The 72,089-nt window shown below is 43.2% G+C and overlaps 1 protein-coding gene across 1 annotated transcript; it reads left to right on the top strand.

The window, feature by feature from the left end:
- Positions 1–13,541: 13,541 nt before the first annotated feature.
- On the top strand, positions 13,542–48,043 carry TMEM171 (transmembrane protein 171; the record flags this gene model as incomplete). Its single annotated transcript, XM_082243254.1, has 4 exons — positions 13,542–13,651; positions 23,103–23,778; positions 39,528–39,660; positions 47,776–48,043. Exons 2-4 carry the CDS (start codon positions 23,151–23,153, stop codon positions 48,041–48,043), a joined length of 1,029 nt encoding a protein of 342 aa, XP_082099380.1. The 5' UTR covers positions 13,542–13,651; positions 23,103–23,150.
- Positions 48,044–72,089: the final 24,046 nt, after the last annotated feature.

The following is a 72,089-nucleotide window of genomic DNA, read 5'->3' as shown; positions in this document are numbered from 1 at the left end:
TCAGCACAAGGGACATAAATTGAAGTCAGTATGATGTGTCCCTTGTGCTGTTTTCTCTTCTTTTAGTAGAAATCCTCCTCTGTCCATGCCCCCCTCCCACTAGTCTATTTAAATTTGGGGAGAATTGGGTGGAGAGTAATTATCTATCAACACAATCCCCTAAAAATTAAATGAAAAGGTAAACCAAGTCTAACAGGGAAAACCCTGTAGGCGAGGAAAGTGGGGATTTGAATGTGCCACGGGAACATCGAATGAAAAACAAATTATAAAAAAATGCATATAAATTTTATTAAAGGCATAATGATAAAAGCATTATATGACAATACAACATCTAAAAGGTGTATCATATAAAGTAACGCATCTTGTAATGCGATGGATCGACGCATTTAGCCCACACTTTGGGCTTCCTCAGGATTCGGATGTGTAGGAAACATTTCTAGAGAGTATATATACACCATGAAAAAAATACCACACCAAATCTCCTCACTCATACACAATTTGTATAGGCCGAGAAGGAGATCTTGCAGACCCCCAGACGGAGATAAATGCCGTCAAATAATGAGTGAAAATAACACAGAGCCAAAAAAGCCTCTAGCTGCTAAACACCACCTATACTTTTATATTCCATATCCAATAGAAAGAGAAAATCTGTATGCAGGGGAAAGTAACACCAACTACGCTCCCTGCTAGCAGTCAGCTGGCCGAGTCTGTATTATTTGCACTCATTATTTGATGGCATTTATCCCCGTCTGGGGGTTTGTAAGATCTCCTTCTCGGGCTATACAAATTGTGTACTCTCTAGTATACTATTATAGGTTTCTGTGGCTTGTCTGATGAGATTTGGTGTGGTGTTTTTTTTTGTTCAGGGTGTATATATAAACTCTCTGGAAAAGTTTGCTACGCATCTGGATCCTGAGGAAGCCCAAAGTGTGGGTGAAATGCGTTGATTCATCGCATTACAGGATGCGTTACTTTATATGATACACCTTTTAGATGTTGTATTGTCATATGATGCTTTTATCATTATGCCTTTAATACAATTTATATACATTTTTTATCATTTGTTTTTCATTCAAAGTTCCCGTGGCACATTAAAATCCCCATTTCCTCGCCTACAGGGTTTTCGCTGTTAGACTTGGTTTATCTTTTGCATCTATTTAAATTGGGGGTGGGTATGGACAGAGGAGGATTTCTACTAAAAGAAGAGAAAATCAGCACAAGGGACACACCCTACTGACTGAATGTGATTCGCACCACATTGCTGTGCAGATCACATGGGAAATCTGTGTGATACGAATTCAACCATACAGTTTGCATGGCTAAATTTGCATCGCATTCGGACCAAAATGGTGCAGGACCCTTTTTTTGGTCCGCACTGGAATCGGATTGCAAGGGTGTTTATACCTATGTAGGCTTGTGACGGTATCAGATTTTCATGCTGCGATTAATTGATTAAGGTTTTGCCACGGTATACGGTATTATCACGGTATTCTATTATTAAATTTAAATTATTAAATTTCCACCTCACTTCAATTTCATTGCTGAATTTAGGGGCTTTGGTTCACTTATGCACATTATTATATAGCCAGTCAGTACAGACTCTGTGAACCAGGCCTAAAATAGGTCATCAAGCAGTGTCTGGCCTAACTGGTGATAACTGGTCCTGGCGCTCGGCTCCGATCCGATGGCCTGGTCATTAAGAGGGCAAATCCTTGTGGTCAAGAAGTGGTTAAACCTGAAGGAGGTATTGTTTATAAATTACTTTACTATTGCTTTAGGCCTGGTTCACATGTATGCGGGTTGGTGGTTCACATGTATGCGGGTTGGCGGTTCACATGTATGCGGGTTGGCGGCCCACATTTGCACAGGCATAGCAGCCCATTGATTTGAACGGGCTGCTATGCCCTCATTTTCTGCAGAAAAAAGGTGCATGCAGCATTTTTTTTAAAATTCAGTGGCCTTGAAATCCATCCTGCTTTTGCACCATGCGACTAACCTGCAGTTCCTGCTCTGGCAAGCTTTCTGCATTTTTTGTATACGTGGGCACGGCATTTAAAAACAGTTTGGGTGTGCAGCAACGGCAGGTAAGTCGCATGGTGCAAAAGAAGGATGGATTTCATGGCCACTGCATTTTTTTAAATTCTGCATGCACCTTTTTTCAGCTGAAAAGGCAGGCATAGCAGCTCATGCCCATTCACATCAATGGGCTGCTATGCCTGTGCAAATGTGGGCCCCCAACCCGCATACATGTGAACCAGGCCTAAAGCAATAGTAAAGTCATTAATTGGTTAAACCTGCAGGAGGACCGGTGTTTTTATCTTGATTTGCCCCTTTAAAGACCAGGCCATCGGATCAGAGCGCCAGGACCAGTCATCACCAGGTAGGCCAGACACTGCTTGATGGCTATATAATAATGTAATGTGGGCTGCTATGCGTGTGTGTGTATATATATATATATATATTAGAGCTGCACGATTCTGGCCAAAATGAGAATCACGATTTTTTAGCTTGGAATAAAGATCACGATTCTCTGTGTAACAAAAAAAAAAAAATTGGGATAACTTTACTGTTACGTTTTTTTTTTTTTTTATTCATTAAAGTCTATTAATTGCATTTGAAAGACTGCTGCGCAAATACAGTGTGACATAAAATATTACAACAATCGCCATTTTTTTCTGTAGGGTCTCTGCTAAAAAAATATATAAAATGTTTGGGGGTTCTAAGTACTTTTCTAGCAAAAAAAAACTGATTTTAACTTGCAAGCAACAAGTGTCAGAAAAAGGTCCAGTCTTTAAGAGGTTAAACTTCCTTTCTCCCTGGCAGAGGGAAGGAAAAGATACAATGTAATCATTTTTGTTTATAGTTAGGAGACTTAATGCTGAAAGGCGTTAGCTGTGTGAGTGAATGAGTCATCCAGCTCACTAAAATGTATCAATTCACAAGTCAGACCCAGGAGCAGAGAAACTCGGTATTTTAAAAATGCCACAATAACAATACCGTGGCTATGCAATACCGCGATATATCGAATTACCGAAAACCGGTGTAACGTGAGAATTACCTACCCCGTGAGAAAAACCTACCCTCGTCACTTCCGGGCAGAAACAGCTGAGCAGCGCAGCAGTGCGCATGCTCAGAGCCCCGGATACCTAATAGAAAAACTGAGGAGCTTACTAGTGCGCATGCGCACTAGTATGAAACGATCACGGTGTACCGTGAAAAAAACCTACGGACGCGGCGGTAACATAAAACAGCTGTGCGGCAATACGAGTCATCTCCGCTCCTGTGCCTGTCACTTCCCTGCTCTCGGCAAGTAAATATAAAAGCGGCTCTCGGCTCCGTGATTAATGTTTTCATACACCCGCCGCCGCTTTTATATTTACTATCCGAGATCAGGGAAGTGACAGGCACAGGAGCAGAGATGACTCGTATTTCAGCACAGCTGTTTTAATGTAACCGCTGCGTTACATACAGTGTCGAGAACCGGAAGTGACGAGGGGTAGGTTTTTCTCACGGGTAGGTAATTCTCACGGAACACCGGCATATGTCTATACCTATGTTATCCAATTCCTGTACCATTTCACAGTTCACACTGTAATCTGCAAACCACCAGTCTGGGGGTGTCATTAACCTTCTATTGACACCCCAGTGGTTTGTAGAATGCAGTGTGAACTGCCTGCGAGTGATACGGGAACACGCACAGGAATAGCGCTGGTTCCGCATCGCATATGTGTAAATCCAGCCTTAGTGCTGGTTTACAGTGGAATTGCACGGGAGCGTGTGCTGTGTTCCTGTGGTGTGACTTTGCAGCCCATTCACTGGAACACACAAAATGCAGTGCATGCATTACTTTAAAAAATACATGCCGCACCAAATCACATGATACTGCAGTAGCCTGAAATTTGGGTTTTCACAAATGCACTTCATTTGCAATCTTCCATTTGATGTGCCGTTAAAGGGTAACTCCACTTTCGTGCGGAAAAAATTAATATAGTGTATACAATAGCAAAACAAGTCATATTGTAATAGAATGTTATTAAAAATTACCTTTTCTTTTCAGTCTGCAGCCGCTGTAATTTTCTGAAAATGCAATGCAATATGGCTACCTGGAGGCGTTCTGTACCCAAAATGTGTACAGAATGCCCCCCAGGAACATAATTTCCTGTTTGTGTGATTGGCTCACCGATTTTTACAGAAGTCTGCCTAAAGCCTCGTACACACGATCAGATTATCGGACTAATTTTCTTTAGTTTTTTGTCGCATGCTAGTCTCATGTGGAAAGTGAAGAGTTTACTTTAATACGAAAATTCTCGTACGACTGAATTTAACTTCAGAAGTGATGTCATGTGTTGAATTGTTTTGTATGTATTCTTTAGTTTCCGAGCATGCCTAGTCAGTCTTTTTTTTTAGAAGAAGAAAACTGTACTAAGTAAATGAAAATTGGACGTTGTGTTCACATACAATAAAAAATTTATAGCCTGCACATCCAGTTTTTGTCGTACGAAAATTCGTATACGGCTGTCGAAACCACTATACTAACAATCCGAAAATCAGCAGATCGGAATTTTACTTCCGATTTTCTTATCAGCCTTAAGATACAAGTCAGATTTCAGGCATCCCCTGCAACAAAAATGTACATTTTTGGTGAGATACTTCCAATTGGAAATCATGGCTAAAGGGATGCAGGCCCAGCAGCTTTTCTCATTAGTGGTCTGCAGCTGCACAGCTGACTGATAATTATGAAACCACTCCCTTTAGACCCACTCAGCACAGTAGGAAGAGAGGAACAAACAAGGATTTCTTCAGAATAACAAAATGTAGTTATAATCCTTGTAATGTACATAGATCACCCAGATGGGAATGTTTTTTTCTCAATAAGTGGTGTTACGATATGCGGGAAACACGCATGGGACACTTTCCCTCACCACGTTGTGGTGAGAACTAGGGATGGGCGGAACAACCCCCCTGTTCGGTTCGCACCAGAACTTTCAAACATCGCCAAAGTTTGGAACCAAATAACGAACCCCATTGAAATCTATGGGACCCGAACTGGAAAAATCAAAAGTCCCCATTTTGAAGGTTTATATGCAAGTAATTGGGCATACAGTGGTTATGGGGGTCTGGGTACTGTCCTGAGGGACATGTATCAATGAAAAAAAAGTTTGTAAAAAGTGTCATTTTTAAATGAGCAGTGATTTACTGATGCTTAAAGTGAAAGCATCAAAATGATAAATAACAATAAAAATGAAAAGTTCCTTTCAATATAGTGCCTGGGGAGTCCCCTTAGTCTACCTGTAAAGTGGCACATCTGTACTGTGTATAGAAGCTGCTGCAGAAATCATTTTGTTTATAAAGCCAAATAAATGACATTTTCCCTGCAAGCTTTCTTTATTTTGTGAACAACAGCTTGGGGAGTCATTCTGTATGATGAGGCCACAATGTGCACTGGGAACAAGATTAAAGATTTTTTGAATAAAATCTGGTGTCTCTTCCGCAGACTGGGTTGAAGTAACAGGTGTAAAATTGGTCACTAAAGACAAGCTGGCAATACACTGTGGCTGGGGGAACATGACTGCTAATATGTGTACCAGCCTCTCTGTAGGCTCATGTTCCTGTCTTCCTCAACCGCAGAACCAACATCTAAATCAAGTAATGGTTGTGCATCCTCAAGGAGCAAGTGGCTGACGCTGTGTTCAAAAAAACTCTGCTGAGTCCTCCATGCCTAATGCTGGGGCTATGACAGGAATAGCTGTGGACAAGGAGGCAGCTTTAGCCACTCTGGCAGTTGCAGTGGACTGTGCACTAGTCTCTGCTTGGGTAACAGAGGATGAAGAGAATGAGGATGGTTTAGTAAACCAGTCCACCACCTCCTCTGTGTGCTGTGGCTAGATAGCACAGGCAACATCACTAAACAGAGGAAATGATGCCCTGCCTGAGGACATACCACGTCCACGTGGACAGATACGCTGCTGGCCCCCTCACAGTGTCATGGGAATGTCTGCCTCTCGTTGTTGGCCTCCCAGACATAATGAGAAGGTGCTTATTAGCAAAATATAATAAACATGTGGAAATGTGTACATGGATGCACTTTAATCAATGGAAAGTGGTGTTTGGTGCATTTTAACCTGAGTACTCACTACACAGACTCACTCCACCGACACCCTACTACAATATACTGCAGTAAAACTTCACTAACACACAGAAATATACTGCGCTAAACAGCACGTAACACACTGAAGAAATATACTGTGTTAAATGTGCACTAACACACTGAAACATACTGCGTTAAATGACATGTAAAGCACTGAAATATACTGCCTTTAACGTGCTATAAGGCATAGAAATATACTGCGTTAAACGTGCAGTAACGTACTGAAATATACTGCATTAAAACGTGCAATAACGCACAGAAATATGTTGCGTTCAATGTGCAATACCGCACAGAAATATACTGCGTTAAACGTGCAGTAGTGCACAGAAATATACTGTGTTAAACGTGCAGTAGCGCACAGAAATATACTGCGTAAAAAAGGCATGTAATGCACTGAAATCTCCTGCGTTAAACAGCGAGTATGGCACAGAAATATACTGCATTAAACAGCACATAACGCACTGAAATATACTGCGTTAAATGGCACGTAACGCACAGAAATATACTGCATTAAATGTGCAGTATCACACTGAAATATACGTTGTTAAACGTGTACTTACGCACTGAACTATAACGTAGTAAACCTGCCCTGACAAAAAAACTGACACTAAAGTAAAACTGAATGGTCACTACACTCACACTGACTGAACTATCACTAGATTCACACTAAACTGACATTCTACACTGACAAAAGAATCAGAATAGCACACTAACTCTCTAGCAGCACTGCACAGAGCCCTGTTCTCACTCTCTCCACGGGGATATCACACTACATAGAGGAAGCATTGGCTCTGCTCTCTACTGTAGCTGCATGCTTCCTCCAGTGCCGCTCCAGTCATACTGATGCTCAGGTATGGACAGTGGATCGGGAAGCAGTACCCACCAGCAGTACGCACCAGCAGTATCAGCTAGCAGTACCATCCAGCAGTACCCTCCAGCAGTACCCACCACTAGTACTAGCCAGCATTACCCACCAGTAGTACCAGTCAGCATTACCCACTAGCAGTACCCACCAACAGTACCAGCTAGCAGTACCCGCCAACAGTACCAGCCAACAGTACCAGCCAGCAGTACCCACCAGTAGTACCAGCCAGCAGTACCCACCCACAGTACCAGCCAGCAGTACTATCCAGCAGTATCCACCAACAGTACCAGCCAGTAATACCAGCCAGCAGTTCACACCAGCAGTACTAGCCAGCAGCACCCGCCAGCAGTACCAGCCCTGGAGGACAGCCAGCAGCAGCCACCAGCCATACCTGTCTGGGAGACAGCAATACCTGCAGGAATCCTGAGGAAGAAGTGAAGATTGGGGTCAATTGAGGTGCAGGTAAACCGCGGTGCAACGGTGTGAAAGCAGCCTTAGACTGTTTACACTCGTCTATCTCCAATCCGATCCCTTAAAAAAACAAAAGGGGGACCTGTCCCCTTCTGTCTCGACAGATTGGATTGGAGGGCCCATAGAGTAGAGTGGGCTGTGTCCGTGTTTGCTCTGCATATGCTGAGTGGACACTGACCTGTCACCTGCCCGCTCTGCTCAATGTGGCCCATGACTGGTTACCAAGTCGCTAAAGTTTCCCTCGCTCCTCAAAAGGTATATATATATATATATACACACACACACTTTTTTTTTTGAGGTGGGGGGATCATGGGCGAGTTCCCACACTTTTTGTCCGAAGACTTGACTCCTGGGATAGGGTAAGGGAGGGTTATAACTAGGGATAGACCAATATGTTTTTTCAGGGCTGATACCGATATTTTGGTCACAAAATATCGGTATTGTTGGCTCATATGGGCCGATATTTTGTACATTTAAGGTTTTGAAAAATAAAGACAATTTTTGACACAAATCTCGTACTGAACATGCTAATGTTTGTTTATTAACATTAAATGCTCGTTCTTCACACCTTACCTGCATGAAAACCGATAGGAAAACCTCTTTCACTTGCAGGTACATCAGTTTCACAACGAATCAGTCCTAGAAGAGTAGACAACTGTGAAAAATAAAGTGCTGGGAAAATAAAAACTAAAGGCTTCCCAAAACAAAATTTACATAAACTGCTGCAGTAGTGCACTCACTGTCTGCAATGATTAAATCTAGTAGGTGCAGTGCAAAAGACAGTGAACTGGACACTACCGTGTTTCCCCGAAAATAAGCCTGGGTCTTATATTAATTTTGGCACCAAAAGACACAGTAGGGCTTTTTTTCGGGGTAGGTCTTTTAGCTGTAATGTGCTGTGTAATGTGCTGTCTTCCCTTCCCTCCCTGCCTTCCAGGAATCCCATGTGAACCTAGTTTAGTGCAATTAAAGTCCTAGAATCCATTTTATTAGTGTTTTATATAATGTCCAGTGTGTGTTTTTGTAATAGAATAGTGGGAAATACCTTCATTACATCGCTGCTCTGGACTCAGCTAATCTCCCATTCTGCTGTTTTCTCCTCTCATAGCTGTCAGAGGCGGATCTCAGCCCCCCCCCCCCCCGCAATGTACACAGAAGCACGGGGTATTATGTTTGCATAGTATGAAATACCACTCCTTACATTGATGCTCCAGGCTCAGGTAATCTCCCGCTCTGCTGTCCTCCACTTCTCCCCCACTGACAGCTGGGGGTCATGGAGGGGCCGAGCGGCGATGTAACAAAGGTATTTCACACTATTCCTTTTACAGATAGGATTGGTAGCAAGGATGGGAAATGTCATTATAATGGGGGACTTTAATTATGCAGATATAGACTGGGCAGAAGGAACCGCGCATTCAGCCAAGGCTCGGCAGTTCCTAAATGTTTTGCAGGACAATTTCATGAGTCAGATGGTGAACGCACCGACAAGAAACAATGCGGTTCTTGACCTACTGATTACCAACAATACAGACCTGCTCACGGATATAGAGATACGGGGCAACTTAGGAAACAGTGACCATAGGTCAATTAGTTTCAGTATTAATCATAGTAATAGGAAACACAAGGGTAATATAAAGACACTGAATTTCAAAAGAGCCAATTTCCCAAAACTGCGCTCTCTGCTAGAAAATATCAAATGGGATAGAACCCTGGGAACAAAGAACACGGAGGAAAAATGGTAGTGCTTCAAGAGCATACTAAACAAAGGGATTGGCCAGTGCATTCCAAAGGGAAATACATTTAAAAGAGCAAAACTGAACCCTGGGTGGCTAAACTCCACCATAAAAATGCATATTAAAACTAAAGAAAAGGTCTTCAAAAAATACAAGACTGAGGGGTCATTGGCAGCATTCAAGCATTACAAAGAGTGTAATAAGAAATGTAAAGATGAAATCAGGGCGGCTAAAATAGAACACGAGAGACATATAGCGGAGGAGAGTAAAAAGAACCCCAAGAAATTCTTTAAGTATATAAACAGTAAGAAAATGAGGCCAGAACACATTGGCCCCTATAAAAGACAACGTAGGAAATATGGCCACAGAGGACAGAGAAAAGGCGGAAGTGTTAAATAATTTCTTCTCTTCAGTCTTCACAAAAGAATCGGGGGGCTACACTAACTCAGCTAGTAATGCTAAACTAAATACACCTCAGGAAGTACCGCCATGGCTAACAGAAGATAGACTTAGAACTAAACTAGAGAAACAATATAAATAAATCACCGGGATCAGATGGCTTGCACCCGAGGGTTCTTAAAGAGCTCAGCCAGGTGATTGCCAGACCATTATTCTTGATCTTTAAGGATAGTCTACTGACAGGTATGGTGCCAGCTGATTGGAAAAAAGCCAACGTGGTACCAATATTTAAAAAAGGGCAGAGATATATCCCGGGTAACTATAGGCCGGTTAGCCTAGCATCAGTAGTCTGCAAGATTTTGGAGGGGATGTTAAGGGACCACATACAAGACTTTAGTAATGAAAGTAAGGGTATGGGAATGGCGCTGTCTACTAAGAAAATATGTTGATGTATCGACAAGAAAAGTGTATACAATAGATAAAAATGCACAAAAATAAATAACATAATAAATTAAATACAATGGGCTAAAATATGGTGTGACGGTGAATTTAGGGGGAAAACCAATAAGGAATTTAAATGAATAAATAATGGCAAGAAACAGTTAATAAGGTGACCAAGTGCATACAAAGAATATATAACTGTTTCTTGCCATTATTTATTCATTTAAATTCCTTATTGGTTTTGCACCTTAAATTCACTGTCTCACCATATTGTAGCCCATTGTATTTAATTTATCGGGGAATCAGCCTAGCGCCAATATAACAAAGGTATTTCACACTATTAGATTTCAAAAACACACACTAGACATTATATAAAACACTAATAAAGTGGATGCTAGGATTTTACATACGCTAATATTACATACACTAATATCGGTAATATCGGCATGTTCCGGGGCCGATACCGATATATCGGTAAAAAAAAAAAAAAAAGAATATTGGCCCTCCGATAATCGGTCGATCCCTAGTTATAATCTAGCAGGTTTTTGTCATAGTCCCTATGGGGGGATTTCCATTCACTTCCTGTCTCCATAGCTAAAACAGGAAGTGAGAGGAAATCTCTCCAAAATTAGGGAATCCTGCGGTGTCACTAGAACTGGTCACCAGAATCTTCCCATGGGAAGATTTCCCCTCTTCACTTTTGTGTGTGTGTGTGTGGGTGTTTTTTTTCCCCTCAGGCTGGGTTCACATATGCTGCGGCCGTGGTTCACAGCAGGAGGTCCAGTGCATCCCTGTTCACTGATTCAGGTCTGAATTTTCGCCTGAATTCACACCTGAATTGGAAACCAAAGATCCACAGGACCCTTTTCCAATGCTCACCGTGGTCACCCCAGAGGTTTGAGAACTGGCTCCATTGAAAGCTGGTCACACTCTCCTGTCATGCAAATTGGATGAGGTGAACCCACATCCAAATCGCTTACCTGTGAACCCAGCCTCACTAAGATGAAGAGTGTGAGTTCCAGTGGCGGCTGGTGCTCAAAATTTTTTTTGGGGGGGGGGGGCGCAAACAGAAAAATGTAATAGGCATTGCTTTGCAGCAAAAAATGCTGTAAAAAATTACGTGACTTTGAGGTCACTAAAGTGTGAAAAGGGCCTTCAGTAATCAATGTATAGTGTGCCCCCTTCAATGCAGAGTGACCATCGTGCCCCCTTCAATGCAGAGTGACCAGCGTGCCCCCTTTCAATGCAGAGTGACCATCGTGCCCCCTTCAATGCAGAGTGACCAGCGTGCCCCCTTTCAATGCAGAGTGACCAGCGTGTCCTCTTCAATGCAGAGTGACCAGCGTGCCCCTTTCAATGCAGAGTGACCAGCGTGACCCCTTTCAGTGCAGTGACCAGCGTGCCCCTTTCAATGCAGAGTGACCAGCGTGCCCCCTTCAATGCAGAGAGACCATTGTGCCCCCTTCAATGCAGAGAGACAATCGTGTCCCCTTCAATGCAGAGTGACCAGCGTGCCGTGCCCCCTTCAATGCAGAGTGACCAGCGTGCAGTTCCCCCTTTCAATGAAGAGTGACCAGCGTGTCCCCTTTCAATGCAGAGTGACCAGCGTGCCCCCTTTCAATGAAGAGTAACCAGCGTGTCGTTCCCCCTTTCAATGCAGAGTGACCAGCATGCCCCCTTTCAATGCAGAGTGACCAGCGTGTTCTCTTCAATGCAGAGTGACCAGCGTGACCCCTTTCAGTGCAGTGACCAGCGTGCCCCTTTTAATGCAGAGTGACCAGTGTGCCCCCTTCAATGCAGAGAGACCATTGTGCCCCCTTCAATGCAGAGAGACCATCGTGCCCCCTTCAATGCAGAGTGACCAGCGTGCCGTGCCCCCTTCAATGCAGAGTGACCAGCGTGCCGTGCCCCCTTCAATGCAGAGTGACCCGCGTGCAGTTCCCCCTTTCAATGAAGAGTGACCAGTGTGTCCCCTTTCAATGCAGAGTGACCAGCGTGCCCCCTTTCAATGCAGAGTAACCAGCGTGTCGTTCCCCCTTTCAATGCAGAGTGACCAGCATTCCCCCTTTCAATGCAGAGTGACCAGCGTGCCCCCTTTCAATGCAGAGTGACCAGCGTGCCATGCCCCCTTCAATGCAGATAGACCAGCGCGCCATGCCCCCTTCAATGCAGAGAGACCAGTGCACTTACCTGCAGCGGCGGCTTCTTCTTAGTCCCCCGCCTCTGCTTGAGTCCTCCCGCCTCCTCCTCAGACAATGCCATGGGTTCGCCCTTTGGCCAATCGGGAAACGGGTCTCTGACCCGCTTCCTGATTAGCCAGGAGGAGGATCCGTGTGACAATAGCAAATTTTCATTCGCTATTGTCACACAAATGGGTGAGCTAGGGCGCAGTGCTCTGCCCCCCGGGTCCACCCTTTTCTGAAGCCTATTAGAGCCTCTGGCTCTAATCAGGTGATTCCGAAAAAAAAAAAAAAAACATTGAACTCCATGCGTCCGGCGCCCCGCATGTAGATTAGGGGGCAGGTTGCATGGATAGGGGGGAGGCGCCCCTACGCCCCCAATGCACCTGCTGCCACTGGTGAGTTCTCAGGCTTGCCCTGACGTCTATGTGTTGCCCTCAGGTTCCTTCTTCCCCAGCCCCTGGGGTGGTCTCTCTTGAGAGCCCCTCAACCTAGTATTCGATGGTTAGCTTGGGCTAACCTAGGAGAACGGGTCTACCAGGCCATTTGGCTAGGCAGACCATTGAAAATCCGTGTCCCTTTCAGGAGCCTTGCATTCCTGGGGGATCAGGGAGAGGTCCTTCCCCTTTGGGGGTGGACAAAGCACACCCTTATGTGCACTGTTTTGTGTGTGCTTCACACATATGTTTTTTGTACACCTAATGGTTTTTACACTTTTAGGTTTTTGAACCACTGCAGATTTTTTAAAAAATCCAGTTTTGGTAACAACCACAGATGTGGGATTTTCTTTCGCTCTCAGTGATAATAGTAAATGGGGCGGATGATGAATCTCCCTATGGGGGACAAAAATGGCAGTAAAAACCTGACAGGTTTTCCAATCTATTCAAACCGTTTTTTTGTTTTAAAGGTCTAGTCTTTAACTGTAATGTCCCCCCATATCTCAGTATCACTGTGCTCAGTGACCCCCACACCTTCTGACTGAAACCTGACCAAGCTCAAGGTCAAGGCGGGAGCCGATCACGTGATCTCTCTTCCGCCAGGAGAGATACATTTGTATCAGCACGCATCTTCCAGCCAATCAGCGGCCTCCCCTCCACCTGTACACCCAGATAACGTTGTCTGCGCACAGCGCCGTGTATGAGGGGACGGACTTGTCCGCAATGTACTCTTCTGACAAGTGACAGCCGCCCTGTCCTCTCTATCACACCTGGGCTACCTGTGTTCATGGCGGCCCCGCCCCGGTCACACACACACACCTGGCGGTGTCATAGGGGAGGGGGAGGGGTGATTAGGCGGCACACACCCGCCTCGGCTGGGATCAGGTGTTGTGGAGAAGGTGCGGAGCTCACCGGGGACCGTCCATGGAGTCCGGACATTTCCTACGACAGGGACTCCCTTACTGTGCTGGGTCCAGGTGAGAGGACGAGGACTGGGGATGGAGAGAGAGCCCAGGCTGCCCGCAACTTTCTGTGCTTTACTTCAGGACAGACATCCCATGTCTCCTTCCCTCATCACTGGAGGGGTGACCGGGGCTCTGCACTACATTCACCTCTCCATAACTCCGATACTTTCAGATCTCTCATGGGATACTTCCAGGTGTCTCTCATGGGATAATTCCAGATCTCTCTCTCTCATGGGATACTTCCAGATCTCTCTCTCTCATGGGATACTTCCAGGTCTCTCTCTCTCTCTCATGGGATACTTCCAGGTCTCTCTCTCATGGGATACTTCCAGGTCTCTCTCTCATGGGATACTTCCAGGTCTCTCTCTCATGGGATACTTCCAGGTCTCTCTCTCATGGGATACTTCCAGGTCTCTCTCTCATGGGATACTTCCAGGTCTCTCTCTCTCTCATGGGATACTTCCAGGTCTCTCTCTCTCTCATGGGATACTTCCGGGTCTCCTCTCTCATAGGATACTTCCAGATCTCTCTCTCATGGGATACTTCCAGGTGTCTCTCTCATGGGATACTTCCAGGTGTCTCTCTCTTGGGATACTTCCAGGTGTCTCTCTCTTGGGATACTTCCAGGTGTCTCCTCTCTCTTGGGATACTTCCAGGTGTCTCCTCTCTCTTGGGATACTTCCAGGTGTCTCCTCTCTCATGGGATACTTCCAGGTGTCTCCTCTCTCATGGGATACTTCCAGGTGTCTCCTCTCTCATGGGATACTTCCAGGTGTCTCCTCTCTCTTCTCTCTTCTCTTTTCTCTCCCCTTCCAGGTCTTCTCTTTTCTCTCCCCTTCCAGGTCTTCTCTTTTCTCTCTTCTCTTTTCTCTCTTTTTTTTCTCTCATGGGATACTTCCGGGTCTCCCATGGGATCAGGCTATTGTCATATCTTAGAGAAGATCTGATAGTATACTTCCATTGGATTAGTCATGTCCATATTACTTGGAGAAGATCTCATAGCATATTTCTATAAGATCGGGTTATGGGTATTCTTCCCATTGACCACCAATGAAAGAAGCATTCTTCTCAATGTCCACCAATGCAATGGTCATTCTTAGCAATAAACCCCAATATAAGAGGTGTTCTTCTCGATGGCTACTAATGTCAGGGGCATTCTGCTCAATGACTACTAATGTAAGGCATTCTTTGCGATGGGCATCCATGTAAGGGGTATTCTTTGTGAAGGCCTCCAATGAAAGGGTCTTGTTAGCTGTTTTTCACAATAGTTGGATCCAGCATATGAGGGATTTACCACAGAACTACGGGGCTATATGCTGGTAGCTAAATATGCTGGTAGTAAATATGGTAAATATGCTGGTAGTAAATATGCTGGTAGCTAATTTGCCAATGCCTAGACAAGGCAAAATTCCTTGTTTCCAATGATGTCAGTCGACACCACAGCAATGCATGCAGTATTTATTTATTTTTTCATTACAATGGGTGAGACATGAACCGTCACACTGAAAAGCCACCACAGTGAATAGAACTTTATTACACCGTGCACACTACATGGGGACATCACATACTGTATATCTCCTCTAAGGCTTCCTTTACAATCTGTGTTTGCTCAGCTGAGAACTGATGTGGCATTAGGCTCTGTTAACACTGTTACACTCGGGTAACGTTCACCAAAACCTTGGTGTGCTGCTTGTTCTAGTGTCATTCACCCTTTATGGCACCCTAACACACCTTGCTAATGGACATGCACTGCAGCACATCACAATGCAGAGTAACCTACTCTGGCATTACTAAGCCCTAATGCTTTTGGTTGTGACCATTGGCAGTAATGGTTCAAGCAGGAGCCACTGTGGTTGATAGCTGCAGCTTGCAGACTGGGATTTCAGTGGTCAAGGTTGGCAGAGTCCTGGCAAGGACACGGGTTACTACAGCAAGGAAGCAGGAAGAGCGAGTACCTTTTATTTGAGGAACTACAGTCATTGTTAGAAAAATTAAAGTCAGCAGCTGCAATTACTGTAGCTGCTGACTTTTAATAAACTGATACTTACCAGCCCAAAAGTCTAGCCCTGTCTTCACTCAAGCGGACTCTCCAACGGGTTTAGGATCCCTATAACCTCCATCTTGACTGTGGGAAGCCAGCTGTGACTCTCTGATGCTTCACAGCCACCTTCTCACTCCGCATAGTCAAGATGCTCTGTGCTTTCATACAGGTCCTGCAGCCTCCTGAGAGAGGTCATTTTATCCCTTGACATTTGCAGGTTGCGGGGGGGGGGGGGGGGGTGTGTGAACCCGGGGTGGTGGTGAACCCGGGGTGGTGGTGAACCCACCTATTTGAACAGAGTGAGCGGCGCTTTCAATACCGGACAAAAAGGGGGCAGTAAGAGGAGTCCTTGGTAAGGGCATACATACACTTCATTATCTTTTAAGTGTGATGCTGTGTCATTTTTTTTATTCTGATTGCCAACAACCCCCAGTACATTGCGTTGTAGCACAGGACAACAAGGCACAAATGTGCATTGCACTGCTAAAAAAGGTGCATGCTGTATTTTTTGGAAGCTCACCGCAACTCGCATAAGTATGTTGATTTGTGTTGGGCTGACTGCTGAAATGCACGCCTGTCAGTATTGCTGTTGCAAATCGATGAGGGGGTTAATTTACTAAAACTTGAGAATGCAAAATTTGGTGCAGCTGTGCATGGTAGCCAATCTGCTTCTAACTTCAGCTTGTTCAATTAAACTTTGACAATAAAATCTGGAAGCTGATTGGTTTCTATGCAGAGATGCACCAGATTCTGCACTCTCCAGTCTTAGTAAACCAACCTCGGTGTGACCAGGCTCTGAAAATAAGACCCATTGTTGTCAATTGCTGCTTTGGGCGATTTTTATTTTTTAGCCCTCGTTGCCTGTAGCAACGTAGTCAAGGTTTAAAAAGGAAAATCTGATTTCTGCTGCAATTCCTTCCACTTTTTCTTTCCCTCACTCATTTGTTCATTGTCCTATGGCTCCTGCAGCCCTCACCCACATCATCTTTCTATGTATTTGGGATTGTATAACCAAGGGGATATAAATTTCAATTTTTTACTTGTCAAGTATTATAGGACTGCTTTGATTTCAGTCTGAAAGATGGGGCTTTCCCCTTTAAAAACTAAAGAACATGCACCTTCTGCAAAAAAAGTATGTGGCACTCAGTTGAGTTGAAGGAATCTGCAGAAAATGGCTGCCACGTCAAAGAGGAGAGCAATCTCCTAAGCGTGCTGCTTTTGGGAAATGAGGACTTTTAACACCAGCCAGCATGGAAACTTGCTGGAAAATAAAAGGCCAACTCTGGGAAATTTGAAAATCCTCCCTTGACATAGAGGGCTGAGCCTGCACAGCAAGGGTCACCCACTTGTTCAATCTACTCCCCTGGCAGATGGTGCTCCCCCATGCTGTGGCAGTAGATTGTCCCAAGGCATCCCCTGTGTCAAGTGCAGGTATGGACCCTGCATTGGTCTTGAAAACATCAGGACCTTAGACTGCTGGAGCATGGGAGGGGGAGAGACCTTACCAGGGACTGTTCTTTCAGCATGGAGAATTGGATAAGTAGATCATCTTTTTTATGCCCCCTGACCTAAATGAGCAATTAACCCTTGCAATGTGGGAGCAGCCCCATTGCAAATGATTTTTTTTTTTTTTTTCTTTTTAAGCAAAACTTTATTGACAAGGATTTTAAGTGAACATACAGCCCAATAATATGGTCTACAGATCAATCATAGAAACATTATTGCACATACTAATACTTCTAGTCAGAAGTCAGTCAATGTCGCACACCCACGCAATTGTCCGTTAAAAGTAACGCAGTGCCGAATCGCAAAAATGGCCTGGTCATTAAGGGGGCAAATCCTTCCAGTCCAGAAGTGGTTAACAGTGAGGGGTTGGAAATAGAATGGAGTTCGCCCAAAAACTCTAGTCGAATATAAAACCTCAGCCTTCAGTCAATATGGTCAGAAGTCCTCACATCCACAGGTGATGGTCATATGTAAAGATAAAAAGACAATCCATAGCGTAATACTGTTGAATGCTATTTCATCACCCAGAGGAGTGCACACCGTCACCAGATGGTTAATAGTAGGAAAACCAGTGACCTTAAGTCCCAAATGCTTACCAGATAGTAAAGGTAATTGGAAATAGAAGCACCACACAGAGCCCTTTCCCGACACCACTGCCTCTTACCAGATATAAATTAGTGAGAGCCACACAAACTATATAGCGGGATTTCTTCTTCCGGCGATCTTGTCAACATAGCCAGCGAGGCTCCTCAATAGAGTTTTTCTCCTGGTGACATCTGCTCCGTGGATTGGCTTCTGGAGAGAGTGTTTTAACCCATGTTTCTGGGAGAGCCTGACATAACTTGGAAGGACCATTAGAGCTACTGGCTCTGGGGATTGGATGACAGTTTGTGTGGCTCTCACTAATTTATATCTGGTAAGAGGCAGTGGTGTCGGGAAAGGGCTCTGTGTGGTGCTTCTATTTCCAATCATTACCTTTACTATCTGGTAAGCATTTGGGACTTAAGGTCACTGGTTTTCCTACTATTAACCATCTGGTGACGGTGTGCACTCCTCTGGGTGATGAAATAGCCTTCAACAGTATTACGCTATTAATTGTCTATTTATCTTTACATATGACCATCACCTGTGGATGTGAGGACTTCTGACCATATTGACTGAAGGCTGAGGTTTTATATTCGACTATAGTTTTTGGGCGAACTCCATTCTGCTTTCCGGTAAGGAGATTTGAATGTTGGTTTAACCATCCACCATTGGAATTACTCATTTTTGGACTGTGCCTTTCTCATTTTGGACATGGACTTGTCATTACTGTGGACTATCATTAGTGTGCTTTATCTGACATTTATTTGTGGATTTAGTACCCGTTAGCGCAACTTAGCCCTTACATTTACCTATTTTGCTTGTCACAATTTAAGTTGCTGCTGTGTTTCTTAGTAGTTAGCGCAAGTTATATTTTCTTCCTTTATAGGGGTTGGAAATAGGTTTAGAGGGTTCTCAATCTTAAAATGTTTTCTTTGTTCACGTAACTGCGTGTCACAGGATGTGCGCCAATTTGCACGTGTTCCTGACGCCTAGACAAGCACACTGCTCTTTAGCAGACATGCAGGGTTGTCATTAATTCCTAATGGTACCCCCACGCGTTGGTAAACATGGTGCATTTTCGATGCAGCACAGCTTAAAAAAAATAAAAGGAAATTTTTTTTTTCCCCTGTGGGGCAGCCCACTGAAATTAATTTGCTGCCCTATATGCAGCACGCAGCTGCACAGATGTGAATGAAGTGCTTGTTCACATGTTATATTGAGGTGGTAAATCCACACACTTTAGCTGCGTTAACACGCCCAATAGCTCCACCCCTTTAGCTGCAAAGGCTGCAGCTGCGGGGTGTACACATGCTGTGGCTGGAAGTATACCTCCAGGTGAATGGGACTGTGCTGCAACCACCCCGAACTGTGTGTATTGCATGCAGTTGCAGCATAGTGATGATGCATTTAGGGGGTTAAAACAGGAGATAAGGAAGCAACCTATTGCCTCTTCACTGCCTGTCAAATTCCTATGAGCATGGATCGCTTTTCAGAAGAACAGTATTTTTTTGCATATGTTATGAACAAGCCATAAAACAAGCAGTTCTGATCGTACAGAAATAGGGGGTCAGGATTAAAAGTAAAGTACATGTACGCACATGCACATATAAACCCTCATACATGTAAACACACACACATATATGCGCATATACATACAGATAGCCTTTTTAAAAATCTGCAGTACTGTACCTTTTACTCTCCCTGCCAGGTACTGCACTGTAGGGAGGCAGAGAGCACAGCACACACTGTGCAAGACAACTCCTTTTGCGTTTACTTTCTTAGGTGTAAACACAGTCTGACCGCAGTGCCAATTTACAGTTCGGCTGAGGGTCGGGGAGTTCAGGTGACTGCCTTTCTCTACCAGGATGCCAGTGCCACCCCTTGGGACCTCAGTTGGCATCCTGGGGTGCCGCAGCACTCTGGTTGAAAAAGGCTGGTCTAAAGTTTTATAAGCTTGAGAGCAAGCATTACTTCTAGACAACTTTTCAGAGGGCGAGTACAGAAAGGGCAGCCTGTGTGTTTCCCTCATAACAGGTTTCTTTTAATGATGCCACAAATTGCAGCTACAAGTAGTTGTTACGTGGGGCATTTAAGTCACCTGGGACTTTTAATTTTACAGGTCTCAAAAGGGATGCTAGCATGGTGGTACTACATGCAGTAGTAAGTGGCAAAAGTGTCCTATAACTGATAGGCTGTACACATGTTGCAGGTCAGGACCGGACTGAGAATAAAATTCAGCCCTGGAAATAATTTCATACCAGCCCCATAGCATTTTTATACCGACCCAACAGCATAATGCCATTATTTTCTTGTTGATAATAGGGAAAACCATGAGTTTTAAAGTACATTTGAAGAGTGTATTATATACAGATAAGACAGACATGAAAGCACATAGGGCTTTATAAATATAAGAGCAAACTTCTTTCCAGGCTCCCTCTCAGAGACTGAAGACACGATAAGACGAGATGGTTAGAGGCTGCGGACATGCTACAGGAGCTCATTAGAGGCTGCGGACATGTTACAGGAGCTGGTCAGAGGCTACAGACATGTTACAGGAGCTGGTCAGAGGCTACAGACATGTTATAGGAGCTGGTCAGAGGCTACAGACATGTTACAGGAGCTGGTCAGAGGCTGTGGACACAGTACAGGAGATGTCAGAGACCACGGAAAGGATACAGGAGAGGTCATGGGCTGCGGACATTGTATAGGAAATGTCATGGGCTGCGGACATTGTATAGGAAATGTCATGGGCTGCGGACATTGTATAGGAAATGTCATGGGCTGCGGACATTGTATAGGAAATGTCATGGGCTGCGGACATTGTATAGGAAATGTCATGGGCTGCGGACATTGTATAGGAAATGTCATGGGCTGCGGACATGGTACAGGAAATGTCATGGGCTGCGGACATGGTACAGGAAATGTCATGGGCTGCGGACATGGTACAGGAAATGTCATGGGCTGCGGACATGGTACAGGAAATGTCATGGGCTGCGGACATGGTACAGGAAATGTCATGGGCTGCGGACATGGTACAGGCACCTGAGGAGGAGAGGGGGGCAACTAGAACATGTTACACCCTGAATACTGGTGGAGCTACACTCAGATTGAAATTCAGCTGTTCCCTGCTGAACTAGACAAATCTCAATCTATGTGTAGCCAGCTTTACCTTATTCCTTGCTCCTTTAGGCTTCCTCCAGTGCTGTGAGTTGTCCCCTTCAGCTTCTATGTAGAGTACTGTCTGTGGTCACACTCCAGGCTCCCCATCATACTATACAGGGTTAATGTCCCTGCATTGTATGTGATGATGTCAGGACTTTGTGTGGAGGAAGAGAGCACTGGAGCTATCTGCTAAATGGAATAAGGGAGGCGTTTCTCCCCCTCCCCATACCTACACTGCATGGGTGGACTTTTTTTTTTTTCTTATACTTTCCTATAGTTGGCTCTGTTATGCAATTACATTCAGTGCTGTTTATACTTCGATTTTCTAATAGGTTAGGAATATGCTTAGACATCTGAGGTGATACATAGATGTATTCCATATACATACTATAACTTATTCTAAAAGATGTGTGTGTGGAATACATCTATGAATCATCTCAGATGTCCCAGTATATCCCTAACCTATTCCTGAAAGTGTCTCTCTCTTAGTAAACCTGCAATGTAAGATGCAGGGCAGGTTTACACACAGCATAGTACAGGGTGGAAGGCAGAGAAGGTCAGGACTCGCAGGGAGAAGATGAAGGCTGCCATCTGTCCTCTCAGACCTTCATTCATGGAGAGATATGTGCTGGGCAGGAAGCAATGATCGGGACTGCTGTCTGTGTAACCTCTTCTAGCTCCGCCCACCTGTACTGGAGCCCTGTGAAAGCCCCGACTCAGCCAGCTGACAAAGTGAGGCGTGGCTGCACTGCAAAGCATATCACTCCGCCAGACACCAGTTCTAATGAAGTGGGCGGCACCCGGCCGTCGGCCGCTGCTCTTGTGAGAAAAAAAAAACATCCCACAGCTCAATAGCCGATAGCAGCCCCAGGGCAGCCGGCCTGCCGGGGAATTTCCCGCTATCCCGGCAGGCCAGTCCGGCCCTGTTGCAGGTCAGTCCAGAGATCGTTCATCAAGACGGCAGACAACAGTGTTAGTGTGTGCATGGAACAGCATGTGTTGATGGTGAAGAAAACCAAGGAGTTTGCAAGAAGCAATGTGGGGGACACAGCAAACGTGGAAGAAGGTGCTCTGGTCAGATGAGACCAAAACTGAACTTTATGGTCTCAAAGCAAAACGCTATGTGTGTCGGAAAACTAACATTGCACATCACTTTGAACACACCATCCCCACCGTGAAACATGGTGGTGGCAGCATCATGTTGTGGGGATGCTTTTCTTCAGCAGGGACATGGAAGTTGGTCAGAGTTGATTGAAATATGGATGAAGCGTAATACAGGGCAATCTTAGAAGAAAGCCTTAGACGGGGTTTCACCTTCCAGCAGGACACCGACCCTAAACATACAGCCAGAGCTACAGTGGAATGGTTTAGATCAAAGAATATTCATGTGTTAGAATGGCCCAATCAAAGTCCAGACCTAAATTCTATTGAGACTCTGTGGCAAGACTTAAAAATTGCTGTTCACGGATGCTCTCCATCCAATCTGACAGAGTTTGAACTATCTGCAAGGAAGAATGGGCAAACATTTCACTCTCCAGATGTGCAAAGCTGGTAGAGACACCCAAAAAGTCTTGCAGCTGTAATTGTAGCAAAAGGTGGTTCTACAAAGTATTGACTCAGGGGGGCTGAATACAAATGCACGCCACGCTTTTCTCATATTAATTTGTAAAAAATTTTGAAAACCATTTATCATTTTCCTTCCACTTCAGAATTATGTGCCTCTTTTTGTTGGTCTATCACATACATTTCCAAAAAAATATTACGTTTTTGGTTGTAACAAGACAAAAAATGTGGAAAATTGCAAAGTGTATGAACACTTTCTTCTGTATAAATTCAGAAGTCCCGGTTTGACTTGCCCGTCTCCCGCATAATGGTCATTTTAGAAATGGGCAATGATCTCAGGATATGTAAAGCTGATCAGGTGATGTTTGTTTTAGTTTTTTGCATGCAGTTCATCGATCAGCTTGATTTAAAAAAAAACAAAAAAAAAAAAAACTAAAAAACGTTTAATTGGAAGCTGATTCAGAACACCATATTCCTTAGCGATGATGAATACCTGCCCCAAGGCAAAGTCGTTTTATACATGTGAAAAAATATCTTTCGCTGCTTCATAGTCAATAACTTAATCTCCTTTTTTTTTCCCCTTTTTTTTTTTTTTTTCCCCAACAGGTAATACTTCACTTTTAAGGAGCAGACTGGACAAAGTTATCCCTAAAAATGCATCCTTTCTTCTTCTTCCCATCTGGGTCCAACAGTGCTGCCCGGAACTCCAGGTTGATTTTCTTCATGCTTGTATTTGGAGTGATGCTCTTCTGTGCTGGCTTCCTCCTGTCCATCTTTGGATTTCAGACTTGCCAGTTGGATAATCTGAACAATTGCAGTTTGACTTTCAAAGTACTGGGGCCTGCCCTTGCAGTAATAGGACTGGCTTCTGTTGTGATGGCGAGATCTAAAGCCAGGCTTGAGGCCAGAAGAAGACAATCCGAAGGCGATCAGACTGATCCGGACAGCTTCTTTTTCTGTGGTGAAAGCCGTCAGTTCATACAGTTTCTAATATTTGGATTTTTGTTTGTTGCCTGTGGAATACTAGTTAGTGTTCTGGGTGTTTGGATACCGGGTTGTGGTGCTGTTTCCCCAAGCCAAAATGTTACTGGGACAGGAACATCTTATAGAAACTGTGGATTTCTTTCTCTGCAAATAATGGGACCTTTAATTGTTTTGATTGGGTTGTGTTTCTTTGTGGTGGCCCATATAAAGAAGAAGCACAGTTTTTCAGATAATAATGAATCAATTATAGATGAAGAACCACAGTCACCAACAGATGAACCCTTTCAAATAACTGTAGGTGAGTACTTGAAAATGTAGTTGTCAGTATGCAACTTTGACCGACTGTTTTTTTTTTTTTTTTTATTTCTCCTGCATCGTTTGTATTACAATGTTACATGGCTAAATCAATATAAGTCCCTAGTACTGTTGGGGATTCAGTAGCAAAGTCTTCGTGCTGGAGTTTTTTTTTTTTTTTTTGTGACCTCATCCGTTCTAAAAAGGTGTTGCACATCTAGTTTGTCCTGTGTCCAATCACATTTGTCCTTATCCAGATAAAGTACCAGATCTGTTGACCTGCACTTTAATAGTGAACCCTTGGTACAGCTGTTGACACAGTATTTTACATTCTCGCGCTCCAATTCCATTTGCGCAACTCCATTACAAGATTTCCAGTGCAACTTTGATTTGACTTTATACTCTTTGGCACAAAGTCACATTAAAGTAGTGAAGGCACATTTTCAAAGTGGCTGTGACTGTCATGTGACTTTTTGTCAAAAAGTTGCATGACAAGTCGCACAAGTCTGAATGAAGCCTTAAAGAGGTAGCACGAAGGGGGAAAAAAAAACGAAATCCCGCAGAGGACTTGTTAATTAAAACCAAAATGGGGGTGGGGGGGATGTTTAAGTGGTTGGCTGTAGCTCCATCCACTAAGCCTAAAATATGGGCCTTCTTTTTTGGGGATAGAAAAAATGGGGGGGGGGGGGGGGGAAGATGACCTGCACTAAATCCTTCCCTCTCTCCATTATGCAGAGCTGTGCCTCTTCATTTTAGTGCTCACAGAGCTTATGCTATGAATGATTTTGGCTGAAAAAGAGCTCTTTCGTTCACAAAAACACAAGCCAACAATAGCAAATATTGGCTACTACACTAGTCTTTTAGACAAGTGTGGTAGCTGGTATGTGCTGTTTTCAGCTTGTGTTTTTGTGAATAAAAGTACTCCTTCTTTGCATTCTTGCTGACAGGAGGATGGAGGCTTGTCCACGTGCCAACAGTAGCAGAGGTATTGCCTATACTGACCAATCAAGTTTCTATTTTTTATTTTGATGCAGTACCATAAAAGATATTTTTTCCTCTCACAAAAGGCTCCTGTAAAAATACAACCACCACATTACAGAGCAGGTTTGTGTATGACAGAACATGTCACTGGAATGCATTTCTGGACTGTGAGAGGTGTCCACACTGCAGACTAGCTTTTCTCTTTGGTTTGGGCGCTCTATCTTTTTTATACCACTAATTTCATGTAATGGATGTTCTATACCATGAGGGAACTCTGTTTACCAAGTATTATTATATGCACTTCGTCTCTTACTTCTGGCTTACCTTGTCTAGTTATTTCTGTGAGCACACTTTTTTATGGTGGGGAGAATGGGATTCCTTTGATAACAGAGCAGCGGAATGTGCAGACACGAAACAGGGAGGGAATTGGGGGAAAAAAATGTAGATGCTCTTGAACACCCAGGAGAAATTGATGTAATTGGCCCTAATTGTTGGGACACCTAAGAAATTAACAGGGACAGTCTTGTTGACAGTAGGTTTAATGGCAAATTGGTGGATTCACACTCCCCCCCCCCCCCCCCCCCCCCCAATACAGGGCATTGAGGGAAATGCTCATAACTGCATGTTACTTGTTAGCTAGTCTGTTACGGTGCGATTTGTTTTCAATGGCACAGCAGTGTACCTCCTATGCACATGCATTGCAGCACACCATAACGCATGGTAAAGTGCTACCAATCATGTATGCATTGCATTGGATAATGTCGTTTTTTTTTTTTTTTTTGTTTTTTCTTGTCAGTGTGTTGCCAGCCCATTGAGTTTAATGTTAAAAAAAAAAAAAACCCTAACACTCCAGAGCAAACGGGTGTGAATCCAGCCCTAACCCTTTTACAATTATTTGCTTACTCCATTCTCTAGCTAGCCCCAAATTATAAAAGCTCATTCTTCTCAAAACACCCTCCTCCAATTTATTTTTTCCAGTCAATTGCTATGTGCGTTTGGTTGTGTTTTTTTACTTCACACCAGCGATGGCATGCGTGACAGAATTGCTGCATAACACACCCAATGATTGTTCTTATGTAATCAACTGTTTTGTATTCAGAACATATACTAGAAGTCAGTAGTCGGGGGGGGGGCGGTGTGTGTGTGTGTGTGTGTGTGTGTGTGTGTGTGTGTGTGTATAATATATATATATATATATATTAATTAGGGATGCACCGAATATTCGGCGGCCGAAAATAGAGAAATTAGCACTTTCGGTGTTCTGCCGAATAAGTCAAAAGGCCGAATAATTATGTGCCGAACAATGTCAGCTTCCTCCCGGACCGCTCCCCTTCCTCATTGCGGCTCCCTTCTCACACGCCGTCGGTGTCCTGTCCGGCCGCGAGTAGGGGGTGTGACGTCACGCATGCGTCCCGCCCCCTGCTCCTGACTGCGGCTCCTTCACACTAGGTCCAGCGAGCGTGAGACTATGTGCACGCCCCGCCCCCCTGTTCGCGGCTTTTGGCTCCGACCTGGCTGCAGTTCAGGTATGTGGAGCTGAGCACATTTGGGGGAGAATACGGTAGCTGCACAAGCATTAGTGTGCAGACTGCCATATGTTGTTGCCACTTGCCATGCTCATTACATTAGAGTGCCCTATAAAGTGCCCCTTAAAAAAAAAGAAAAAAAATGTGCCCAACAGAGTGCTCCCTTGACATAAAATGTGGCCATCAGCGTGCCCCTTATTTTATGCTAAGGGACATGCTGATGAGCATATTTTATGTTAAGGGGCACTCTGATGGGCATATTTTATGTTAAGGGGCACGCTAATGGGCATATTTTATGTTAAGAGCAACGCTGATTTAAATGTTCAGTGTTAAATAAATATTTTGAAATTGTATTTTTGTTATTTGATTTATTTATCTGAAAAGCAACACAAAATAGTAAAAAGCAAATTTTTACCATTTAATTATTGAATTTGTAATGGTGAAAAAATTGGCAAAATAAATGGAAAAAATGCGAAACACCGCGTTTGGTATTCGGCCTTCGGTCAAGCATTTCATTATTATTCGGCTTCGGCCAAGAATTTCATTTCGGTGCATCCCTAATAAAAAAATATATATATATTACACACACGTACTTGGCTTTTTACACACCTAGATTAGTGCTTTTACTAAAATGGTCAAATTCACAGGGGACCTCGTCTACAGATACTGGAAGAAAGGACTTCCCCTTAGTATCCAGTTATATTGCAGATTTAATTTTTTCTACTGCAACATAAAGGGTAACTCCACTTTGGTGGGGAAAAAAATGGCATATACAATTGTGACACAAGTCATATTGTAATTGAATTCTATTAAAAATGAGCTTTCCATTTATATTTTCAGCTCTGTAATGTTTGTGTAATATGGCTACCTTGAGGCATTCTGTAAACAAATGGTGTACAGTACACTACCCAGAAATGTAACTGCTTGTGTGATTGGCTTACTGATTTTCCCAGAAGTCTGCATGAAGATACAAGTCAGATTTTGAGTATCCCCCTGCAACAAATGTCATTTCTGGTGTGGTACTCTCAAAGTGAAATTGCATCTAAAAGGATGCAGACCCTGCCACTTTCTTCAGAGCCCTGCAGGTGCAGCAGCTGATTGATGATTTTAAAAGCATCCCCCATACAGATTCACTCCACGCATGAACACAGTCAAAAAGTAGGAATCTGCAACCGAGTTTGTTAAAATCCCTGCAATGTACACACACCCAGAGGGGAATGTTTTCTTCTCAAGAAAAGTGGGGTTCTTTTTTAGCACAATGCTCCAAAACAAACAGGTGTGAATCCAGCCCTAAACTTTTTGCAATTAGATGCTTACTCAATGCTATGGCAAACCCCAAATGATAAAAACACATTCTTCTCAAAATGCCTTCCTCTGTCGCTGTGTGAATTTGGTGGTTGTGTGGGTTTTTTTTTTTTTTTTTTATTAATGTTCTTTAAGGATTAACGGAATCCCACAATATTAAGTGGTTGTGTCTTTTGACCTCAAACCAGTGATGACATGCAGAATGTAATTGCTGCATAACACACCCAATGATTGCCAGTTTTTATGTAACAACTGTTTTGTATTAGGAATTAATACTAGAACTCCGTAGTTGGGTTTATATAAAAGACAATTACTTGGCTTTTTACACACCTAGATTAGTGCTTTTACTCAGTAAAGAGTCACAAGGGACCTCGCCTACAAATACTGGAGGAAAGGAAACTGCAAGTCTTGCCCGTAGTATCCAGTTATTTTGAGGATAGTGTTTTTTTGTTTTTTTTCCCTTCTTCCTGCAGCTTAAAGCTCCCATGTACAGGTTCCCTTTACTTATAATCCTCACTGTTTTATCCTTTCCCAATACACTGTGCTGCTGTAAATCTCTACATACATGGGCAGGGCGCTATATTACCCACAGTGAAGGGTAATATGTCATGTCCTTAAAGGATAAGTCCACCCCAACACTAAAATCTCTACATCTAAAGACATTCACAATCTAAGACTAACCTATCTAACCCTGTAAAGAAAAAATCGCTATACATACATTTTTTTAAGCCGGTCCGGTCTCCAGCGGCGGAGGCTCTGCAGAGGACACAGCCAACAATGGCTGTGAAACGAATGGGGAGTGACGTCTCCTATAGTTACTAGGGGACTTCTGTTGTCGGCTGCCTCCTGCACCCACCTCCACAGCAAAGCCACCGCAGACGGCTCAGCGTGGAATCGGACTGGAGCGGCTTAAAAAAAGGTATGTATAGTGATTACTTCTTTACAGGGTTAGATAGGTTAGTCTTAGATTGTGGATGTCTGTAGATGTAGAGATTTTAGTTTTGGACTTATCCTTTAATATTGTCACACATTTACACTTTAGTCATGCTTTAGCTAGAAACCAGTTAATTTACCTGGTGTTTTTTTTTTTTTTTTTTTTCTGAATTGTGGTGGGAAACCTATAAATAAAGGAAATTCACAAACACCGTGCAGATACTTTTTTCTTTTATTTATTTTTTGTAATACAAACTTTTTTTATTGATGTTTTGTAGATAAACCAGGGATCCCATTTCAAATAAAAAGCTTTCTTGGAATTATTAATAGAATGAAAAATATTCTCCATGATCTTGACAATTCTCGCTAATATTTGTGGAAGGGGTACAACTCTAGATTTCCGATGGTACGCAATTGTCCAGTGTATGGCATGTGGTTCAATTGCAATAAAGGTGGGTGTATATCCTGGACATTTTGAAATAGTAAGCAGATCCTTTTTAACCACTTAAGCCCCGGAAGATTTTACCCCCTTCCTGACCAGGGGGTATTTTGCGATTCGGCACTGCGTGACTTTAACGGACAATTGCGCGGTCGTGCGACGCTGTACCTAAACAAATTTGGCGTCCTTTTTTTCCCACAAACAGATTTCTTTTGGTGGTATTTGATCACCTGTGCAAATTTTTTTTTTTTTTTTTTTTATCACGCGCTATAAACAAAAAAAGTGCGTCAATTTTGCAAAAATAGCAATATTTTTCACATTTTTTTTTATATGAAATTCCCCCCAAAAAAATGTAAAAATCAAAATTTTTTAACATTTTCAGCCAATTTGTTTTATGCTACCTATGTTTGGTAAAAAAAATCGCAAAAAGCGTATTTTGATTGGTTTGCGCAAAAGTTATCGCGTTTACTAACAAAGGGAAAGATTTTTGTCTTTTTTTTTTTTTTTAACGCGTAATGGTGGTGATCTGCGACATTGCGGTGGACAGATCGGACCCTTGACTGACATTTTTGACACTTTTGGGGTTACCAGTGACATTTCTACAGTAATCAGTGCTATACATATGCACTGTTACTGCAAAAATACACTGGTAGTGAAGGGGTTAACTTTATTTGAGGGAGGGGCTGTGTGTGTCCCTAGGGGCGTGCTTTCTACTGTGATTGGCTGTGGCTTCAGATGTATGAAGAGTGATCGACGGTTCTACATAGTAGAACCATATGATCATCCTTCATACACCGGGGAGAATGACAGGCAGCTTGTTTACACAAGCCGCCTGACTTTCTCCCTCTCCCCCGCCGGTCACACGCGCGCGGGGGGGGGGGGGGGTGCGTGACCGCGCGCGCGCCTCCGAGGGCGCGCGCTCGCTCCCTAGACCCTCACAGGCTAGCGACGTAGACCTACGTCGCTTTGCCTGTGAGGGGCTGACTGCCGACGTAGATCTGCGTTAGGCAGTCAACAAGTGGTTAAAACTGACCTTATTTTAAAATTGCATAAAAATCCTCAATGTTATCCCCTTACAACTTAAAGTAGAACTATGGTCAAAAGTTGTTTTTTTTTCTCGTTAGAGCAAGACACAGTTATAACCCCGGTCTGGATTTTTTTTCCCATTGCAGAGATTTTCCTTCACTTTCTGGCCCATAGCCAAACAGGAAGTGAAAGGAAATCCCTGCAATTTCAGGGAATTCCTTGGGGACCCCCAGATTACCAGAACTAGTGTCCACATTGGAAGATTTCCCCTCTAACACTTTTCTGGGGACAAGCCAAAATTTTGGATTTTCTTTACTTTTTTTTTTTTTTAAGTAAAAGTTTTGCCTTTATAGTTATACTTTAACCTAGTTCTGTCCAGGTTTGACAAGGCCACTCTGTAGTCCAAACATGTGCTCTATAACCTTGTATTCTGGGGCATTGGTGTAGCCTCCATCTACTCCTCCGAAGTCTTCTTTTTTTTTTCAGGCTTCACACGTCAGTGCTGTGGAGGTTGTAGATTGTAAGAAGGGGAACCAGTCCGGATATAATCTTAAAGCTGGTACTTGCAAATTTCTTTTTCAAGATGGATGGTTTCTGTGGGGTCATCCTCATCCTTGCATCATTGGGTCACTGTGTATAGCCAGAGAACAATTTAAACGTATGTATTCATCAACTAGAGAGAAGAGGATGATTATCATTGCAAAAACATATACATTTTATATAAATGGAGAAAAAAAATCTTTTTTTTTTTTTTTTTTTTTTGTGACGGGCTGCCTTTAAGTGATAGTCTCTTTTTTTTTTTTTTTCCTTTAAAAAAATAACAAACGTGTTATACTTGCCTCCTCCTGTGCAGTTGGTTCTGCACAAAGCAGCCTAGATCCTCCTCCTCTTCTCGGGTCCCTCTTCTGTGATCCTGGCCCCTCCCTCATGGTGAGTGCTCCCACAGCAAGTAGATGGCTATTGGGGCACTCGAGCTGAGTCACAGCTCCCTGTGTCCATCCAGACACAGAGCCCCTATATAGCCCCACCCCCTTTCTCCCCTGATTGGCTTGCTGACTGACAGCAGCTGCTGTCAATAGCACTGCTGCTGTGTCTCAGCCAGTCAGGAGTGAGAATCTCGGACGGCTGAGACACTCCGGGACAGAGGGACCTCCAGGTAAGTATTAAGGGGGCTGAGGGGGGGCTTCTACACACAGAAGGCTTTTTATCTCAATGCATAGAATGCATGAAGATAAACCGTCTGCCTTTTACAATTCCTTTTTAGTTTGGCAGGTCTAACTAAGATCCGCTTTGTGCGGTGAAAAAAAAAAAAAAAAAAGTTTTTTTTTTTAATAAATTACATTTTATATGGTTGTACAGTGTTCATGTAAGGGCAGTTTACTTTACATCCACCAAAGCCTTTTAGCCTGTTCTTACCTGTTTGCTCTGGGCATATCCTGGAAAGTGTTACTTCTCTCTTATATTGTTTGTCAAACATGGGTTGTAAGTTAACTGATTCTGACATGAAGAAACTGGCATTTATTGCACACATTGCCCTAGGTGTGCTAGAATGATATCCCTGTTCAAACAAAATCCACCCATTTCCAACCATGTTACACTTTTAGAAATTTCTAAAACCACAATAGAAACATAGAAAAGTGACAACAGCAGAAAAAAAGACTGAGTAATCCATAGAGTCTGCCCGTGGTGTGTGTTTTTTTTTTTTTATTTTTTTTTTTTTTTTAATTTAAATATGTATTAAATCTACACACACACACTTGTGTTTCCTGTCCTGCTTACATGAGCATGGCAAACACTCATCCCCTGTTTGCTATTTATCTTCCCTGGATATCTCCTCCCTCTACCTGTACTCGGCTAGTGAGACCACCATGCCTCAGGTACCTCTTTGGGGATGAGGGAGGAGGACCTCCTTTGGGAGGGGGGGGGGGGGGAGTACCTACGGAGGACCCCCCCCCCCCTTTCCTTTCTTTCTGGACCTGGCTCCAGATCGCCTAGAGCCCTAGACCATATCAGTGATATGGAGGTCGAGCCTTAGGAGGATTTATTCTTTCCCCCAAAAAAGGCCTTTTTCCACTTACCTCTGCCTAGAGGTATTCAGGTACGTGGCAGCCATGGTGGGTCTTTTCTAGCCAGCCGGTGGTTTGTGCAGAGCTGTCCGTCGGCCCTCATTTTTCTGGCTGTAATGGCGCGGCGGAAGTGACGTATCCAAGATGGCGCCACCACCGGAAGTTGCGCGGCAGCCACCTTTTGGATGAGGGCACCGCCGCTCGCTGAATAATCACTTGATTCAGCTGATTAAGGGGCGGTCCCTGGGCATATAATGTGTCATCTCCATGAGGGTTTGGAAGCGGTGTTCTTTCCTTCCTGCGGCCAGTGCCATTTACCTTCCCTCCAGGCTGTCCTAATTGCGGAGGACCTGGCCCCCATTCCAGAGGCTGCTGATTCAGGTCCCAGTCTTTCAATGGTGAGTGGAAGGGAGAGGCTTTGAGGGGGGCTGGACCCTGCAGGGGGAGCTCCATTGGCTTAGGAAAAAAAAATATATATATTTTAAGGGGGTTTTTGTTGCCAGTACCCTTCCCTTAGGCTATGCTGACTATGTGCCCCAGCTGTATTTTCTCCTTTTTTTTTTTTTTTTGTTCACGACATACTTTCGGGGGCAGAGGCCCCCCTGCTTTCTCTTTCGGCCATCCACATAAAAGGGACGACCAATGTTCTTGCAGATTTCCTGAGCCGCAAACAGCAGGATCCGGTGTATCTACCTCTTGGGCAAAGAAGGCTGGGCCCTTGGTTGATCAAATCTGTCGAGCAGCCACCTGGTCCAGCGATTTGACTTTCGCAAAACACTATAGGGTCGATCTGGTCTCTGCCCAAGATCTATCCTTTGGACGCAAAGTTCTAAAAGCAGTAGTCCCACCCTAGGTATGCATTGTTGGGGTCTCGTGACCGTCCTGGAGGATGACTTGGGGAAAGTCTGAGTTATTACCTGATAACTACTTTTCCAGGAATCCGCCAGGATGGTGGACTCCCGCCCTACTGACTGGTTTGACTATTGGTGTGTTATTTCAGGCTTTCGCCTAAGCTGTCCATTTCATCTTCTTACACTGAGGGGCAGCCTAGAGGCGGCCATTTTAAACTTAACTGTGCTTGTGTTTCCTATAGGAGGAGGAGCCTATTTCTCATGTGACCATCCTGGAGGATTCCCGGAAAGGGAGTTATCGGGTAATAACTCAGACTTTTAAGATTTTTTGTTTCATATTGAAAAAACTGCCCTCTCCTGATTCAATCCCTCAGACATTTCACCATTTTGTTACAAGTCTCTGGACTCGTTCTATTTCATCAATATCTATTTGCAAGGGAAGGTATCAAGAACTGGACACAGAATTCTAAATGAGGTCTCATTAAAGATCAATATAGGGAGGTCTCATTAAAATCAATATAGGGAAATCGGAACCTCTCCTTTCTCCTGCTGGTGATCCCTCTAGTGATGTATCCCAGAATTCTATTTACTTTTCCCACTGCCTGGTAACACTGTTTGCTCATTTTGTCAATCATCTGTAAAAACGAACCCCCAAATCTTTTTCCCCAAATCTTTTTCCTCTAGTGCTGTCCGATAGGGATGATCGAACTTTTGAAAAGTTCGGTTCGACCAGAACACCCGAACTTCACGAAAGTTCGGTTCGGATTTCAGAACCCCATTGAAATCAATGGGACCCGAACTTCTGTAATCAAAAAACACCATTTTTAAGCCCTAAAACCCAATAAATGCCCCTAAAAAGTGCCTAGGGTTCTGGGTCATGCCCCAGGGACTATTAATCACACAAAAAAAAGTTCTTAAAAATTGTCATTTTTGATAAAAAAGCCAATTATTGAAAAATTAAAAAAAAAAAAAAAGAGATTTTTTGATTTTTACTTTGGATTTAGTATCTGGGGGGTCTAAAAGGTGTGCATGTGAAGTTTCAGGTCTGTAGCATGTCCAGAACCCCCCAAAAATTAGCATTTTCGTATAATTTTTATTAGAACAGGAATACGGCTTCTCTACGGCGCTTTTTCTTGCATTTATCGGGCATTTTTGGAGGCAGGCATGACTTTTTTTGGATTTAGTGTCTGGGGGGTCTAAAAAGTGTACCTGTGAAGTTTCAGCTCTGTAGCATGTCCAGAACCAGAAAAAAAGATAATTTTTCAGTAGAGCAGGGATGGTGGGACCCCTCTTTTACACTTATATGATCTTTTTTTGGGGTTCTGGACATGCTACAGAGCTGAAACTTCACAGGTACACCTTTTAGACCCCCCAGACACAAAATCACACAAAAAAAGTTCTTAAAAATTGTCATTTTTGATAAAAAAGCCAATTATTGAAAAATTAAAAAAAAAAAAAAAAAAAAAAAAGAGATTTTTTGATTTTTACTTTGGATTTAGTATCTGGGGGGTCTAAAAGGTGTGCATGTGAAGTTTCAGCTCTGTAGCATGTCCAGAACCAGAAAAAAAAAGATCGTTTGTATTAGAAAACTTTAAGCACAGGAATATGGCTTCTCTGCTGTAACACCTTGCCGGTTTAATAGCAGGCATTTTTTTGGGTTCTTTGCAGTCAGGAAAAACATCTGAACTTGTGTATAGTAGTACTGTGCACAAGTTCTGATGTTTTGCCTGCCTCCAAAATTCCCCAAAAAATGCCAGCAAAAACACACCTGGGCATTTTTTTTTTTTGACGCTAGCGGTTTTTTTTGGCATTTTTTGGGGTTCTTTTGAGGCAGGCAAAACATCTGAACATGTGTATAGGGGGGATATATAGACATATATGTCTGAATATATACCCCTAGACATATATAGGTGTGATAGTAGCAGAAATAAATGCTTGCGCTAATGAAATCATTTACAGTAATATATTTCTGCTACTATCACACCTATATATGTCTCGGGGTATATATTCAGACATATATGCCTATATATACACCCTATACACATGTTCAGATGTTTTGCCTGCCTCAAAAGAACCCCAAAAAATGCCCAAAAAAACGCTAGCGTCAAAAAAAAAATGCCCAGGTGTGTTTTTGCTGGCATTTTTTGGGGGGTTTTGGAGGCAGGCAAAACATCAGAACTTGTGCACAGTACCACTATACACAAGTTCAGATGTTTTTCCTGACTGCAAAGAACCCAAAAAAATGCCTGCTATTAAACCGGCAAGGTGTTACAGCAGAGAAGCCATATTCCTGTGCTTAAAGTTTTCTAATACAAACGATCTTTTTTTTTCTGGTTCTGGACATGCTACAGACCTGAAACTTCTGTGCACAAGTTCTGATGTTTTGCCTGCCTCCAAAACCCCCCAAAAAATGCCAGCAAAAACACACCTGGGCATTTTTTTTTTGACGCTAGCGTTTTTTTTGGCATTTTTTGGGGTTCTTTTGAGGCAGGCAAAACATCTGAACTTGTGTATAGTGGTACTGTGCACAAGTTCTGATGTTTTGCCTGCCTCCAAAACCCCCCAAAAAATGCCAGCAAAAACACACCTGGGCATTTTTTTTTTTTTGACACTAGCGTTTTTTTGGCATTTTTTGGGGTTCTTTTGAGGCAGGCAAAACATCTGAACATGTGTATAGGGGGTATATATAGGCATATATGTCTGAATATATACCCCTAGACATATATAGGTGTGATAGTAGCAGAAATATATTACTGTAAATGATTTCATTAGCGCAAGCATTTATTTCTGCTACTATCACACCTATATATGTCTAGGGGTATATATTCAGACATATATGTCTATATATACCCCCTATACACATATTCAGATGTCATGTCTGACATCAAACATGTCCTCAAAAAAGCACTGGCAGTGGCAGCCCCTGCAGCATTAAAAAATGCTTGCTGGTGAGAAGCCACATTCCTGTCCCGAAGCAGAGAAATGATCATTTCTCTATAGTGGTCACCCTGCTATGGAAGGGTTTGGTCACCCTGCCATAGCAGTCACTGTCAGTTAACCCTACACTACACTACGGTCCCCTTACACTTAACACTTTCCCTACAGAAACTAAATTTTTGAAGCTAACTTAAGTGTAAAGGAGCACTCTAACTACACTAGATATCCCTTTCCTCACACTAAAAATAGCTAAATGACACTTTTAAAGTAAAATTAACAGAACTGCTTCCACTCTCTTCCATGTCCAGTATAACAATGCTGGGAATATGGCGGGGGCGATCTTATATACTGGGGGGCGTATTCACTAATGATTGGTCTAGGGACCCCCTAGTCACTCCAATCACATTCCTAGCATTCTTCTGCCCCCTCAATTGGCTTTTGCTAATGGTTCTGGTCCAATCACGGGCTTTTAAAGCCCATTTCCTGAAGCATTGCATTTTGGGCGGTTCTGGTTGCCGAATTCCGAACTTTTTGGGCAAAAAGTTCTAAATTCGGCCGAACCTCGAACCGTTCGATCATCCCTACTGTCCGACACTGTACCGCCCATGGTATACCCTCTCAAGGGATTCTTTTTCCCTAGGTGCATTATTTTACATTTAGAAACATTGAATTGCAGTTTCCAGTGCTTTGACCAATCTTCTACTTAAATCTGGATGCACTATATACTGGGCTCCCATTGTTCCCTTTTGTGCACTCTTCAGAGAAATAGATGACTGCATGTTATTTGTCTGCAGATGGGTCATGTGATACTCTTAATCAGGGCTTCTCAATCTTCTACTTTCTACTACTTCTTCTTTTACCCCGATTTGTTAGGAATAAGAGCCCATTCACACTAGTGCGACTTGTGAGGCAACTTGTGTTTCCCCAGGTAGCTTGACATAACAAAAGCAATGTTAATCAATCAGTGCTGTCTTAATTGGCACTACTGAAGTCGCTCCGACTTCAGAAAAGGGTCCTGTACTACTTTGAGGCGACCTGTGATCCGACTGTCCCATATACTTCAATGGGAGTCGCCTCCTTATCTTAATTGACACGACTTGTTATCAGACTTTCCAGGAAGAAGAAAGAGATTAGCCAGGCATTCCCCACAGACAAAGTCGCCTGTCTCTTCAAAGTAGTGCACAAGTCTCTTCCAAGTCTCTTCCAAGTCTCTTCCAAGTCTCTTCCAAGTCTCTTCCAAGTCTCTTCCAAGTCTCTTCCAAGTCTCTTCCAAGTCTCTTCCAAGTCTCTTCCAAGTCTCTTCCAAGTCTCTTCAAGTCACGGGGCGACTTTCTGGTAGTGGTAGTGTGAACCAGCACTAAATGGTCTTTGTTTGTTTTTGTATACAATATAAATGCAGGTCTCTAAAACACGGGTGTCAAGGATGCACTATACTGGCAGAAGCAGCATCTGAAATGTCTTTAGATTTTAACACATGGACAGCACTTCTTTCCCCACGTAGTAGCTAATGTGAAGAGGATTACTTTATCAGTTTACCTAATGCAAATGGGAAAAGCTAGCAGTTGCATGGTCCTAAGTGTGCTCATCTCATATTATGGGGCTACTACTAAAATCACTTTTTTTTTTCCTTTCTTTCTAAAGCCATGTGAACTGAAGGGGGACCCAGGAGGTCAAAGGTTTTAAAAGGGGGGGGGGGGGAGGGAGGGTAAACTAGTGACCACATTTTATATTTCCTAGTCATGGATAGTACTAGGACTTTTCTACCTTTCCCAGTTAATTGCATATAAAATCCGGCAGACTTGTTTTACCAAATTTGATCGATCAATACTGCTGAGCTGGCTAATATTTGAACCATCTATAGCTGGCTTAATTAGTGGTGCAACTCCATCATCCCCTATTTTCGTGGTGTGATTCTCAAAAACAGAAACATCCCATCTTCCACCTAGCTCCCTCTTACTCCAGTAGCATGTACAAATGGCAATAAGCTTCTCCTTGGCTTAAGTTGGGGCAGAGAGTGGCACTGACATTGGTCAACAGCAACCAAGAGGTTAAATAGGGCTAACAGGGGGGTTCATATCCATGCAATGAAGTGTTCAGATAATGTGCTGCTTGGCAATTATCTTGAGGACTTTTTGGCTGTTGATCTGTGTGTCTACAGGATCCAAAATATTGATAATTCAAGTTATTAAACCCATAGAACTGGTTGTCAGATAAGGAAGAAGCCTACAATAGTGCACTTTTTAAACTGTACTTCCTAGAGTTGGGTCCCTTTTTTTTTTTTTTTTTTTTTTTCTCATTTCACTACCTCGTAGATTGTATGTAGCTCAGCAGGACTTTCCTGTGAATCAAAAGTTGGATCGTGTTGGAAGCAAAAAACATTTTCATTTAAAGTCCCAGAGCTAAATTGTTTTGTTGGAAGCATAAAGGTATGCTAATGGTCCTGCTAGGAGTAATGAACAACCATTAAAAGCTAAGCTGACCTTTAACCAAAATAAATGCACATATTTTTGCAGGTAAAAATGTGCATTTGGTATTTTATAGACTGCAAAGTATTGCACCTGCGATCAGTGTCAGGCTCCTGCAAAATCTCCCAGCTTTCTGCTTGTACCTCTGTACAGGCTTTCAGTTTAAAAGCTGAAGGGAGTGCAAATGTACGCTGATCAGCATGCTCGCAGTCCATTAAAACTACAGGCTATCTGCCGCAGTTGAAAATAGGACTTGTATTTTATTCATTCATCTGTAAAATACATTTGCAGCTGCGGGGAGAATAACTAAAACCTGCTGTCACAAGGAAGGGGGGGAGGTTGTGCTGAACATGTTACACACTAAATGCGGGTATAACATGTTTAGGCTCTTCAAAGGATAATTTCCTCTTTTAAAGTGATTGTAAATTCTCGTTTTCTTTTTTCAATACAAATAACAAACATGTTATAGTTCCTCTGTGCAGTTGGTTTTGCACAGAGCAACCTGGATCCTCCTCTTCTCTGGTCCCTCTTCGGCTCTCCTTGCCCCTCCCTTTAAGTGTCCCCACAGAAAACCGCTTGCTATTGGGGAACCTGAGCCGAGTCACAGATCTGTGTATTCATTCAGACATGGATCTGAGGTTCGGACCCACCCCCTCTCTCTCCTCATTGGCTAACTGACTTTGACAGCAGCGGTAGCCAATGGCGCCGCTGCTGTGTCTTAGCCAATGAGGGGAGTCCCAGATGGCTGAGACAGTCATGGACATCGCTGGATCGAGAGGGGGCTTAGGTAAGCATTAGGGGGGCTGCTACACAAAGGTTTTTTTTTTTTTCCTTAATGCATAAAATAAACCTTCTGACTCTACAACTCCATTAAATGCATATCCTGTAGAAAATGCTGCTCCAGGCTTCTTTCAGTGCTGACCACGTCTGCAGGCCTAGGTGCATGGACTTAGACCTTCTTTGGAGATAACCAAGGACCTAGGCCTTCAGAAATGCCGTCAGTCACCAAAAGGGAGCCTAGAACAGTTTTTCTTTAGTAAAGATAAGAATTTCAGTAGATATAATGAGCACCACTTTTCTATTGTATTTTGTTCAGTGCTGTGTAAGCTGTAATCTTCATTTGTTCTTATAAACTTTTCGCTGTGTACATCTTTTCTTCTGCCTCAAAGTGAAGATGTCACAGACCTTGTATAACTTTTTTTTTTTCACTTCCTTACTTTTCAGGTGATGCTGTTATAATATTCCCACCACCCCCACCTCCCTATTTTTCTGATCCTTCATCATCCGGGTCTGGCCAAGGAACTCCTTTACCCAGGAGTGATAATCCACCTTCTTACAACAGTATTTTTAACATAAGGTAAGATTGAACATACTGTTGTGGTTTAATAAAGGGATGATATTGTAAACCCATATAAAAACAAAAGAAAACAGGCAGCACTGCACTACACCCAATCAACAACAAGAAAAATAAACTAAGGCCTCTTTCACACATGGGGACCATTCAGATCCGCCTGTCAGTTTTTCAGGCGGATCTGAACGGATGCCCCATGCATCTCTATGGGGCAGCGAATGTCAGTGCAGACATGTCCACTGACATCTGATCTGATCCTGGCCGTCAAATCCGGACGGATGGAAACCCTATTTTCCATCCGTCTGGCAGATCGGATGAGAACGGACAGGCGGTCTGTTCTCATCCGATTCCCCCATAGAGGACAGCAGGTATCTGACACCTCTGTCTCCGCACACAGAGCGGAGACGGAGCTGTCATCCGCCTGCTCAGTGGGGATCGGTGGATCGATTCCCCCCGCTGAGCAGAACGGCTCCATCGACAGGAGCCTAAACGTGACAGATGTGTAATTATATACACCTGTGAAATACTTCCTTTTTTTCAAGGTGAAGGCTGCTGTCTAATGTGTAAAGACACCTAAACATGAAAGCACGATCTGTTTAAACTCATATCAAGGCACAAAGTATTGGCCCACAGTAAATGCTGTTTAGCACGCCCATCCAATGTGTTTCCAGAAAGGAAACCATGTATTTCATAGTCTGTCTCTAAGGACATTGGATTCACAGCAAAGCAATCTACAAAGACCATGTTATATTGTGTTCTGCAAACTTTTTTTTTTTTTTTTCACACAGAAAGCTTTCTTTTGGTGGTATTCAATCACCACTGGGCTTCCTATTTTTTGCGCTAGAAAGACCGAAATTTTTTTTTTTTTTTAAAAATGCATTTCTTTTGTTCGACGGACACGGCTCAATTTCTTCTTGACCCTTGGGTTTATGCTTCCCCCTACAGGAGAGGAACACTAGGCGGAAAAAAGTTTGTCTACACCTATAGGGCAGTCCCAGGGGGTATACTCCCACTTCTGCTATAGGTCTTCAGTTCGTTTTTTTTTTTTTTGCCTAGTCCTAAATGAGGACCTAGTTCCTTGCTGGGATCTCTGGTTCTAGCATTTTTTCCTTTTTTAAAATAATGCTCCCCCTTACTATCGGGGTCCCTCTGCCCACCCACGCCTAGTTCCTTCCCTCCCCAGGCTGGCCATGCCTGTTTTGTTTGGGGGCGTCGAGCGGGTGCTGGGGTGAATAAAGCCACCCTTCTCCCGGGGGAGGGCTCTCAGTCCTTTAAGGACCCTTTTGGCAAGAGAGCTCAATCTCTGGTCTGATACCTTTTTTATACCATGGAGGGTTCCATTCTGCAACTGGTTTTTGCCATAACCTTGGTTTCCCAGACCTTAACTGAATGGGCTAAGCTCCTGAGCCAGGATTTGGAAGGGGGACAGCCTCCTCCTGACTTGGTGGACCAGTTGATTCAGGGGTTGCAGTATATCTTTGATGCCTCTCTGGATGCGGCCCCCTTAGCGTGCAGGGTGTCCGTGACAGTGATGACACTTCGCCACATGATATGGCTGAAATGCTGCTCTGTGGACCAGACTTCCTAGAAGGTACTGACTTATCTCCCCTTTGTAGGAGATCACCTGTTCGGAGCTTCCATGGATGAGATCATTAAGGGTCTTACAGGAGGTAAGAGTATTCTGCTTCCCCAGACTACCAGGAGCAGAGTCTCATCGCAAACGTGGCCCTTTCTTCTCAGCCCATAAGCTGTCCTTTCATCCCTCGGGATCTAAGGACCAGGGATCAAAATCTGCCATAACCCCGCAAGGGGTTCCAAGAGGCCCTGGCCTGGTAATCTAAGAGTGGGTTCCTCCGGGATCGCAGACAAGCCCACTTCTGCCTGAAGGGATGCCTTTATCAGTATCTGGGGTGGGGGGATGTTTTCGCTTCTTTCCAGATCCGTGGACCTCCTTGATTCAAGACAAATGGGTCCACGAGTTGATTCGGTCAGGTTACAAGATTGAGTTTCGATCCTTGCCTCTGACAATGTTCTTCCCTTTCAACCTGTGCTTGTACGCAGATCGCCTAAGAGGTCTTCTTGGGGCGGTACAGGATCTGCTCTCACCGTACTGGTTCCAGAATCGGAACGCTTTCAGGGGTTTTATTCAAACCTGTTTACTGTTCCAGGAAGGAAAACAAGGTCCGTCCAATCCTGAACCTCAAGGCCTTGAACTGCTTTGTGCGGGTTCAGAAACTTGAGATGGAGTCCATTCACACGGTAGTGGCATCCCTTTTTTTTTTTTTTTCTTTCAAGGGGATTTTCTGGCCTCAACATCAAGAACGCTTACCTTCATTTCCCAATATATGTCGGGCATCAGCGTTTCCTTCGCTTTGCCGTGGGCGAGCAGCACTACCAATTAGTGGCATTACCCTTTGGTCTCACCTCGGCTCCTCGGGTGTTCACAAGTTTTGGCCCTGGTGTTAGCAATGCTATGGCAGAAGGGAATTGTGGTACTGGGGTACCTAGACAACCTCCTTTTGCGAGTCTCCAAACGCCTTAAAAGACAATCTGGACATTTTGGTGGGAACTTTGCAAGAGTTCGGATGGAAACTGAATTTCCAAAAGTCTGCTCTGGTCCAAACTGGACTACCTGGGCCTGACCCTGGACTCGGCCTCAACACGAGTGTGTCTTCCGGAGGGGAAACGCCAGAAGTAGCAGGATGCGATTTGGCTCCTGTTGTCGAGTTGGCGGTTACCTCTCAAGACTTGCATGCAAATGCTGGGCCTGATGGTCTCCACCTTTGAGGCAGTTCCATTGCTCGCTTCCATACCAGATCTCTGCAAAAGGAGATTCCTGTCAAATGGAACAAGAATCCAGTCTCTAGACAATCTGACCTTATTGAGGCGGGGTACGAGAGGATCCCTGATCTGGTGGCTCCACTCTCCGGTGCTTCGACAGGGAAAATCCTTGTACTGGACTGTGGTCACCACGGATGCCAGCCTGTCCGGGTGGGGAGGTGTCTTTGGGCACAGATTGTGCTTCGGGGGTTTGGACTCCTGAAGGAGTCCAGCCTGCCGATAAGTATCCTGGAAATTTCGATGATCAGGCTTTGCCTGACCCAATGGGCAGATTGTCTGCAGGGGTGCCTGCTAAGGATTCAATCAGACAATGCCAAGGCCGTGGCATATGTCAAGCATCAAGGGGGCACAAAAAGTGTCCTAGCGGCCCAGGAAGTAGCCAGCATTCTAAGGTGGGTAGATCGCTTTGTTCCAGCCATCTCTGATGTGCATATTCCAGGCATGGAAAATTGGCAGGCAGACTACCTCAGTCGGTAGACGTTGAATCAGGGATAATGGTCTCTCCACCCGGAGGTGTTTGATCAACTGTTTCTCCGGTGGGAGACTCCCGATGTGGACCTGTTGGCCTTTTGTCTCAACAGGAATGTGCAGAGGTTCATAGCAAGATCTCGGGATCCTCTGGCCAATGCCACAGATACTCTGGTGGCCCCTTGGGACCAGTTTTGTCTGATATACGCATTTTCTCTGATAACTCTTCTGTCGAGACTCCTTTGAAGAATCGGGGCAGAAGGGTTTCTAGTCATCCTAGTGGCCCTGGACTGGCCTTGCAGGTCTTGGTACGCAGGCTTGGTATGGCTGGTCGCCGATGTCCCTTGGAGACTCCCTCTCAGAGAAGATTATTTAGCTCAAGGGCCAATCTTCCATCCTGCTTTACATTTGCTGGCTTTAATGGCTTGGCTATTGAAAGCTAGGTGCTAAAGGATAGAGGGGTGTCTGAATTGGTGATTCCTATGCTGTTAAAAGCTAGAAAATCTACATCGAGGAAGAATTATCATTGAGTCTGGAGGGTGTATGTTGCTTGGTGTGCGTCTCGGGGGGGGGGGGGGGGGGGTGTGTGTCTCGGAGTTTAGAGGTGTAGTTCAGCGTTTGGGTACCATGAAAGGCCAGATTTCGGCCCTAGCAATTTTTATTTCAGCGCCCGTTGGCCACAAATTCCTTGGTTCAGACCCTTGTTCAGGGGGTCCGCCACCTGGCTCCCCCCTGAACAAGAGGGGGGAGAACTGACAAGACCTCCATTTGGTGCTGTCAGTTCTTCAGAAATCACCTTTTGAAAATATTTGAGCTTTCTATGCCTACTTTGTCACAGATGGTAGCTTTTTTGGTGGCGTTTACTTCTGGGTGCAGGGTGTCGGAGTTGGCTGCATTGTCTTGTCATTCACAGAGACAAAGTGGTGCTTTGTCCCTGCCAGTCGTTCCTTCCTAAGGTCGTCTCTGGTTTTCCATTTAAATGGAAGACATTGTGTTGCCTTCTTTGTGTCCTGTGCCTAAGCACTCTAAAGATTGAAAATTGATCACACCCGATGTACTGACGGCCTATCTCATTTCTTGAGACACTATCAAGCCAGCAAAGTACAAATACCCCTCAAATTACCCCTTTTTGGAAAGTAGACATTCCAAGATATTTATTAAGAGGCATAGTGAGTTTTTTAAGTTGTAATTTTTTACCACCGTTCTTTGCAAAATTAAGATATTTTTTTTTTTTTCACAAAATTGTCATATTAGGTTATTTCTCTCACATCGTATATGCATACTTGCAACTACACCCCAAAACACATTCTGCTAATCTTCCTGAGTATGGCAATACCACATGTGAGATGTTTTCACAGCCTGGCCACATACAGAGGCCCAACATGCAAGGAGCACTGTCAGGTGTTCTAGGGACATCAATGACACATATAATTTCTTCACTATTACACTTTTGAAATCCCTGGAGCACCAGGACGATCGAAACACCCACAAAATTACCTCATTTTGGAAAGCAAACATCCGAATGTATTTTTACACTGTGGTCTATAAGGTATTTCTAAAACCTAGCATTTACATAGCAAAAATGCCACCCCAAAATAGTCTTCTTCTCCTCCTGACTATGGCTATACCACATGTGTGAGCCTTTTACACAGCCTGGTCACATACAGAGGCTCAACATGCAGGGAGCACCATCAGGATGAGGCATAGTTGGGCACGGATGAAGCAGAGATGGGCATGTATGAGACATTGATCAGGCATGAATGGGCACGGATCAGCACTGTGGGCACTTCACATCCAGCCCAAAGCGCTGCTGCACTGGCTCCCTTCTCTCCTCAAATGCTGTACCAATCGCGAGTGAGGAGAGAACTGAACCTGACATGTGGCGGTTTGTTGACAAGTGATCGCTCCATCATTGGACAGAGCGATCACGTGGTAAGGGGCCGCTGTCATTGGCCCTTTACCCTGATCTGTGATGCGCCAGGCCTGGAGAACCTGGCGATCACTGGCGCTTCTGAGAGTTTAGGAGGACGTCTATGTAAGCCCTCCCAGAACTTGCCCACCACGCTATAGCTGTAATTTGACTATGGCCTGGTTGCCAAGTGTTTAATGCATTAAGGTAAAAAGATTCTGTGCTGCTGGATCCCCATTACCTTAGCCCGATGCCAATCCAAGAGGCTTTCTATGGGGGCACTCGCCAAAGAGGAGGAGCCTTTAACGCTGGCAGGGGATCTGAGAAGAGGCTACCATTGCACAGAGCGTGAAGTATAACATGTTTATTACTTATTTTACTGCAAAAAAAAAATGAAGCTTAGTGTTTAAGTGTATTATAGGGGTTTATCCCCTACTTACAATCCACCATTACCAGTACTCTCCTAATCCAATCCAGTAAGTGAGCTGGCAACTCCAAATCCATATTGAAAATTTTTGATACATGAAAAGGGTATACAGGAAGGCTAACATGTTTCGGCAAACCGCCTTGACCACAGTACCAAGGCGGTTGTGATCAAGGTGGTTAGCCAAAACATGTTAGCCTTCCTGTATACTCTTTTCATGTAATGAATACATTTTTTTGTTTTTATACGGGTTTGGAGTTGCTGGCTCACTTTCTGGATTTGATTGCTCTCTTTTCGTCTGGAGGACATCCGAGCCAGAGCACCCATCTGTGGATCCCATCCATGAACTTTAGGTTCCCCTGTTCAGAGCGCTGCATCTGTTGTCCATCTACTCTCCTAATCCCATAGACACGTTTTTATTTTGTTTATATATCCATTTATAAAACTCATTTAGTCAATTTGAATGCATAAAAACGCATTCAGGTTAAGTGCTGGTAGGTATTAAATTTAGATATTATTCTAGCTGAATGAATAGTACTCAGTCCACCTTTTTGTATATTCATTTTCCATAAATGTGCCTTTTTTCCAAATTTTTGTTTTACTTTAAAATAGAACACCTAAGAAACACATCACTGACTCAAGACTGCAGTAAAAGACAGTTCAGCGTTTTAGATTTGAGAAGCCAATTTTAATACTCGCTAGCAGCACCTATTCTTAACAGCATTTTATGTGACCACCCTAATCCCCCTAGGCCAGGGATCCTCAAACTACGGCCCTCCAGCTGTTGCAGAACTACACATCCCATGAGGCATTGCAAAACTCTGACATTCAGACATGATTAGGCATGATGGGAATTGTAGTACCTGAACAACTGGAGGGCCATAGTTTGAAGACCCTTGCCCTAGGCCATAGTGGGGTCCTCCCAGATTACATAACTGGCAAGCAATTCACTTGAGGGCTGTGTTCTTTGCATGTGCTGCTGGGAGTTTGAAACACTTGGCACCAGTCTCTATAATCGAGGAACTAGCTGAGATTTGAACCATGTATGGGCAGGCTAAATGTAATCAAGTTGATCGATCACCTTTGGTACAACCAGCCTGCTTGATTTTGCATTCGATTTTTGCTAGCGACTTTTAATAGGGTTAATATGGGTTAAGTCCACCAAGGTGCATGCCACCTCGTGGACTTTTTTTTTATAATTCTTTACATTTTTCCTGAGCGCTATCGTTATACCTCTAACACTGGACCTTCTGGTCTCCTCTTCAGCAGCTGTAGAGTCTAAAGCCCCGTACACACTATAAGATTATCGAATGATCTGTCGTCCGTATTTTGCGGCATGCTAGTCTGATGTGGAAAGTGAAGAGGTTATTTTCATACAAATTTTCCCGTACGACAGAATTCTACTTCAGAAGTGATGTCATGTGTTGGATTGCTTTGTATGTGTTCTTTCGTCTCTGAGCTTGCCTAGTCTTGCTCTTAATATTTTTCCACAGAAATCTGTACTAATTAGACAAAAATCGGACGTTGTGTTACGGGATGACAAAAATTTTATAGCCTGCATATCAGGATTTTTTCGACCGAAAAGTCGGAGTCGGCTGTCGAAAGCACCATACTAACAATCCGAAAATCAGCAGATCGGTCGTCAGGCGAATTGTCCCTTCAGATTTTCTTATTGTGTGTACGAACCTTTATACAGCCGCTCTGTTTGCCCCTCCAATCCTACTCCTCCTGGACATGTCAATGTACATATTTCTGGTTAGTGACACCGACTATTGTGAGTTGCTTATTATAACTGTGAACATTAGGAATATGTACTTGTTCTTAGGATTCAGTGGCAGTTACACAGCAGTATGGCATGTCATCACTTTTATGCGATGGATATATAAAGACCTTTTGTCAGTGGGCTTTGGACTTGTCAGTGGCATCGTTTTCACATTGAGACATTCCATGGATCATCAGAAGTCATTGACCAGTGCATCTGACCTGCAGTTGGCCTTGTTATTACCATCTTTGAGTAGACTGGAGCAATGATGGTACATTATCACAATTGCTCCTTTTTCCCAACCGCATGACTCTTGGGCAGATAATCCAGTCACATTTGAAAGACTGCCATATACATTTGGGGATGATTCAGCCTAAATGTATCGGTTGCTGTAGTGTATTCTGAAAAAAATGTACAGTCAGTGGTATGCCTTGCCCTGATTGATTCAGCTGGTCACTGCATTTGAAGAAAACATAGGCTGTCCTGCAGCTTCATACTAATTGTATTTATTAACCTATAAATCCATAACATAATGTTTTTAACCTGGAGTAGATAGTACTGACCATTTCCTGCTGGTTATGTGAGTTTGCACCAATGTTTTGAAATCAGATCTATCATAAAGTCAGCCTGTGTTTTATACAGGAGATACATTTTTAATATCACCTAAAATTTAGACTCCCAATTCTGTAGATGTTCAAGTCTACTTTTTTTTTATAGGTCTCGTAGTATTGGTCAAGGAAGCATTCAAGATCAAGAACGTATATACACAATTTCTTTACCAAGTGAACCCCCTGAGGCTTATACTAACCCTTACTTTTCATCGGATCCCCCACCAAAATATGAAGAGAAGGATCCTGCTGTACCTGATCCAGAAACCACATCATCCCCTTCATCATCATCATCATCATCATCATCATCATCATCATCATCAACCTTAAATTACTCTGCTGAGTCTTCCTCTAATCCTGCTCCCCCACATCCTTGACATGAAAAAGACTGCCATGTTTTGTTTTTAAATGCATAGTATATTTTTATAGTAAAGACAATTTTTTTTTTTTTTTTTTTTTTTTATATATTCTTCAAAATTTAGGCGTTATCCAGACTTCTCATTCTTGGATGCTTTTGTTGTCACAGGAAGTTTAATTCTAAGGATGAAATCAGACTCATGTGCCAAATATTGGCTATGAACCTCTATAATATAACCTATCAAATTTTCTTAGGCATTCACAAGTATTTCTAGTATGATGTGAAGACTGGAAGCAAGATCTATGCACCTGTGTTTCCAGCTTTCTTCCCTTGAAACCAGAGGAAGACTAGCTGTTAACTGATTTTTTTTTTATTTTTTTTTTTGTATTACGTGGACCTGTTTTTTTTTTTAGTGTGCTTCTTACACAAAAGCTGTTCTAAACACTTCTGGTTGTCGACCGTGTTCTGACTGTTAAAATTATGCGGTAGATTGATTTGCAACTGAGATATATATACTATATATGTCCTGCCAAACTGTTTTCCTATTTTACATTTGCGCAATCACTGAATCGAGTCAGCCAAAAATGTCCAGTCCTGCAATGTGACTTGCAGCCCATCTGCTTTTTGTTCTGAAACATTCAGTATATTTTAGGAAACTAAAAACACCAGTGTTGTAAATAGTATTTATTACCTGCTGTAGTTATTTCAAATGTGCATTCTTCATTTTCAGGTTTTGTTTACCTTTCTCATGTTTCTGTAAGCTATGTGTGTGTGTATATGCATGTCAGAACTTGAGTACACCCCTCACCTATTTTTTTTTTTTTAAATATAATAAAATATCTTTTTATGTGACAACACTGAAGAAATGACACTTTGCTACAATGTAAAGTAGTGAGCATACAGCTTGTATAACAGTGTAAGTTTGCTGTTCCCTCAAAATTACTCAACACATAATCAACACATAATCATTATTGTCTAAACCGCTGGCAAAAAAGTGAGTACACCCCTAAGTGAAAATATCCAAATTGAGCCCAAAGTGTCAATATGTTGTGTGGCCACCATTATTTTCCAGCACTTCCTTAACCATCTTGGGCATGGAGTTCACCAGAGCTTTACAGGTTGCCACCGGAGTCCTCTTTCACTTATCCATGATGACATCACACAGCTGGTGGATGTTAGAGACCTTATGCTCCTCCACCTTTCCGTTTGAGAATGTCTTACAAATGCTCAATAGGGTTTAGGTCTGGAGACATGCTTGGCCAGTCCATCACCTTTACCCTTTGCTTCTTTAGCAAGGCAGTGGTCATTTTGGAAGTGTGTTTGGGGTTTTGTTATGTATAATATATACTCACTACTTTACATTGTAGCAAAGTGTCATTTTTCAGTGTTGTCACATGAAAAGATATAATAAAATGTGAGGGGTGTACTCTTGTCAGATAATGTGTGTATATATTTTTCTTTTTTAAAATCGCATTTTGTGTGAGCTGTGCATGTGTACAGCCTTTGCATTAAAATAAAATAACAGTAGAAATACTTCACTGTAGCTTATGAGAGCTGCACCAATTGACAGCCAAACATGTGCACAATTGATCTTTTAGATTTATGGAAGCCTTGAGGCTGCCATTGTTTTCAATCTTATGAGAATGCCAGTTCCCAGACAGTTACTTATCTGCTGATTTCAGTGCAGTCTGAGCCTGTGCCCTAATAAAAGCATTAAGCAAGTGAATGTTTCATGATTGTTGCAGATTTGGTTTGCAGGAAAAACAAAAAAAAGGAATATCCCAAAAGCAAGTGACATTTCCAGCACATTGGGCCTTGAAGGTTACTCGTCCTTTTCACATGAGAGGTCCAATTGGGTTTTGCTGTCTGTTTTCAGACTGACTCGATCAGACCCTCCATTCTCCTCTAAGAAGTGCTGGATGTAAATGGACTTGTGTCTGTATACACCCGGCTACCTCCAAGTTCGATCCTAAAAATAAAAATTTGAAGGGGATCCGTTCCCTTTCAGCTGATCGGATCATAAGGGCAGTCAGGTGTAAATGAACAACCAGTCTTTTTACATCTGGCTGCCCATAGAACAAAACAATCTGTTTCTGTCCACTCTGCATAAGCAGCAGAGTAGGCATGGACCGATCATCTGGCTGCACCGCTCCGCTCCGCCTTAATGTCTTGAGGCAAGCTGGTGCTGCTGATTTTGAGTATTAGGGCATGTGGGCATTTTGATGCAGCCGGAGGTACTTGTTATATACAGTGGGAATACCCAGCTTGTTCAGCTTGTTTGACAATCTACCTCAGGAGTTCCCAAACTGTGGGTCAGGACCCACTGGTGGGTTGCGAGCTGCATTTGAGTGGGTCGCGCTGAGCCGGAATTAACTGGGAGTGTGCCCGATTAAATTGTGCTGTGCCCGCGCAAATTACAGAGAGCCAGAGCAGTCAAATCGCGATGGATTCAGGACCCCGCCCACGCAGTTTACGGGGGCTGGTCTGCATTTCCCGTGAGGAGGATACTTGCATCAGTGAGTATGTGGGTTGTTATGTAGGCTATGTTCATGGGGTGCAGAGCCAGCTCCTAGGTCCTGCTGGGGGCAGTGGTGGTGGCTAGACTGGCAGCCGGATTCTCTCAGCTATAGCGGGCAGAGATGGCAGCCTCGGTGTCATAGGAGGACCAGGTGGCCCGGCAGTGTCAGGAGTTCATGGCAGCTTCTGTGACACCAGTAGAGGATCTGAAGGAGAAGAGCCAGGACACCCAAGACCAGCATAGGGCTCCTCATCATGGAGACTCTGGGTGAGGTGTGCTGGGCCCTGGAGAGGGCAAACAGGGGCTTTACCTTCACTGTGGACCGCTGGGAGAGGAAGGAGGGTGAGTGCCATATAGCCTGCTGATCACTGTCCTGGGGTGGTTGATTTCTGTCCCCTGCCTGCCTTATACTGCCTATGAGGGTGCTGATTACTTACAACTCCGCTTATATGCCACACATGCCACAGGTTTCTGACCCCTCACTTAGAACATCTGGCAAGTGTATTCAATAATAAATTGAAAAATAGTAAATTGATATTTTTAATTTAACATCCCCCTTCCTTTAACCACTTGCCTTCTGTGCACTTAAACACCCTTCCCATCCAGGCCAATTTTCATCTTTCAGCGCTGTCACATTTTGAATGACAATTGCGCGGTCATGCTACACTGTACCCATTTGAAATTTTTATCATTTTTTTCAAACAAATAGAGCTTTCTTTTGGTGGTATTTAATCATCTTTTGGTTTTTTATTTTTTACAAAGAAAAAGAATAAAGACAAAAAATTTTGAAAAAAAAAAAAAGTTTTTCTTATTTTCTGCGAGTAAATTTTGAAAATAAATGTTTCTCCTTCACTGATGTGCGCTGATGAGGCGGCACTGATGGGCACTGATAGGCTGCACTTATGTGCACTGATGAGGTGGCACTTATGGGCACTGATGAGGTGGCACTTATGGGCACTGATGAGGAGGTACTAATATGCCGCACTGATAGGCGGCACTGATGAGCACTGATAGGCGGCACTGCTGGGCACTGATAGGTGGCACTGCTGGGCACTGAGAGGTGGCACTGCTGGGCACTGAGAGGCGGCACTGCGAGGTGGCACTGCTGGGCACTGAGAGGTGGCACTGATGGGCACTGAGAGGCGGCACTGATGGGAACTGGCGGATGGCACTGGACACTGACGGGTGGCACTGATGAGCGGCACTGATAGGGAGCACCATCAGTGCCCACACTCAGTGCCCATAGTGCTGCCAGTCAGTGCTCATCAGTGCCTAGATGAGCAGGCACTGATGGGCACTGACTAGCAGCACTATGGGCACTGATTGTGGGCATTGATGGGGGGCACTGATGGTGGGCACTGATGGGGGGGCACTGTGTGTGTTTTTACCTTGCAGTAATCAGGGCACTGGTGATCGGTGCCCTGATTACATTGCTGTGTGTCCCCGGCGCTGTGAGGCTCCCCCTCCTTCCTCACACTGCAGGCTCTGTGTGAGGAAGGAGCGCCGGCGATGAGAGATGATCTCATATGTTTACATATGAGATCATCGCTCATTGGACGGCCAGATCACGTGGTGAATGGCCGCTGTGATTGGCCATTCACCACGATCTGTGATCGGCCGTGTCCAAATAACACGGCCGACACAGATTTTCCCCGCAGCGCGCTCGCGGGAGCGCGCTGGGGGCGTGTCACTGGGAGGCCGTTTAAAAACGGCCTCCCGAAAATTCGAGTCCGCGCTGCAGCCGTATATAGGCTGTAGCGCGGACGGGGGGAGGTTAAAACACGCATTATAATTATTTGCATTTATACAGCACCAACAACTTCTGTAGCACTGTACAATATTCAATTACAAGCAAGTGGGTCCCAAAAAAATAACTGTATTCAGAAGTGGGTCTCGGCCCAAAAATGTTTGGGAAGCCCTGATCTACCTGGTAGTGGGTCCAATTTTCAGTCTAATGTGAACATGAGTAAAAGATTAAATGGCACTTATGGTTGTGCTGCCGTCAACAATTCAGCCAGGAATGCATCAGCCCAGACTTTTTTGAGGACAGGAATGTATGTATTGCTTATTTTTTGGGGAATATCTGCCTTTTTATGGCCTGTATTAATCCTACCAATCTGACAAATTAAGATAATGGCTTGTACTTCGCACAAATCGGATATTGTCAACATTTATAAAAGTTAAATATAGAAGCACAACTGCTCCATCTGTACTTTTTTTTTTTTTTTCTTATTTTGAGACGGAAAGCTGTAATTTAGGGATCCAAAGTCTCCCACAGAATCCCCATGGACACCTGACAACAGCTGTAGACAATCCTTCATGGCAACAACCCTATGTTTGTATATTTTCCATGATGTCTACTTACCTATGTTTGTATATTTTCCATGATGTCTACCTAATCTGTACAAATTTTGGAATAAAAAATTCAGTAAACCAGAATTTTACCATAACCTTATGAGGCTCAGCTTTGATAGAGATCACAAAGATGGTCACCTTTTACATATTAATATATATATATATTTTTTTACTTGGAATGTCTACAGCAGGGTTAAGTAGTACAGCCAGCAGCTGTAGAAATTCATTTTGGTCTCCAGTGCCAATATGTGAGTAAAGTCTGGACTGCTCATTCTTTGACTATTTTTTTGATGGTCTGGTTAGCAAGGACGTTTCACCCTCCTAGATTGTGTCCAAACCCTTCATTGATCACACTATTCACAAGTAATGTGGTAAGATGCATGTACTTGATGTCAACATGTTTGCTGACATTGCAAGAAAGTTAAAACACAAAAAATATCCTCTTTTTGAAAATTATGCAGGGATTGTATTAGGCTCTTCAATGGTCTTTGACTGTCCTGCAATGGTCTGATTATTTGGTGCTGCAGTTCTGCAAGCCTCTGCAAATGTATATCTAAACATGGAGATATGACAGCACCACAATGTTCCTGTGCTGAAACACTAGTTTGTACATAAGGCAGGAAAACACAGACTTTAAGGCAATGGTTGCACTAACAAGGCCTTGCAGTTCTGACCTCTCTGGACCTAACTGCAGTTACCGCGGCTAGATTTCCTTTTATTCTACAATTCAGTACCCAAAGTGGCCCAGTTTGCAGTGGAATAAAATTAATACCAAATTTTGATTTTTACCTGGCTGTACGTCCAGTATTTGGAATCGGTATTTGCAGTGGCTACCTTTTGGGAAAGTACTCTTCTCCTCTTTGTTGCCCTAGGCCAGGATATTTGACAAAAGCATCACCATCATAGCTCTACTATCAGTAGAACGTCAGCTCTGAAGGTCATTGACTTTTCAGATGGGTGGACCATAGCTCAGAGCAGTAGCTGTCACATCCATGCCAGAATCTTGGGAAGTAATTAAAGTTTAAGGCTCCATTCACACCTATGCAGTTTGCTTTTAAGCATTTCTACAGTGCTCTTTGCATTTTTTTTTTTTTTTGCTTCTTTCTTGGGCAGACTAAGAAATGAAAATCGCATTAAAATGCACTACATCCTTTTATGCAGCTTCTTCATTAAAGTCTATTGAACCAAAAAATTAAAAAAAGCAGTTTTACATTCAAAAGAAATCCCCGACCCTTCCCAAAATGCAGAGGCACTAAAATGCATTGACGTGAACGTGTTCTATAGGAACCCATGTTAAAATGAATGTCCTGCATTTCTGCAAAAAGCATAGAAAAATGCATAGGTGTAAATGGAGCCTGAGTTAGGCCAAAAAGATTTGGTTTTGGGTTGAGATGGGAAGGGATAGAAACATTGTCAGGTTCTTAGTGCTGCCTGTGTTGATGTTAGGAACGTTTTACTTTTTTACTTTTTTCCTCAGTGGGTCCACATCAGCAGCCTAACTGAGTTTCTAACCTTTCCATTCTGTATTAAAAGTGATTTTCTTGTTATCCCCCTTGAAGCAATCTCCTGTCTTACCTCCCCACATTGGCAATACTCACATAACTAAATATGTAAGCCTTTAAAAAAAACAGGGAAAGCAAAGAATTTAGCTGGAATTTTACTTAAGATCACTTCCTCAATATACTTAAATTGTAACTAAAGGTAAAACTTTGTGGGTTGAGTAAGGGAGGGTTATAACCTCTGTCAGGTATTTGCCATCTGTGTCCTATTGGGGAGATTTTCCTTCACTTCCTGCCCCAAAACAGGAAGGGAGGCAGGCATTTATCCATCATGCCATATCATCAAGAGGTGTGTGATTGGTTCCAAATGTATTCTGCAGCAGGACAATGATGCCACGCATACAGCCAATGTCATTAAGAATTATCTTCAGTGTAAAGAAGAACAAGGAGTCCTGGAAGTGATGGTGCCCCCCCTGATCTCAACATCATCGAGTCTGTCTGGCATTACATGAAGAGATTGAAGAATTTAGGGCAGCCTACATTCAGAGAAGATCTGTGGTTAGTTCTTCAAGATGTTTGGAACAATCTACCAGCAAAGATTTTTCAAAAACTGTGTGCAAGTGTACCTAGAAGATTTGATGCTGGTTTGAAACCAAAGGGTGATCACATCAAATATTGATTTGGATTTAATTTTTTTTTTTTGGTTGTTCACTTTTGCCTTTTGTAAATTGGTAAAAATAAACAAAATATATATTTTTGAAAGAATACTTATTTTACAGCATTTCTCCACACCTGCCCAAAATCTTTGCACAGTACTGTATATTTAACAAATTTAGAATCCTGCAACGATTTTCTTTAATGTTTAAAAAAAAATACAATACTATTCTTTCACAATAGGCACAACCCCAAATACAATACTATTCTTTCACAATAGGCACAACCCCAATCAAAAATATTGCAAAGGCACACAACATCAAATGTACAGACCTGTGCCTATAGTAAAATGTGTGTTTTACTGTGTGTAACCGCAATGCACAGTGCATGGCTGTACACTGTGGTGCACCCTGCAAATGCATTCCAGTGCACAGCAAGCACAGGTGGGAACCATCTATATATTGTGGTGCCATGCATTAAAAAAAAAAAAAAAAGACGTCAAGTTTTTAATGCATTGCCATCCCAATCAACATGCATGGGCTGTCTTAGCACAATGCACATAGGGGGCGCTAATGGAGCTGTGGGTGATAAAAATCTATAGAAATATTTAAGCTAGCACAGTGGTATAATTGTACACAATAGCAGGTGATTCAAAGGCTAGTTATACACAGTTCAGATTTCAGCCAACTCCTGCTGTATACCATTCACACATTATTGCCCTATGTCATTTAAAGAAACCGTAACCATTTATTCACGCTTAGATTCTTTACTAGATATATTTATGCTTTGTGACATAGTTTTTGTTGATTTAATTTATTGTGTTTGAGCACAGCACCGTTTTCACTATTTTACTAGAAAGGTTTTGTTTCTTGACCTTTTAGTGCTAACTGCTGTTTTCTTTATTTTTTACACCAAGTGCTGACTTTTTCATCCAAAAGCTGACCTGTATCTTAAAGAAGACTTGTGGGAAAATAAAGGAACCAATCATTTAAGCAGGAAATTTCTGGAGAGGTTCAGTACATCAACAGTGAGTGCCTCCAGGTTGCCACATTGTATTGAATTTTACAGAAAATCACAGCAGTTGTAGACTGAAAAGTAAAGGTAATTTTTAATAACATCTAGATATGGTTTGTGCAGCATTTGTATATGTTATATTATTATGTTTTATTAACCTCTGGGAGGCTTTTTCCCCCTTCATGACCAGAGCATTTTTTGCTATTCAGCACTGTTACTTTAACTGACAATTGCTTGGTTATGCAACACTGTACTCAAATTAAATTTTTATCATTTTTTTTTTTTCACACAAACAGTTCACACAAATTGATGGTATTTGATCACCTCTGTTTTTTTTTACTTTTTGCAAAATAAAAAAATATGCAATAAAATCAAATTTCATCATAAATTTAGGCCAAAATGTATTTGACTACTTGTCTTTGGTAAAAAAAAAAATCCAATAAGTGAATATTGATTGGTTTGTGTGAAAGTTATAGTGTCTACAAGCAATGGTATATATACTGGAATTATCGCAGCTTTTACTTTGAGTGCCTATCACATTTCTCGAGGTTCTAAATTGCCAGGGCAGTTCAAACACCCCCAAATCACTCCTTTTTGGAAAGTAGACTCCCAAAAGTATTTTCTGAGAGTAATGTTGAGTGTGTAAAGATTGTATTTTTTGCCACAAGTTTTTGGAAGATGACCAAAAAAATTATTTTAAACAAAGCTGTCAGTTTATTGAGATATTTCTTACACATGCCATGCGTATATGTGGAATTACACCCCAAAACACATTTTACTACTTCTCCTGAGGGTGGTTATAACTCATGTGTGAGACTTGGGAGCTTAGCCGCATATGGGTGCAAAAAACAATGACCACCTTCAGGCTTTCAAAGGGTGTAATTCCCTCACTTCATTTCCTGACTACCTATCACAGTTTTGGAAGCTCTAAAGTGCCAGGATAGTACAAACACCCCAAATGACCCCTTTTTGGAAAGTAGACACTCCAAGGTATTTGCTGAGGGGCATGTTGAGTGCATGGAAGATTTTATTTTTTGCCACAAGTTTTTGAAATATTACAACAAAAAATTGTTTTTTTTTTTTTGTTTTTTTTTCACAAAGTTGCCAATTTAATGAGATATTCTCACAAAATGCCATGAGTATATGTGGAATTACACTCCAAAACACATTCTGCTGCTTCTGAGTACAGAGATACCACATGTGAAAGATTTTTGGCAGCCTAATCACGTATAGGTCCCGAAATCCAATGACCATGTTCAGGCTTTCAAAGGGCGCATGTCCTTATGTTGCTTTCTCACTACTTATCACAGTTTCGGAGTCCTTGAAATGCCAGGATAGTAAAAACACCCCCATATGACCTCTTTTGGAAGGTAGACACTACGTGGAATTTGAGCATGACATTTTGCAGATCTCGTTTTTTGTTACAAGGTTTTAAAAATTAAAAAAAAAAAATTCTTTCTTAGCTTTCCAAAAACTTGTGGCAACAAATGAGATCTGCAAAATACTCGCTATGCCTCTTATCAAATACCTTGGGGTGTCTACTTTCCAAAAAGGGTTTTGGTTTGGGCTGTGAATGGGGGGATAAGGGGTGCTGCTGAATCTGTGGGCAGCCAATCGGGATTTGCTAGCACCCCACTGAAAGACACTATGAGCTCTATGGGTCTGTATTTTAATTCTTGGTGGTTACTGCTAGCCACTGCATTAGCTCGGACTGCACTTCTGGGACTTTTTACATCACCATGAGATACTCCAGTGCTGGTGTGTAAAAAGCCAAGTTGTATTAGGCCACTTGTGCCTGCCAGTTCACCAAAAGGTAGAGCGGCACTTGTACTACACATGAGAATAATCATGCATTTCTAGAACCTCAGCAATCTGGGCATGGGGTCGGGTACATCTGACCTTAGCAGGGACCTCTTCTCCATTGTATGAACTCAGGTTGCCGCTGCTTTCTACAGGTTGATAGAGAGGACTCCTCTTCGCTCTCATCTGTCATACTCAGAATCCTGTAGGCCTCTTCACTAGAGTACCTTTCTTTGGGCACTAAATTTACAGGTACCTAGTGTGACTCACCGGTAGAAGAGCACCTGGCTGTCAGGGACTGCATGAACCACTACAAATTAAAGTTACCTCCTAGTGCTAGCAGAGATCAGGCCTGATCTTGCTAACACTGCAGTTTTGTGTATAATGTATCAGATGTGGCAGTGATCAGAAATTATATTGACACTGCACTTGTTGGGGGGTGGGCTAAACGCAAGTGCTGGCAGAGAATTGTGCTTATCTGTGAACACTGCCTTTTTGGGGACACTATACTATTGGGGGCACTAGTATAGTTCTGATTTGATCAAAGATACTGATCCGTTCAGACACTATAATAGTAAATGCGGTTATAGTGTGACTGTGATAGTGTTTCTGGCTAAAAAGGGGTTCAATGTAAATGGCGATAGTGTGGCGGACAATCTGATGCTAAATGGGAGGGATGCTAACTGACGCTAACACTATTTGAAAAAAAAACACAAATCTATACACTGTACTTTTGACACTGCGACAGGGTGGTGCGTAACTATGTTTGTAGGTATACATGTGCTATTTGTACTCACACAGGTCTGCTCTCTTTATTCTCTGGAACTGAAAAGGGCTCCAAGATGGAAGAACAGAGCAGTTCCTGTGTTTACAAACAATGACAAAGGCTATTCTGTGATTTGGTACAGCCACCATGCTGATGACTGACTTGTGCTGTGTCAAACGACAGCACAGATCAGGCGCATGCGCCCTAACAGGTGATTCCAGATCATGTACATGGAAGTGAGGCGACGCAAAGCGGCTGCCCTGTCACCGTATATACAGACGTATCTACATGGGGTAGTCCACAATTGGTTAAGGATAACATTTGTACTACGTTTAGAAACACATAAGTATTTAAGGAGTTTATGAGGAATTTTGACCCAAATTGGTATCAGGCTATTATTAATAAATACATTGCACATCTGAATGCATAGAGGACTTAATAGTCTGTGTATCAAAATGTTATGTTTGGCGTAAAAATTGCATTGCGGATGTTCTGAAAACAGATTGAATAGCTAATAAATATATGATAAGAAAGTCTGTGGGGCTTTGATTTTTTTTTTTTTTTCTTTTCTGAAAATGTATTGTTTTCAAGTGGACCATTCAGTAACTTTACACATCTGCAGAAAAAAATTCCTGCCATGTTACATTATACAGTAATAATATTATTTTGTAAAAAAAAAAAGTTAAATTTTATCATTAAAAACAGGTCTTGTGTGGCTTTTCGTAGGCTGAGATGAGGTCTTAATGCTGCAGGCAGTAGGTTACATTTCTTCAGTCTCCTCTTCCCCCCCCAATGATCACTAAATTTGTGGTAAATAACACAGTGGTAAGCTGCAGCTGGGGCTGATCTGTGTCAGACATGAATGAACACAGCCAATAACTAAACAGGCATCAGGATTTACATGATTGCATTGTCCCTATAGTATGATGGCTCAGGTGATGCCTGAGTAAAGATGGTACCTACCTTCAAGAGAGAACAGCATATGACTGCATTGTCAGGGGAAGTACTGTAATCTGTGGGAAACCTATTACATTCTACAGGCCTGTAAATTTTACATTTACACATTACTTAGTGTGAATGCACTTAACATTAATAAATATACAAGACGTTGGGTCCATTTTACTGCTCCAAGCATTCTTCTGTGCACAGTTCCCTGTTGTACCTTTGCTGAAGCTAAAATAAGGCAACTAAAGCCTCGTACACACGCACCGATTGTTGGCCGACCGATCGGCCGTCTTTTGTCCAGTGTTGTTGTGTTGGTTGAAATGTGCTCTAGACTGCACACGAATTCTGTCGGCCAACAACAACCAACTGCAGAAGTGATGTCATGTTCTGGTCTACTTTTCGTGTGTGTTTTTTCTTCTCTGAGCATGCCCAGTCTTGCTCATCTGACTTTTGTCGGCCGAAATCTGTACTGACTGATGAACAATCGGCCGTTCTGGTGACGGCCAACAAAAATTTTATAGCATGCACACCAGATTTTGTTCGGCCGAAAAGTCGCAGGCGGTTGTCGGAAGCATCATACTAACAAGCCGACAATCGGCCGATCGGTCGTTGGCTGAAAATTTACGGCCAACAATCGGTGCGTGTGTACGGGGCTTCACTGGGCAACCTGCATGGTACTTGCCAAGCTAACCCTTGTAAAATATGTTAGATTTGAAAATTGTGTAATATACCCTGATAATTGCAGCTGCACACTACAATTTATCAATCAGAATGAAAAACCAAATGTTTTTTTTTGTAGCAGCCTTACATGTATGACCGGTGTTTGTTCTGCAGGCAGACATTAAAGTCTTGTATTAAAATCCATTATCCTTTGAAGTATATGGTGATCCTTTGAAACTGAATGATGAGTCATGAGTAATAGTCAGTGTGTGTATGCGCTATAGTGGAGCTCCCCACTCCCGTCATCATTGTCCACCTACTATTTGTTTAATTAGAGCTCTTCACTGAACCACAGATGGGATGATTAGCAAGCTGTGTTTAATATGTTTATAGTGCTGCTTCATCATCATTGATGTATTTTATGTTACAAATGTGCAACGCTGAAACACGCTGCATCCTCCATGTCACGGTTACACATGCAGTGTGTGCAGCATAGAAAATAATCCCAAAAACTGGGACTGATTTACAAAAGCCATAGAGTGCAATATCTGGTGCAGCTGTGCATAGTAACCAATCAGTAACCAATCAGCTTCCAGGTTTTATTGTCAAAGCTTAATTGAACAAGCTGAAGTTAGAAGTTGATTGGCTACCATGCACAGCTGCACCAGATTATGAGTGCTCCAGTTTTAGTAAATCTCTCCCACTGTGACAGTCACCGTGACTATTTTAGTTTACCTTTGCTTTAATGCGTTGTGCATTTTTTAAACAGATATTTAATATCCTTTATTTCATGACGCACATCATAGCGTATTTTGTAATTATTTTACTCAGAGTGCTTTCATGCTAATTTTTTAAGTAAAAATAAGAAAGTCCAGCACTACCACTGCATTTATTTACTACTTTGCATACTGACAATGTAGATAGCATAGTCTCTACTAAGGAAGGGGGAAGGTGCCTACCCTAATTATTTTAGCTGTACCTGTGTAGCCTGATAACCTTACAGGTCACAACACAGGCTAGTCACATCTTAGTAGCAAACTAAAGCGGGGAAAGTCTCACAGGTTGTACAGAAGTTGATTGGTATACCAGCTTCTGTACAACCGCCCGGCCCATACATGGATTACAATTTATCTGGTCCCAGCTAAACTGGTGTTACGTACCTGGTGGAGATCAAGCTGGAGAGGGGGCTTCTCTTGCACCTCTTATCCAGCACCCCTGGCAATGATGACAGGAGGTGTAAGGACACAGAATGGCACGAGGACAGTGTAGCAGGCAGTGCCAGCTAAGGTTTGCAGAAAGCAGATGACAGTGGATCACCAGGCAGGAACTAGGAATTGGGACACGGAGACACTTGATCGGCAGATAAGAGCGTAGCCAGGACACAAGCCAGAAAGTCATCAACAGCTGGGCACTGAGGTACAGGAATATCAGGCAGAGTCAGGATACAAACCAAGATCACTACACAGTCTGGCAGCGAGGTACAAGAGCGCAAGACAGGAGCAGAGTCAGAACACAAGCCGAGGTCACAGCAGGCAGAAATCCAGAGACAGGTCAGGAGCAAGCCGAGTCGTACATGGATATGTAGGTAGAGCAGCTCAAGGCTCAGGTTAAGCAGGAACTAGCTAAAGACCACTCAGCAATCCATGCATGTCACAGCCCAGCCTAAATAGGCTGTTTGCACATGTGCATGCGCATGTTTTCTGCACACGCTAATACGTTTGCATAGGTGTGCCAATGCCCGTTGCGCATTGTTCATAATTTTGAGCATGCAACAGCCTTCTTGTTCCAACACGAGCTGAGCTTCTCTTATAACTGGTCAAATTTCCATCCGTGCATGGCCAGATTAACTTTCCTATCTTTCATGTTGACCGAAAGGCCTCATTACTGATCTGAAGTGGGTAGAGCAGTAAAGTCAGAAATAAAGCCCCGTACACACGCATCGAAAATTGGCAGGGAATTTTCGTCCAACGTCTCATCTGTCGATTTTCGGCTTGTTAGTAAAAACCGAATCCGACTTTTCGGCCGAAAAAAATCTGGTGTGCAGGCTATAAAATTTTTGTCCGCCGTCAAAACACGGCCGATTTTCGTTCAGTCAGTACAGATTTCGACAGGGAAAAATCTTATGAGCAAGACTGGGCATGCTCAGATAAGAAAGAACACAAAGAAAGCAAACCAACACATGACATCACTTCAGAAGCAGATTTTTGTTGGGCGAGAAAATTCGTGTGCAGTCTAGGCACATTCCAACCAACAAAACACAACTCTGGACAAAAGACGGACGATCGGTCAGCCGATAATCGTTGCGTGTGTACGGGGCTTTAGATAGGAATCCTTACCTGTGTACTTGCTCAGTGACTCAGCCAGTATTTAAAAGTTATAGGATAAGCACTGATAGCCAAGCAACCAGCATTTTTAGGAGAGGTTGGACAGCCTCTTTGTTTCTTTTAATTTTGGGTTTCCTTGAGGACTATTCATACATGTGCATCACGTGCTGTAAAGCTCCCTAAAGCGTGCTTTGTAGAAGTATGCATAATGCTTTGTTACATATTAATCGTCACTGAAAAACCAGCTAACAGTGGGTATGCCTACAATGTTTAAACAGTTAGACATTTCATATACTGCCAGTGAAGGATAGATGATTAGGCACTTTAGAGTTTGGGCACAGTTCAGCAGTTTCAGAAAGTGGAGTTAGGACTCCATAGAGAAAAAAAAAAAACTATAGCCTTAGAATGGAGAGACTTTGACCTTCCATTAAAAAACGATGTGCTGCAGCACTTATAAAGGAAAGGCATTTACAGATTTATCTTATTCATCCTGCATATATCTGTGGATCCTGCCAGTAAAGCCCACCTAATTCAGCTTCCTGTATTCGTGTGGCAACAGTGTTTCACTGTTCCTGAATTTAGAGCAGAGTTGCCATTCTCCTGTGTCTGCTTGTGGATTGAGACAATGTTGCTAATAGCATTGTCACTGCTGATTTACAAACAAGCCTGTAGGTTGTCAGTTAGTACCTTGCCACACCTAGTCCTGCGCTCTGATACTGGATTGGCAGTATTGTCTCTGCTACTAAAACTCTCCCACAGTAGGCTGCAGTGCCTGAAAGGGGACGCATGTGAGACCCAAGTTAAGGCGGTCTTGGCTAACTCAAGGAAGCTATAGGAATTTTTTTCTTTACTTAATGGGGCTTTTGCATTGCATAGTAACTGAATCTAGTATTTGTTTAGACCAGAGGTTCTCAACCTTCCTAATGCCTCAACCCTTTAATACAGTTCCAAATGTTGTGGTGATCCCCAACCATAAATCTATTTTCGTTGCTACTTCATAACTGTAATTTTGCTACTGTTATGAATCGTAATGTAAATATCTGATATGCAGGATGTATTTTCATTGTTACAAATTGATACAGGGGCTGCAGGCATGGTACAGGAGATGCAGGGGCTGCGGGCATGGTGCAGGAAATGCAGGGGCAGCGGGCATGGTGCAGGAGATGCAGGGCCCGCGGGCATGGTGCAGGAGATGCAGAGGCTGCGGACATGATGCAAGGGCTGTGGGCATGGTGCAGGAGATGCAGGGGCTGCAGGCCTGGTGCAGGAGAAGCAGGGGCTGCGGGCATGGTGCAGGAGATGCAGGGGCCGTGGTCATGGTGCAGGAGATTCAGGGGCAGCGGGCATGGTGCAGGAGATGCAGGTCCCGCGGGCATGGTGCAGGAGATTCAGGGGCAGCGGGCATGGTGCAGTAGATGCAGGGCCCGCAGGCATGGTGCAGGAGATGCAGAGGCTGCAGACATGATGCAAGGGCTGTTGGCATGGTGCAGGAGATGCAGGGGCTGCAGGCATGGTGCAGGAGAAGCAGGGACTGCGGGCATGGTGCAAGAGATGTGTGATAGGGGATGTAGCGCTAATCAAACAGGTAAACAAATAAATTAATATAAAATATATAAAGATGGATATCCATATAACATTAAACAAAATAAAGTCTATCTATAGTAGTAAATATCCACGTAAAGATGTAAAGCCACACAGACAATCCTGGAAGTACAAAGGGTGCAATAGATCCACCACCAGAAGAAAGGTCTCCAGAATACCCTTCCCAGATCAATAGACCAAAAAAGATCATACACAGCAGGTGGTAAATATCTGTCAAACAACGATCTGAAGCACCATTTCATCAGTTGCTCTAGGTCACCTCAAGCCTCTAGTCTGCATATATGTTCTCACAGGAGACAAAAAAACGAGAGGAGCCTCTCATAGTGTAGCAATTCCAAATGGATTTATTTAAGTAAAAGAGAGTAACTCACAATTAAGCAGAGTGGCAGCAGCATGTCTGTGTGTACTTATCCCCGGTGTAGTTCCGTTTACAACCATAAAAATGGCCACCATCCTTCTCAATCGCGCATGCGTCCGACCATCCACCTATGGAGTCCACCTAACGCGTTTCGTCACACATATTGATGTCAGGGGCGTGGCCTAACGGCGGACGGACGCTGCTTTATACTGGCGAGGAGAAACGGATTGGATCTTTATATATTTGATATGAATTTATTTGTTTACCTGTTTGATTAGCGCTACATCCCCTATCACACATACGTTTATCAGATTATTTCAGAATCTTTTGTGTAGCTGCTTAATATATTTTTTAGATTGGCCCATATGGTGTATAGCGCAGCAATCTTTATATTTTTTCCGCATGGGTCGCGGTCATGGTGCAGGAGATGTAGGGGCCGGGGGCATGGTGTAGGAGATGCAGGGGCTGCGGGCATGGTGCAGGGACTGCAGGCAGGGAGAGGATCGTGATTGAGGCAGGGAGAGGAAAGTGATTTGCAGTTTATCAATTGATTATATATTAGGCCCATGAGTATCTATCAGTCAGTTGAGTATAGAGCATACATTGATGTCTCTCTATATATATATATATATATATATATATATATATATATATATATATCTAGGACAATTGATTACATATATTAGGCCATTGAGTATCTATCGCTCACGGTCAGTTCAATATATAGCATACATTAATCAGTTCAGTATAGAACATTCATTGATCTCTCTCTCTATATATATCTATAGGACAATTGATTAGATATACAGTGCCTTGCAAAAGTATTCGGCCCCCTTGAACTTTGCGACCTTTTGCAACATTTCAGGCTTCAAACATAAAGATATAAAACTGTAATTTTGTACGAAGAATCAACAACAAGTGGGACACAATAATGAAGTTGGAACTAAATTTATTGGATATTTCAAACTTTTTACCAAATAAAAAACTGAAAAATTGGGCGTGCAAAATTATTCAGCCCCCTTAAGTTAATACTTTGTAGCGCCACCTTTTGCTGCGATTACAGCTGTAAGTCGCTTGGGGTATGTCTCTATCAGTTTTGCACATCGAGAGACTGAAATTTTTGCCCATTCCTTCTTGCAAAACAGCTCGAGCTCAGTGAGGTTGGATGGAGAGCGTTTGTGAACAGCAATTTTCAGTTCTTTCTACAGATTCTCGATTGGATTCAGGTCTAGACTTTGACTTGCCCATTCTAACACCTGGATATGTTTATTTGTGAACTATTCCATTGTAGATTTTGCTTTATGTCTTGGATCATTGTCTTGTTTGAAGACAAATCTCCGTCCCAGTCTCAGGTCTTTTGCAGACTCCATCAGGTTTTCTTCCAGAATGGTCCTGTATTTGGCTCCATCCATCTTCCCATCAATTTTAACCATTTTCCCTGTCCCTGCTGAAGAAAATCAGGCCCAAACCATGATGCTGCCACCACCATGTTGGACAGTGGGGATGGTGTGTTCAGGGTGATGAGCTGTGTTGCTTTTACGCCAAACAACGTTTTGCATTGTTGCCAAAAAGTTCGATTTTGGTTTCATCTGACCAGAGCACCGTCTTCCCCATGTTTGGTCTATCTCCCAGGTGGCTTGTGGCAAACTTTAAATGACACTTTTTATGGATATCTTTAGGAAATGGCTTTCTTCTTGCCACTCTTCCATAAAGGCCAGATTTGTGCAGTATTCGACTGATTGTTGTCCTATGGACAGAGTCTCCCACCTCAGCTGTAGATCTCTGCAGTTCAGAGTGATCATGGGCCTCTTGGCTGCATCTCTGATCAGTCTTCTCCTTGTATGAGCTGAAAGTTTAGAGGGACAGCCAGGTCTTTGTAGATTTGCAGTGGTCTGATACTCCTTCCATTTCAATATTATCGCTTACACAGTGCTCCTTGGGATGTTTAAAGCTTGGGAAATCTTTTTGTATCCAAATCCAGCTTTAAACTTCTTCACAACAGTATTTCGGACCTGCCTGGTGTGTTCCTTGTTCTTCATGATGCTCTCTGCGCTTTAAACGGACCTCTGAGACTATCACAGTGCAGGTGCATTTATACGGAGACTTGATTACACACAGGTGGATTCTATTTATCATTAGTCATTTAGGTCAACATTGGATCATTCAGAGATCCTCACTGAACTTCTGGAGAGAGTTTGCTGCACTGAAAGTAAAGGGGCTGAATAATTTTGCACGCCCAATTTCTCAGTTTTTTATTAACAAAGTTTGAAATATCCAATAAATTTAGTTCCACTTCAGTTTTATATCTTTATGTTTGAAGCCTGAAATGTGGCAAAAGGTCGCAAAGTTCAAGGGGGCCGAATACTTTCGCAAGGCACTGTATATTAGGCCATTGAGTATCTATCGGTCACGGTCAGTTCAGTATTGAGAAAATGTTGATCTCTCTCTCTCTCTCTATATATATATATATATATATATATAGGACAATTGATTACATATATTAGGCCATTGACTATCTATCGGTCACGGTCAGTATAGAGCATACATTGATCTTTCCATATATATATATATATATATATATATATATATATATATATATATATAGATATATATATATATATAGATATATATATATATATATATATATATATACAGGACAATTGATTACATACATTAGGGCATTGAGTATATATCAGTCATGGTCAGTATATAGCATACATTGATCTCTCTCTATATATAGGACAATTGATTACATACATTAGGCCATTGACTATCTATCAGTCAGTTCAGTATAGAGCATACATTAATCTCTCCCTATATATACAGGGCTCAAAATTTCTAGTCCTGAGATACTAGCCAGGCCTTAAGGGTTACTCGCCACCAGTTGCCCCACCTTATCCCTACCGTACCCTATGCTACCCTGCCCCTAAACGCACCCTCATAAATTATTTTATAAAATGACACTGGTAAATGTTTTTGCATGAATGCAGATGTTACACAAATAAATATTAATAACAACTTTCGCTTGTGCCCCCTCAATGCAACCTCGCTTGTGCCCCCTCAATGCAGTCTCGCCTGTGCCCCGTCAATGCAGTCTCGCCTGTGCCCCGTCAATGCAGTCTCGTCTGTGCCCCGTCAATGCAGTCTCGTCTGTGCCCCGTCAATGCAGTCTCGTCTGTGCCCCGTCAATGCAGTCTCGCCTGTGCCCCGTCAATGCAGTCTCACCAGTGCAGGGGAAGAGAGAGGAAGAGGAAAGGTTGCCGGATAATCAGAGCGGGAATTGCTGTGCTCTAACATCTTTCATGTGAATTGCCCCGCGCTCACCTTCACACACAGTCACGCCTCCTGGCTCAGCTCCTATGATAGACGTTACATGTCCCGGCATTGGACTGATGTTCTGTCTATCAAAGGAGCCGAACTAGGAGGCGGGACTGTGTGTGAAGGCGAGCGACCGGCAATTCAAATAAAAGATGTTAGAGCACAGCGATCCCCACTCTGATAATCCGGCCCCCTTTCCCTTCCTCTCCTCTCTCGCCCTCAATCATTTTCCACTCGCAAAATGCGAGCAGGCGAGTTGAAAATTTGAGGGCTGTATGTGTGTATATATATATATATATATATATATATATATATATAGGACAATTGAATACATATATTAGGCCATTGAGTATCTATCGGTCATGGTCAGTTTAGTATATAGCATACATTGATCTCTCTCTCTCTATATGTGTATATATATATATATGACAATTGATTACATATAACAAGGCAGGATGTGCTCCAGGGGCCACCATAGGAGTAGCCAACCTATTGCATCACAGCACAGAGCTCCACAGGTGCAGGATGCTGCAAACTCCCCGCGGACTTCCAAAAGTTCATTAGTGTGGGCTTTTATCAGCACATGTGCAGTAGACTGCAGCGTTGCTGTTTGCAACATCTGTCTGAATCGGATCAAGCGTGGCCAGAACACCAGCCGCTTGGGCACCACATGCTTGACCAGACATATGACGACCTGCCATGCAGTGCATTGGCAACAGAACCTGAAAAAGCCACAGGATAAAACCAAGCATACTTCACACACAGACTTGCACCCAATCTGCTAGCAGTATACCACCACTTGATTTGAGCAGCAGGTAAATTTCACTACCCCAGTTGCTGAACCGTAGAAAGAAATACTGTCCCAGCCATCCACATGCTCAGCGTCATAATGCTAGCTTGGCCAAATTGCTAGCATTATAATTGCTGCCTTTTCATCTGGTAGATTCTGCTCCCTTTTGCGAATTTGTGGAATGTGCTGTACCACAGTGGCAGGTTCCAAAAAGGCATTTCTTTTTGCGTAATGCCATTCCGGCTCTCTACCATCAAGTGAAAGGTAGTGTTTTGGCCTCGTTTGACAGAGCAGTCACCAGGAAGGTTCACATTACTGCTGACTTTTGGTCCAGCAGGCATGGACAGGGACGTTACATTTCCTTCATGGTGCACTTGGTAACTCTGCTGGCAGTTGGGAAGGATGCAGGACAGGGTTCAGTGTTGCAGCTTGTTTTGTCAACATGCCTCCAAAAATCTGGTGGTGGTTCTGACACATCTAGCTACTCCACCACCTCCTCCTCTATTTTTTCCTCCATGTCCTCTTCTGCTCAATTTTCCTCTGAAGCAGCAGTGCTCCCTAAGCGTTCAAGGGGCTACGCAAGCATTCAGGCTAAAAGATGCCATGCCGTGCTTCAGTTGGTCTGTCTAGGTGATAGGAGGCACACTGGTGCAAAGATTCCCTCAGCTCTGCAGGGGCAGGCTCAGAGATGGTTGACGCCATGACAGCTTGAGCTAGGAATGATTGTATGTGACAATGGCACCAACCTTCTCTCTGCCCTCCAACAGGGACACTTGACACATGTTCCATGCTTGGCACATGTCCTGAATCTGGTGGTACCAGATACCTGGGCTTCCAAGATCTCCTGAGGCAGGCCATAAAAGTCTGTGGCCATTTCCGGCGTTCATACAATGCCAGTGCTCACTTATCTGACATTCAATGGGAATTCAACCTGCCCACAAACCGCCTCATTTGTGACATGCCCACCAGGTGGAACTCAACATTGGCAATGCTGCAGCAGCTGCACATGCAGCAGAGGGCCATAAATGAGTACCTGTGTGAGTTTGGCAGAAGGACAGGGTCAGGGGAGCTTGGCTTTTTTTCGCCACGCCAGTGGCTTTTGATAAAGGATGCATGCACCATCCTGTCACCATTTGGGGAGGCCACAAGAATGGTGAGCCGGGACGCAGAAAAGCAGGCCCAAACCATGATGCTGCCACCACCATGTTTGACAGTGGGGATGGTGTATTCAGGGTGATGAGCTGTTTTGCTTTTACGCCAAACATAGCATTTTGCATTGTTGCCAAAAAGTTCGATTTTGGTTTCATCTGACCAGAGCACCTTCTTCCACATGTTTGGTGTGTCTCCCAGGTGGCTTGTGGCAAACTTTAAATGACACTTTTTATGGATATCTTTAGGAAATGGCTTTCTTCTTGCCACTCTTCCAAAAAGGCAAGATTTGTGCAGTATTCGACTGATTGTTGCCCTATGGACAGAGTCTCCCACCTCAGCTGTAGATCTCTGCAGTTCATCCAGAGTGATCATGGGCCTGTTGGCTGCATCTCTGATCAGTCTTCTCCTTGTATGAGCTGAAAGTTTAGAGGGACAGCCAGGTCTTTGTAGATTTGCAGTGGTCTGATACTCCTTCCATTTAAATATTATCGCTTACACAGTGCTCCTTGGGATGTTTAAAGCTTGGGAAATCTTTTTGTATCCAAATCCGGCTTTAAACTTCTACACAACAGTATCTCGGACCTGCCTGGCATGTTCCTTGTTCTTCATGATGCTCTCTGCGCTTTAAACGGACCTCTGAGACTATCACAGTGCAGGTGCATTTATACTGAGAGTTGATTACACACAGGTGGATTCTATTTATCATCATTAGTCATTTAGGTCAACATTGGATCATTCAGAGATCCTCACTGAACTTCTGGAGAGAGTTTGCTGCACTGAAAGTAAAGGGGCTGAATAATTTTGCACGCCCAATTTTTCAGTTTTTTATTAACAAAGTATGAAATATCCAATAAATTTCGTTCCACTTCATGATTGTGTCCCACTTGTTATTGATTCTTCACAAAAAATTACAGTTTTATATCTTTATGTTTGAAGCCTGAAATGTCGCAAAGTTCAAGGGGGCCGAATACTTTCGCAAGGCACTGTATATTAGGCCATTGAGTATCTATCGGTTACGGTCAGTTCAGTATTGAGAAAATGTTGATCTCTCTATATATATAGGACAATTGATTACATATATTAGGCCATTGACTATCTATCGGTCAGTTCAGTATAGAGCATACATTGATCTTTCCATATATATATATATATATATATATATATATATATATATATATATATATATATACTGGACAATTGATTACATATATTAGGCCATTGAGTATCAAGGGGCTAATATATGTAATTCAAGGGGCTACGCAAGCAGTCAGGCTAAAAGAGGCTAAAAGATGCCATGCCGTGCTTCAGTTGGTCTGTCTAGGGGATAGGAGTCACACCGGTGCAGAGATTCCGTCAGCTCTGCAGGGGCAGGCTCAGAGATGGTTGACGCCATGACAGCTTGAGCTAGAAATGATTGTATGTGACAATGGCACCAACCTTCTCTCTGCCCTCTGACAGGGACACTTGACACATGTTCCATGCTTGGCACATGTCCTGAATCTGGTGGTACCAGATACCTGGGCTTCCAAGATCTCCTGAGGCAGGCCAGAAAAGTCTGTGGCCATTTCCGGCGTTCATACAATGCCAGTGCTCGCTTATCTGACATTCAATGGGAATTCAACCTGCCTACAAACCGCCTCATTTGTGACATGCCCACCAGGTGGAACTCAACATTGGCAATGCTGCAGCAGCTGAGGGCCATAAATGAGTACCTGTGTGAGTTTGGCACAAGGACAGGGTCAGGGGAGCTTGGCTTTTTTTCGCCACACCAGTGGCTTTTGATAAAGGATGCATGCACCGTCCTGTCACCATTTGGGGAGGCCACAAGAATGGAAAAGAAGCGGGGCGATGCATGCATCAGTGACACTATCCCTCTAGTCTACCTGCTGGAGCATACGCTTCGTGGAATCATGAACAGGGCACAGGGCACTTGAGGCAGAACAGTGGGAGGAAGAGGAGGACTTCCTTTCCTCACAAGGTCCCCTTTATGCAGATATCATTCCTGCAGGGCCACAAAACACACAGGAGGAGGAGGATTTTGGCTGCATGGATGTAGAGGATAGCATACAACAGTCTTCAAGGGATGTTTTTGATTCCCCAGAAACCCCAGGAGTTGTACGTGGTTGGGGAGAGATTGCTCCTGCTGACAATGTCATCCTTAGTGACCCAGAGGACTCAGAAGCTCATGCCTCCTCAAACTTAAGTTGCATGGGCTCCCATAATTACTGGTTGGCAACCCTTCTTGATCCACATTACAAGGGTAAAGTTGCAGAGCCTTCGCAGAGGGAGCAGAGGATTAAACATCTTGAG

The sequence above is a fragment of the Pelophylax lessonae genome (genome assembly GCF_965119305.1).
Source record: "Pelophylax lessonae genome assembly, chromosome: 1".
NCBI lineage: Eukaryota > Metazoa > Chordata > Amphibia > Anura > Ranidae > Pelophylax > Pelophylax lessonae.
The sequence above is the reverse complement of the archived record's forward strand: the minus strand, read 5'-3'. Positions and strand labels throughout refer to the sequence as shown.